Raw genomic sequence first — 63383 nt, forward strand, 5'->3', positions numbered from 1 at the left:
GATGTCTATCATATCCAGGTGCTCTAGTGTTTTGTTTAAGGCCAATATATCTTTATTGATTCTCTGTTTGGATGACCAATCTATAGCTGTCAGTGGTCTATTGAGGTCTCCAAGTATGATTGTATTTTTATCAGTTTTTGTTTTAAGGTCAATAAGTAGCTATCTTATATATTTTGGTGCTCCTTGGTTTGGTGCATATATATTAAGAATTGTTATGTCTTCTTGATTCAGCGTCCCCTTAATCATTATGAAATGACCATTTTTGTCTTTGAGTACTTTTGCTGTCTTGTAGTCAGCATTATCAGATATGAGTATTGCTACGCCTGCTTTTTTTTGGATGTTATTTGCTTGGAGTATTGTTTTCCAGCCTTTCACTTTGAATTGGTTTTTATCCTTGTTGCTTAGATGAGTTTCTTGTAGGCAGCATACATTTGGATTATTTTTTTAATCCATTCTGCTACTCAGTGCCTTTTTATTGGTGAGTTTAATCCATTTACATTTAGTGTAATTATTGACACTGCTAGTTCCCTATTGCCATTTTATTCATTGCTTTCTGTTAGTTTTGTGTCTTGTTTGATTCTTCTCTTTCGTTTTTCTAACGTTTGTTTTTGTTTGGTTGTATTCCATACATCTTTCCTCTGTTGCTATCTTTTTTAAATCATGTGCTTCTGTGGTGGTTTTTTCAATGGTGGTTACCATTAAGTAGTGAAAAGGGTTCCTACCCTGTTCATTTTAGTGCACTATTTTGTGAGTACTTTTGCACTCCATTGTCCTTTGCTACTGTTAATCTTCGTCCTCTCCCCTTTTTTGTTGTTGTTGTTGTCACATTTTAAATTTGGTTTTATTGTGTTCTTGGTGGAGCTTTTACTTGTGGTTTTGTTTTGTTTTGTACTTTTTATCTGGTTGGAAAACCCCTTTTAGTAATTCCTGGAGTGGGGGTTTTCTGATGATAAATTCCCTCATCTTTTCTGTATCTTTGAATGTTTTTATTTCTCCTTCATATTTGAAGGATAGCTTTGATGGGTATAGTATTTGTGGCTGAAAGTTCCTCTCTTTCAGGACTTTAAATATTGGGTTCCACTCTCTTCTAGCTTGTAGAGTTTCTGTTGAGAAATCTGATGATAATCTAATGGGCCTTCCTTTATATGTTGTATTATTCTTTTCCCTTGAGAATTTTTTGTTGTTGGTTTGTGCCAATTTCATTATGATGTGCCTTGGAGTAGGTTTGTTGGGGTTAAGAAAACTCGAAGTTCTGTTTGCTTCTTGAATTTGAGGCTTTAGTTCTTTCCACAGGCTTGGGAAGTTCTCATCTATTATTTGTTTGAATATGTTCTCCATTCCATTTTCTCTTTCTTCTCCCTCTGATATACCTATTATTCTTATGTTATTCTTTTTGATGGAGTCAGACAATTCCTGTAGGGCTTTCTCATTTTTTTAATTTTTGAGTCTCTTTTTTCTTCTCTCTGTTGTGCCTCAAGTTGCTTGTCTTCTATTTCACTAATTCTACCTTCTATCTGGCCTGTTCTATTAGTTAAGCTTGTTACCTCGTTTTTCAGCTCGTGAATTGAGTTTTTCATCTCTGTTTGATTTGTTTCTATAGTTTCAATTTCCTTGGTAATATATTCTTTGTGTTCATTGAGTTGTTTTCTGAGTCCCTAAATTGCCTTTCTGTGTTTTCTTGTATATCTTTGAGTATTTTTAGGATTTCTATTTTAAATTCTGTGTCATTTAGCTCCAAGGTTTCCAATATATTAAATTTTTTCTCCATAGATTTTTCCTCATCTATCTGTGCTACCTCTCTGTCTTTTGTATCCATGATATTCGGTTTCCTTTTCCTTAATGGCATCTGAGGGTGGTTTTGTTGATAGTATTAATGAGAATTAATAAAGAATAAAAAGTTAAAAAAGTAAAAAAGAATAAAAAATTATTATTCCCCCCATTTTTTTTCTCTCCTCTCCTCTGCTCTCCTCTCCTTCTTGAGAAAATCTTGTGGTGAATTGTGAATTATATTGTGCTAAATAGAACAAAAACTACCTATAATGGAGGGCCTGAGTTGGGGAGAAGTGATAAAAGGGCAAAAAAGGGGTTATGGACCCACATGCAAAAAAATGAAAATATTTGGGTCAAGAATAAAATGATTTGCATTTAGGTGATGGTTGACTAAGAGATATGATTAGAGGAATAAGAGGGAAACAGGGAAAAGAGGGGAAAAATTAAAAAATTACTATTGTATTTAGTGGAGCAAGAACTAGATAAAATGGAGAGCCAGGGTTGGAAGCATTGCTAGTGAGTTAAAAAAGCGAAGTAAAAAACCCCCAAAGCGCCACAAAGAAAAATTTGAGTCCCAGATAAAATAACTTGTTCGTGATTGAGGATTGAATGAGAGGAAAAGTAAAGGAGAAAAGAAGAAACTAATATAAAGGGAGAGAGAAAAAAAGAAAGAGGAATACACAAAAAGAATAAAAAAGAATAAAAGGAGAGAGAGAGTTAAGGGTTTTGGAGTGCAACCCTCATAGAGAGAAAGGAAGAAGAAAGAAAAGATAATGGGAGATGTAACACTTATGGGTAGTGTAGTTCAAGGAGAGGAGAGAGTAAGACCGGCAGAGAATTAAATGACCAAATTGGAAGAGGAAGAAAATAATCAAGACAAGAATATAAGAGAAACAAACAAACAAATATAATAAAATGGGACAGGTTATAAAGTCTGTGGATTATTCTTGATTTTGAGAGGTTATCTTCTTGCTTTTTCTTTTCTTTCCCTCTTCCTGGTCGGTGACTGTGTACCCCAGGTTCTACCCCTGTGGCATGCTTAGGTAGAGGTTTGCAGTTGATAAGTCTCTATGGCAATGTCATATATTGGGCTTCAGTCTCGTTGGCAGTCGAGGCTCATTAGCATTTGTAGGCTCCGCCAATGAGAGAGTCTATGTTCCCGGAGCCTCTCTCCTAGTCTTTCCTTCCTGAATTAGTAGCCTGATGATCCAGCTATGGAGTTGCTGCTGCCTCTGCCTTTGCATTTAGTGTGGAACTTCTGGAGGCTCCAAGGATAGATTTTTCTGTCTCTGGTTGAAGATCTTGTTGAATTTTGGGGAGATTTATCGGTATCACTCCTTACAGCGCCATTTCTCTGACGTCACTCTCAGAATCATGTTTCAATAATAAAATATCTGAGATATTAATGTATAATATTTTGTACATAATCAAGCATTTATTTTTCATCAAACTACTCAAAAGATTGAAGGTGAACACATTTCAGCTATGAAGTTAGTCTTATTTTGAATGACTTTATCCTTCAATATATATCTTGTTCTGAAGAAAAATTTCTTCCTTTAATTATAAAAAGAAAAATTTCAGACTTAGAGGAATCAAATCCAGGCATAACAGAAAAGTTTATCAAAGAAGTGCAGAATTTTTACCAGACATGTTTTTAATACTGTATATCGAAGAATGGTCTAAAACAAACATCACAGGAAATAACAGTTTTCAATGGTGTTTTTTTACTTCATTGCAAGTATATTGGACAGATATTGAATCTTGTCTTGAGTTTTTATCAAAGGAAATGCCAGACATCAAAATAGACAACAGGCCCTGGCCGGTTGGCTCAGCGGTAGAGCGTCGGCCTAGCGTACGGAGGACCCGGGTTCGATTCCCGGCCAGGGCACACAGGAGAAGCACCCATTTGCTTCTCCACCCCTCCGCCGCGCCTTCCTCTCTGTCTCTCTCTTCCCCTCCCGCAGCCAAGGCTCCATTGGAGCAAAGATGGCCCGGGCGCTGGGGATGGCTCTGTGGCCTCCGCCCCAGGCGCTAGAGTGGCTCTGGTCGCAACATGGCGACGCCCAGGATGGGCAGAGCATCGCCCCCTGGTGGGCAGAGCGTCGTCCCATGGTGGGCGTGCCGGGTGGATCCCGGTCGGGCGCATGCGGGAGTCTGTCTGACTGTCTCTCCCTGTTTCCAGCTTCAGAAATATATATATAAAAAAAAAAAATAGACAACAATTGTCTTTGAAGAAATTAGAAGACTTAATTTATATTTAAATTCTGAAAAATTAATACAGTGGAAAAAAGAACATGTCAAAATTGATAAAAGATGAGTGGAAATATTCAACCGTTTCAAAAATGAACATATTCTATGTGAAAATTTATTTATTCTTGTTCAATTTACACTGTGCTGCTCTGGAACTAATGCAGCAGTTGAAGGAGCTTTTTCAGTTGCTAATGATTTTTGGACAAGTGAGAAATCGAGATTGAATGTTGATACTTTAACTGCAGCACTTGCCGTAAAATTCAATATGAAAGATATTTCTTGTTCAGATATTTCCAATATATTGTTGCAAGATGATATATTGACAAAAAAAATTCATTCAGTGGAAAAGCACTCATTTAGATAATGTTACCTAAATGACTACTTTTTTCTTACAATTATTATTAAAAATTAATAGGCATGTAAGCATAATTACAATATAAAATATTACAAATGTTTTATTATGCATTTATCATATTATAATGTATTATTGTTGCAATGAATAAAATGTTTCTTTTATTTATTATATTGTTTTCTTCAATTTATTTTTGTCCTTCTTTTCATTGTAAAAAAGTTGGTCACCTTACATTGTACTCAACCTATATATTCTCTTATCCCAATCCTCCTCCTCAATTTCCTGTAGTTGAAACAAAAACCAATCTCAACCAGATTCGGTAGCCATATTGACCTAAAAGTGACCAGTGGGGTCATTGTAATATCTTTATAGTAAATTTGCATTGCAGTTTTAGGACTATTCCACCCCCCCCCACACACACACACACACACACCACCGTGACAGTTCTTGAAGGACCAGAAAAGAATCACTATCTGGAGAGGAGGAAGAAGGACAAGTCATGTTTCAGTTATACCACCACCATCAGAAGCTAAGGACCCTCCGTGTCTAGTTTAACAAAAATACCTTCCACCCCGACCCCATCCGGGCATCTCATTTTCTGAGGTGGCCCACTCTCACTTCTTGAGTGCAAACTTTTGCTTGAATAAATCTACTGTTCTTTGTTAAATCTTTCAGTCCACTCCTGAATCATTTTTGGTGCGGTGACAGGAACCTGCACCCCGGTACCAGATTGAGCCTGCTTTGGGTGCCTCCTGGCATCAGTACCACTTCATGTAAGCCTCAATAGCCTACTGTTAATTTATATGCACCATGTGCCTTTCCACAGACCACACAGGGCTGGTATACAACAAATTCATTGGTAGCAGCATTTCTGCTTCTAGTATGTCATTAATTAAAGTGGTCATCTCTTTGTGTCCACCAGGTATTCTCTATTCTTTTCAGTTAAACATCTGTATGGGTTCAGGCATGCCTAGAGGTTCCCATTTAGCATGCCCAATGAAAACTGGCCTGAGGGGCAGACTTACATGCCTTCTGTTTCACAATATTCAGGGGAAGCAACCCCCGGTCAGATATATATACCTAATTGCCGCGGACCAGCGCAGCTCCTAATAATGGTGCGGAATTAAGGAAACACACTTATTAAGAAAAAAAAAAACAATGGGACCAGGAGGACTCTTCAAATGCTGATGGCAATATCTGAGTGCCCCATAGCCCCAGTTTGCTTTATTATATAGCCATATGCAAATCAAGGAAGTCCTTGATACAAAGTTACACATCCAAGGCTAAAACAGGAACTCTCCCAAGGCATAAACAGGAATCCCCCTATCATGCATAAGTGAAATCTACCAATATCTGAAAACAAAGAGTAAGAGGAAGGGTATGTAAATTGCCTCCAGCAACTTAAGAAAGCAACTGAAGTGGGTGCAAATACTCAGCATAATAGCCATTATGGAGATGGAGTGGAGGAGAACTTAGCCTTTTGCTAAGCCTCAAATCTACAATGGCTTTTTGCCATTCACGGTCCACAACATATCCCCCTTTACTTTTTTATTTTTAATTTGTGTGCTGAGATTTGCACTCATCTGATTTCCTAGTTTCCAAGATTCTGATTTGGAAGCAGACTGAAAAAATACAGAACAAACACAAAATTAGTATAGCCAATGCTAACAGATACCCGAACAAGTATTCTAATACATCACAGTGATTAAAGCCTTTAAGCAAATTCTTAGCCAATATAACAGGATCTATAATAGAGTCTTTGCTGTTTTGAATGTCCTTAACATGTTCACCAAGTCCATGCTGACACATCATCATTCCACATCCCTGCAAAAGCAACCCAACCCCAGTTCAGTCCATCAAAAGCTGTCACAGGAGCAGGATTCCAGGAAATACATCCAGGGAAAGTCCACATGGCACTGGAATTGCTGTCACTCTTCCACACTCTGCGGCTAGCATCAAAGTCCCAATGACTGCTGCTTCCAGCTGGCAATGACACAGGTAGACTGGAAAAGCCATCTGCAGTACACATGAAGGCGGAGCTTCTGTTTTCTTTAAACTGGAAAGATGAACCCAGGGAGCCTTTTATTGGAGCTTTACAACCATTGGGTGGTGAGGAGAACCTTGGGATACACTAAGCTGGGTGGCAGAGGTAAATTTGTAAGTTGGAAAAAAAGGAAAAAAGGAGCTCTAAATTAGGAGTAGGTCCTAGCCTAAAATATGAGTGGGGCATTGAGGCAGGAGGAATAAAGGAAACACTATATATTAAACAAAGCAGCAGAAAATAGGACTATCAACACCCACAACAAAGATCTTCAAGGGAAGAATAAAAAACCTGAATATTCAGGCAAGACATAGTTAAGTGGCCCTTGTGTAAATGAGATCAGTTTACCTGCTACTTGGAAGAAATACCCTAAGTTCGTCCACAGTGTCGTAGATGGGGCCGATGGCCCTGGGCACCTTTTAGCCTTCAGTGGCAAATCCCAGCATTCTGGGCAAGGTTAGGTCACAGGTGGCTGGAGCAGGGCTGGAAGACACTGAATTCTCCCTTAGAGGAGCGAGGGGGCAGCTTACCTTCCAGTGTCCCTTTTTCCTCACAGCAAAGGCATGTAAACCTGGCAGGCTTTGGCTTAAATGACCATCCTTTCCACTATTGAAGCAGGGCCCAGATGGAGTCCTATGAGGCCCCATAGGGGCGTTGGAGACTTTGAGGGTGTATGCCATGAGCTAGTATTTTACCTGATCTCTTTTGGGCTTTTTCTGACTCTTGGTACCTTAAAAGTCATGCTCAGAAGATCTTGCTGAGGGGTTTGAGGGTCCCTATCTGCCTGTATATCTGGAGCTATTTGGAAAAAGACAAAACAGTGTTATTAGCTGGAATAAAATTTAAAAAAATAAAGAAAGAGGTAGGAGTTTGTAGGACACAAAGATTTGGCATCTCTTGTACGTCAGTATTCAAAAGAAATTGTTTGAAGTAAAAAGCATGATAAGGTAGACCTGCAGGAGTTCCAGGATATGATTCCGCCCCCCTTCTTTTTATATTATTTATAATTGATCTTCAAGAAAACGTTGAGCACATTTTACAATATTTTGACTTCAAAGATTGCAAGACATTCTTGACTTTATGTTAACTTCTAGCGAAAATAGAGTAAATGCACCTTCAAGCAACATTCCCACACTTATCAAAACACCCCCTTAACATTAAATTAACAGGCACTTTAAAGAGTACATATCAAAACTGGAAAATTGGCCCTGGCCGGTTGGCTCAGCGATAGAGCATCGGCCTGGCGTGCGGGGGACCTGGGTTCAATTCCCGGCCAGGGCACATAGGAGAAGTGCCCATTTGCTTCTCCACCCCCCCTTCCTCTCTGTCTCTCTCTTCCTCTCCCACAGCCAAGGCTCCATTGGAGCAAAGATGGCCCGGGTGCTGGGGATGGCTCCTTGGCCTCTGCCCCAGGCGCTAGAGTGGCTCTGGTCACGGCAGAGCGACGCCCCAGAGGGGCAGAGCATCGCCCCCTGGTGGGCAGAGCATTGCCCCTGGTGGGTGTGCAGGGTGGATCCCGGTCAGGCGCATGCGAGGGTCTGTCTGACTGTCTCTCCCCATTTCCAGCTTCAGAAAAATACAAAAAACAAACAAACAAAAAAAAACTGGAAAATCCCAGTGTGATTTTCATTATTCTCCTATAGTAAAAAAAAAAATTTTTACACTTTTATTATGTAAATCTATGCTGCTTCAAGCCTTCCAGCTTGCAGCCTGGAGCAGCCTGGCTAAATTAGCAAGTCTTTTGGATCCAAAATGAGTGCACTTTACTTATTCCAAATAAAATTATACTTTTGTAGGGAAATGAAATTATTTTTATTTTGTTTTTAATATTAGAGCCGGCATTTCCAAATTATTATTATTATTATTCATGTAAGGACTTAATTCAGGCCTTATAAACAAACACATTTAGACATTAAACAAAGACTTCACATACAATCACACAAATCAAGAGTGAAACTCGGGTTTTAGAGATTAAAATGTGGCCTGTTTGATCTTACGTAGGGCTACCTTAATAGGAACGTAATAAGGATATATACTAAACAGAAATCTCTCTTGAAAAATCTCAAGATGGCCGTATGAGATTTCTGTTCAGCAACATCCAATCAGGCACCCCCTTTGCCTTCTTTTCAGGCAATGGAGCAGGAAAGAAATAAAATGATCTAAAACATTAAAGAAAATTAGATAATAACAGAGAAAGGGAAGAGAGTATAGTAAAATAAGTCTTATGCAATTACTTTTGTGAAGTCTCTCATCCAGAATCATGATGTCTCACCAGTCGTTCAGGGATCCACTGAGGAGCTTCAGCAGACCTAGGAAGAACATATCCTTGGCCCCATAAGAGAACAGGGTCTAGCCCTTGCCAGATTCCTGTGAGCAGGTCCCTCCACTGCACTTCAGGGAAGGTTTTCCTTGTAGGGTTCCAGAGTCTCTCTGCTGCTGAATGACCCTATAACACCAGTATTCAAAAAATTTAAAGTAAAAAGAGCATGACAAAGAAGATTTGCAGGAGTTTGAGGGCATAATTCCCCTTTTTTATTTTTTCTAATTGATTTTTAAGTGTTTGATGTGCACAATCTACAATGCCTTGACCCTGGGGATTGTAAGGAATTCCCGTCTTTAGGTCAAGTCAAAAAGTCGACAAAATGTAGTAAATTATTTTTCTACATATGCAGGAGCATTGTCAGTTTTAACTAGTTTAGGAAATCCAGTAATAGAAAATGCATACAGACAATGAGCTATAACATGCTTAGCAGCCTCTCCTGTTCTGGCAGAGGCTACTATAAATCCAGAATAAGTATCTACTGTAACGTGGACAAAGGACTGTTTGCCAAATAAAGGCATATGAGTAACATCCATTTGCCAAAGTTGTCCCGGTAGGAGTCCTTGAGGGTTAATTCCAAATGAAGGGACAGATTGTAGTATAGGACATCTTGGACAGGATTTAACAATCTGTTGTGCTGTTTCCCGAGAAAGTTGAAACTGTTTATGCAGGGCTGCAGCGTTCTGGTGATGAATAGTATGAGACTGAATTACTTGATCTGTCATGGTTGCTCCAATAATTTGCTTTTGGGTAGCTTGATCAACAAGGGCATGCTAAAGTTCCAGGGGGCATGGAGTGAGCTCGAATATGTCCTATAAGACATGGAGCTCTATGTTGACGTACAAGTCTTTGAAGAAGGAGAAACTGCTGAAATAGTTCCTCATCAGCAGTTGTCCCTAAGACAGCAGTCTCTATAGTGGAAACAACCATAAGTAAATATTTGCTGTCTGTATACAGATTAAAGGAGAAATATGGCAAATGCTGAAAAGTCATAATAATGGCATGTAATTCTACTCTTTGAGCTGATTTTAAGGTGACTGTTTCAGTATAAAGTTGTCCATTGATTAATAAGCCTGCTATTCCTGAGCTGGATCCATCAGTAAAGAATTTAGGTGCTTCAGGAATAAGCTCATTAACAATTGTCTTAGGAAATACAAATATAGTAATTAATGAAAATTGAACTATTTTATGAGCTGGGTAGTGAGAATCAATTTGGCCTGTAAAATTTGCAAAAGTGGTTTGCCATTTAGTGGAAGTTTCCCAGAGCCATTGTGATTGATCCTTTGAAAAACCTATAAGCTGTAAGAGTTGCCTATGCCCCTTGATAATCAAGGAGGCAACAAGATCAAAATATGGAGATAAAACTTTCTTAGGAGTAACAGCTAGATGAATCCATTCAATAGGACCTGAAGCTTGCCACAATAGTCCCGTTGGAGTGTAACTCGAGGGACAAATTAGTAAGGCAATTGATTCTTCAGGATTTATGCATTTTAATTGTGCTTGTTGCAAGGCTTTTTCTACAAGCTTTAAAGCTTGTTGTCCCACAGCTGTAAGTAACCAAGGAGAAGTTGGTTAAGCCGAGCCTCTAAGAATATCAAAAAGTGGCTTCAGTTCTCCAGTAGTTAATTTCAAGGAAGGTCTAAGCCAATTAATGTCTCCTAATAGTTTCTGGAAATTGTTTCAAGTTCACAAATGATCTGTCCTGATTTCTATTTTCTGTGAGTGAATCTGTTGTCCCTCAATAACTTGTCCTAAATAAGAACAAGGTAAAGATTGCTGTACCTTTTCAGGAGCTATATAAAGTCCTGATTCTTTCAGAGAACATTCTAGTTGTTGCAAGGCCCCTATGCTAAATTTTGATATCCTAATCCATGCCTTCTGGTATTCGGTGCCACTTCTATGGGGGAGAGAATTCCCCGCTGTTCTTTCCCTACTCCCTTAGTGGGCAAAAATCCCTGATCAAGCATTTCAGTGCTCACTAAACTATTAAGACTGACAAGCAACGCCCCCATATTTTTCAAAACATCTCTACCCCACAAATTAACTGGCAATCCAGGGAGCACATAGGGCTGAAAAAATCCAGAATGACCTTCTTTATCTTCCCATTGTAAAAAACTAGAACTTTGTTGAGGGGATTTGTTCTACCCTATACCTTGTAATTCTGTGGCTGCTGCATGAGTGGGCCAGGAAGGAGGCCAATGTAGCTTAGCAGTAACAGATACATCAGCTCCAGTATCTAAAAGTCTTTTAAATTTATGCCCTTGTATTGTTAGTTCCATTTCAGGGCATTCCTGACCTATTTTTTGAATACAATAGGCAGTATCAGTGGAGCCAAATCTTTGATTCTCTCGGGGTCCCTTTAGCAGGGTTTGGCCTTGTCTTAAAAGAGGTAAAAGGATTAATTGAGCAATTTTCATGTCAGGGGAGATTGACTATATTCCTCAGAGTGTGAGCCATTACTTTAATTTCCCCTGTATAATCCAAGTCTATTACTCCAGGAAGAACAAAGAATTCTCTCATAGTTAAACTACTTCTGCCTAACAAGGGTCCTGCTGTGTTATTGGGAAGTGGCCCAAAAATTCCAGTGGGTATAGCTTGAGGTCCCATCTCTGGAGTTAATACTAATTGGGAGGTGGGACTGAGGTCCAGTCCTGCACTGCCTATTGTTTCGCAGGCTAGCTGGGCAATGTTTGGCCTGCTGGAATCAAAGTTTGCCGAGGAAACACCGACATCGCCCCTATTGTTTGATGGGGCCAGGGAGGGCTCCATTGTCCATTTTCCTGCCCTCCGGTAGTACATTTAGTCCTCCACTTATTCTTCCAATGTTTCCCTTGTCTACAAAGTGGGCAGAGGTCCAGAGCCTTAAGGGCTGGCTGTCCTTGAGAGAGAGGCTGAGACCAATATCCGGGGGAAGCAGGGCAGTTTCTAGCAAAGTGCCTCGAACCCCCGCATTGAAAACAGTTTCCACGGACAGAAGTACTTCCCTGACTTTCCTTCTTTTGCTTGTTCTGCCCTTTATCAAAGTATTGTCCTGGAAATCTTGCCTTATCATCTGTGGCAAAAGCAAGACCTTGCATGTATGAAGGCCCAACATCAGCGCATATTCTGATATAGTCCTCTCTATCTCCCTTCTTGCGGTGAGGCCGAAGTGCAGCCTGACAAGCAGAGTCAGCATTTTCATACGCTAGTTGTTTTATTAAAATCTTTCCCACATTTTTATCCCCTACTATTCTTTTGACTGCTTGAATTAGCCGTGATACAAATTCATGAAATCGCTCGTCTGCACCCTGCCTAATTTTACCAAATTCTTCTGTTTTGGTCCCTGGACTAGGCAGGCATTTCCATGCCTGTGTGGCTATCTGATTAATTATATCATAAGTAGTTGGTCAATACTCTGAGTTGCCGTATGGGCATATTGTCCTTCTCCAGTTAACATATCTACAGTAATAGCAACCTCTTCTTGCTGATTTTTCTTATCCTGCTCTACAGCCTTTTCATGAAAGTCTGACTTCCACAACAAATAATCACCCTGGAGAGACAAGCACGAGCAATCACCTTCCAGTCGTTTGGGGGAAGAGCCTTTGCACTAATAGTATCTAATAAACCAAGTGAAAAGGGGGCAGTAAACCCATACTAAGAACAAGCAAGTTTAAGCTCTTTTAGAGTTTTAAAAGGTAGAGGTTCATGTTCTCGCACTAGTCTCCCCATATCATCCTGTCTTTCCACAACAGGAAAACAGGCAAAACCATCTATTGTTTCCCTTATATGTATATTTCAAGCCTGGTTTATAGATTGTTGGAGAGGGGATTTCCCAGATTTTGAGCTATAGACTCCGGAATCAGCCCGATAAGGGAATGGAGGAGCAGAGGGTTGAATGTAGGAAGGAGCTGAGGGCAGCGGAGGCCCCATGGCTAAGGCAGTCATAGCCATGGATTTTTAATCCCCTGAGTCATCCTCAGACTCCAAGTTATCCTCATGTTCACATCCCTCTGTTTCCGGCTCACCCTGATACTCTTCAGATGATGATTTGTCCTCATAAGGAAACATTTCTACAAAAAGGTCCTTTATTTTTTACCCTATCTGTCCCATAATCATTTACTCCTGACTACACTTTCCCCAAAAACTTTCTTTACTCACTATGCACACTTCACTTTGGGGAGTTCCGTCACCTTCCCTTCAGTTTTAGTTTCCTCATACTTGTTGGAATCCACGGGAGTCCGAAAGACCAGAGTCACAGGCTTTATTGAAAGAAAGAAAGGAACCCTGCTGGGCACTTCTCCTGGGGAGAAGGGCACCAAAAACAGACTGAGGTAAAACTTTATAGGGTTGGGGATAGCCTCGAGCAAGGATGTGCTGGTATGTTCAGCTTTCTGGAATACTCTTCATTGGGGTGATTGACCAGCTTCCTGGAATTCCTTTGTCCCATGGGCAACTGTCCAGTAATTAAGGGTGGGGTCAGGCAGCCAAGTGGAACAGCAAAAGGGCAGTTTGGAATTCACATATCTATCATTTCTCAACTCTGTGGTTACATATAAAAGAAAGGCAGTTATTAATTTTATAATATATGGTGAGGGGTGGTGAGGAGAAAGAGGAGAAAAAATTGGAAAATTATTGCTTCTTCTGGAGAGAACTCAAGAAGAGAACCTTGTCAAGCCAAGTTCCCCATCCAGTTAAGGTCATCAATTTCCATGCTGTAAGTTTGAACCAGGCGATGTCTCCAAAAACCTGAGTGAGGAAGTAAAAAATTTTGCGAGGTAATAATTGTTAGTTGCTTGCTGCGAGTGCTGATTGAACAGGGTGACGTAGTGATACATGGTCTGGTCTCCTGGATGAGCCTCATGAGACGTGCTGGTCTGGTTCCTCTTGAATGGGAGGACATGTGGAGACTTTTAGAGACAGGAAACCTGTTGGTGTAAGTTTTTAGAAAGACTGAATATGTGTGGTTAAAAGGAAGGGGGTTTGGAGAATATTCAGGAGGGAACTTCTTGGGCTGAGGGGTGGCTTCTTCCTGCTGTTATCCCTACCCACTTGATATTTCCCTCATGAAGTTCTCCTTGGGGTATTGAGAAATAGGAGTGTATGAGCATTTGACTGTAGGTAATCCTAGAGATTTCTCTCATCCGGGCCTGTAGGAACTTGATAAAAAGGGGGCAAGTATTTGGAGATTAGGAATACAGAGATAAGGAGGGTTGTATAGCAGGGGGTGAAAGTTCTTCCATGGTAAAGTTAGAGATATTTTTTCCTGGAAGCCCTGGAGAGAGCAGTTAGTTTGAGCTAAAAGAAATGTTTCATGTTCATTTGTAGGCTCTCCTTCAGCCAAGAAGACCCAGTGGTCTTGCCCCCTTACTATGTGAAGGGTAAAAAGACTGAGAAGCGTTAGGAGGTGATTGCTATTCATTCTCCTACTTCTTCAGGGACATGGGAGAGCTTTAGGGTTAGGGGACCTATAGGGGTTGAAAGATAGGATTTAGGAGGTTTGCTGATATAGGGTTTCAGATTTTTCTGTTTCGTGAGGGCAGGTTTCAGGGTTGATGTGTAGGGTTAGGTAGATTTTTCCAATTTTCTGATTGGCAAAGATCTGTGTGTGGTTCTGTATGAAACTAGTGGACAAATGTAAGAGGCAGGGTCCAAAATTTAGAAAAATAAATAGGAGAGTGAGTGGACTGATGAAAAGCAATAGTCAAGACACCCAGTTAGTGTGAAACCAGATTTCATGTTCACAAATTTGCTGGGCTTCAGAGAAAGAAAGAGTAGGAATAAGACAGGGAAGTGGCCAGTTCTCCTGCCCCTAGACCTACTTCTGTAGAGATTCCTAAAGCAACAAGGAGAGGGATTACCTGTACAGCTTGTTTGGTCCTTAGATTGACAGGTAGTGTACTAGGAATTGAAAGAGGCTCATGGGGTGGGATTAGGCTGATATTTGGGGTGAGATAGATTAGGGTACATGTTTTTGTCTAATTAGTAGGGAGACACAGATAGGTGTTGGTCCCACATAAGTAGAAAGTCCCTGATTGGGTGAGGTAGGTTGAGAGATGCAGTGGGAGTTGTCAGGATCATGGTGTGTGGACCTGTCCATGTGAAAGTCAGTCCTTGGGTGATGTAATGCTGGAAGTGCCCCTTGGACAGTCTTTGAGCAGTTTGCTGAGTAACCTGAAAATCCTGTAAGTACTTAGGGAAAGGGTGGTTACATTTCTACACTTTGCAGTTAGAGTTTAAGTCCTACTGACCACTGCTTCTAGCTGGAATTAGCAGCAGGTCCCAGCCTACAATAGGCATGGGGCATTGAGACAGGAGGAATAAAGGAGATATTATACATTAAATAAAGTAACAAACTCAGACTGTCAGTACCCACAGTAGAGATCTTTGAGGGATAAATAAAACTCAAATATTCAGGCAAGGCATAGTAGATGGCCCTTGTGTTTACAAGAAATGAGATTAGTTTATCTGCTACTTGGGAGAAATACCTTAGGCTTGTGAACGATGTCCTTGGGCCTTCAGTGGCAATTCCCAGCATGCTGGGCAAGGTCAGGTCACAGGTAGCTGGAGCAGGGCTAGAAGATACTGAACCCTCCCTCCATGGAGCAAGGGGGCAGCTTACCTTCTCATGTCCCCTCTTTCCACAGCACAGTCGTGTCAACCTGTGGGGCCAGGAAGCCTGGAAGGCTTCAGTTCAATGACCTTTCTTTGCACTCTGGAGCAGGGGCCCTGATGGAGTCCTATGAAGCCCTTTAGGGTGCTGGAGCCTTTAAGAGCATATGCCAAAAGCTGGTATTTTCTGACTTCTTTTGGGCCTTATTTGCCTTTTCTGTTACTTCCTTGGCCATTATAGACCTTAAAAGCCATGCTCAGAAGATCTCACTGAGGGCTTGACTAAGAGAGCAAAATTGGAAATTCAGTGTTTAAAGAAGCCTATTAGACTGAGGAAAGAAAGGATTTGATATGTGGTGGTAGGTGGTTGGAGACTGCGGAGGGTCTGAGTTAGATCTAGGGTGAGACTTCAGGTGGTGGGGGTTAAGGCGATGCCTAGATAGACTAGAGACTGAGAGTGAAGTTGAGCCTTAGCAGAGAAGACATGATATTCCTTCATAGTGAGGAAGTTAAGAAGGGTGAAGGTATGTCTCCTTGAAGTAGGCAGGGAGGGGCTGCAGAGCAGTAGGTTATTTACATATTGTAAACGAGTACTAGTTTTGAGATTGCATGCTGCTAAATCCTGAGCTAGTGCCTGCCCAAACAGGTGTGGGCTGTTTTTGATCCCCTAAGGTAAGACAGTCCACATAAAGGTAAACAGAAAGTAAGAGTCAGGGTGTAGAGGGATGGTAAAGAAGGCATTCTTGAGGTCTAGGACCCTAAAGTGAGTGGTGTTTGAGAAAACGTGTGACAGTAACTTGTAGAGATTAGGGACTACTGGATGGAGGGGAACTATTGCCTCATTGATTACATGTAAGGCTTGTACGAGGTGATAAGCCCCTTAGGGTTTTCGAACAGGAAGGATGGGGGTATTGCAGGGAGAGTCCATGGGGATGAGTAAGCTTGGTTTAAGAGGTGGGTAATTATTGGTTTAAGGCCTTAGAAACAGACAAAGTTACACATTAAACAAAGTCTTCACATATAATGAATTAAGAAATTTAAATGAGCGTGCTTTACTTGTTTCAATTAAAATTATACTAGAGATATTTTCTGAGAAAGAGACAAGACAGATTACTTACATAGCTTAATATAAAATTCTGCTTTTTTTTAAGTTTTCAAGATGACAGGGAGTTGTCAGCATAGAGGGGAGGAAGAGAGAAAGCAGATGGATGGACAGTGTGAGCAGCTGGATGGAAAGAAGGAGGGTCAGAATCTGCAGGAGGAGGAGGAGGAGGTTAAAGTACTGGTGTGGCACCACGTGGTCAGAGGAGTCAAAAAAGATTTAGAGCTCTGAGGAGAGGGGAGAAGGTGAGGAGGAAAGAGGCACAGTCACAGTTTGTAAGGAGGGAGGAGGGGTCAGAGAAGAGACAGACAGAACTGCAGTTTGTAAGGAGGGAGGAGGGGTCAGAGAAGAGACAGGCACCACAGCCAGAGCCACAGCTTCTAAGGAGGGGGAAGGGGATGAAGAACACAATGGAGAAGGGAGGGGGCTCTTGGAGGGAAGAGACTCGAGTGGAAAAAATTTTCAGAGGGATCAGAGAGGGGTCCCGAGAGAGGGGTGTCCTCGGGGGTCAGGCAGGAGGGAGAGAGCTGGGAGTCACGGAGAAGGAAAGATTAGGAGCAGAGGTGTTAGGTGAGGTTTCTCTGGCCAAAAATGGCCTGCGTGTAGAACAAGCAGTACAGAAATTAAGGACAGGAGAGAGGGGAGAAGAAAGCCTGCACGTAAGGAATTTCTGATGCCTTCCCCATCCGGTGGCAAAAGTTGTCAAGATCTCTTAGGATATTGTAATGGTAGTAGAAAGCAACCTGGCTAGGCGCTTAGACTTTTGAGGAAGTTCGTAGAAGCTAACCACTCAGAGTAGAAACTTCCCAAACTGTGAACCTCAGAGAGTAGGGTGAGTCCCGAAGGAGTAGTGCCGAAGGAGTAGAGGAGTAGTCTCTGAGGCCTGAGGTTGGGAGGAGCCCATATTCTGAGGGGAGCCTGGCTTGATGTTTTGGACTGAGAGGATCCCACAGTAGAGGAGACTGGTGAGAGAAGGGGGGGGGGTCCCTGCCTTTAGTCACAGTTCCAAGAGGAGAAAATCTCCTTAGAAAGAGAGTCTCAGACAGGAGGTTGTCACCCCAAGGCTGAGATCCTGGGACGTAGGAGAGGGGCCTGGCTAGGTGTGCCTAGACTTTTGTAGAAGTCCATAAAGGAGTAGAGGCAGACCACCTGTAGATATGGGGTCCGAAGTCAAAACCGTCCGTCCAGGAAGGAGTGTTTTGGAGAGAAATTTGGAGGCCAACCGGGGAAGGGGAAGGGAGAATCTCCTGATCCAGCAGGGGCTCAGGACAGGGTTAGACTGCTGGCCAATTGACCTACAATTACATGTCCAAACAGAATCAGAGAGTAAGCCCGGGATGAGCTGCCGCTGCCCATTGCTTCCCTGGTTGTAAGTTTGGACGGCAAAGAGGGATCGTCCAGGCAGTTAGTACCCTGTCCCAGGTTTCGGCACCAAATGTTGGAATCCATGGGAGTCCGAAAGGCCAGAGTCACAGGCTTTATTGAAAGGAAGAAAGGAACCCTGCCGGGCACTTCTCCAGGGGAGAAGGGCACCGAAAACAGACTGAGGTAAAATTTTATAGGGTTGGGGATAGCCTCGAGCAAGGATGTGCTGGTATGTTCAGCTTTCTGGAATACTCTTCATTGGGGTGATTGACCAGCTTCATGGAATTCCTTTGTCCCATGGGCGATTGTCTGGTAATAAAGGGTGGGGTCAGGCAGCCAAGCGGAACAGCAAAAGGGCAGTTTGGAATTCATGTATCTATCAGTACTCATACTCAAGTATTCTGTTCGGGTGCCACTTGCGGACCAGCATGACTCCTAATAACAGTGTGGAATTAAGGAAACACACTTATTAAGGAAAAAAAACGATGGGAGCAATGGGACCGAGAGGACTCTTCAAATGCTGATTGCAATATCCGAGTGCCCCATAGCTGAAATACTCAGCATCATAGCCAATATGAAGCTGGTGGGGGGAGAACTTAGCCTTTTGCTAAGCCTCGAATCTACAATGGCTTTTTGCCATTTACAGTCTGCAACAGAGATGTGCCAACTTCAAGAAAAATCTGTTCAAATACCCAAATTTTCATCCAAAATTTTGCCCTAATCCTGTCAACCATTGTATCTCCATATCCTCTGAATCTAATCTTATCCCTCCTTAATACTTCACCAACAAGGCTCCTGTACCAAGGAGTCCCAAAATATTGTGTCTTCTCCTCCCCCTGGCCATGTCACCTAATTTGTGCATGTGGCCTTATGTCTTGGGCTGTGGATTGGAGCCAGTAAACCCTGGCTTCTATGTCAATCTTTTGATTAATCTTTTTTTTTTTTTGTATTTTTCTGAAGCTGGAAACGAGGAGAGACAGTCAGACAGACTTCCGCATGCGCCCGACCAGGATCCACCTGGTACGCCCACCAGGGGGCGATGCTCTGCCCCTCCGGGGCGTCGCTCTGCCGCGACCAGAGCCACTCGAGTGCCTGGGGCAGAGGCCAAGGAGCCATCCCCAGCGCCCGGGCCATCTTTGCTCCAATGGAGCCTTGGCTGCGGGAGGGGAAGAGAGAGACAGAGAGGAAGGAGGGGTGGGGGTGGAGAAGCAAATGGGCGCCTCTCCTATGTGCCCTGGCCGGGAATCGAACCCGGGTCCCCCGCACGCCAGGCCGACGCTCTACCGCTGAGCCAACCAGCCAGGGCCTTGATTAATCTTTCTAACCATTATTCTAGGGGATTCCCAGTCAGATTCCTCATCATAATCTTTGCCTGACAGCTCTTTAAATTCTTCCAAACTGGGGTAAATAGACTTGTTTGGGGCCTTTTAATGTTGGGGACCTATAGTGCGTCCCCCTGACCCACTTGATCTCTGGTAGTGCTGTATCGACACCTTTGTTTCAACTCTATCACTGTCCACCTCATTTATCCCTTTTTTTCTTTTTTTGTGAGAGAGATAGAGAGACAGAGACAAACAGGAAGAGGGAGAGATGAAAAGCATCAACTCATACTTGCGGCACTTTAGTTAGTCATTGATTTCTCCTCATATGTGCCTTGACCAGAGAGAGGTCGGCTCTAGCAAAGCCAGTGACCCCTTGCTCAAGCCAGAGTCCTTGGGCTGCAAGCCAGCGACCATGGGGTCATGTCTATGATCCATGCTCAAACCAGCAATCCCGCACTCTAGCTGATGAGCCCGCGCTCAAGCCAGATGAGCCCACCCTCAAGCCAGTGACCTCAGGGTTTCGAACCTGCATCCTCAGTGTCCCAGGTCTACTCTCTATCCACTGAACCACCACCTGGTCAGGTTTACCCCTTTTTCAATAACCATCTGAAAACTTTGACTCTGCTGAGTCAAGTCATTGACTCCCCGCTTTGTCTATCCCTGTTTTCTTGATTACTTTAATGTTTTTGGTATTAGTTAGAGCCATAAGGGGAAGCTGAGATAGCAAATCTGATAAGGTTTCTCAAACGGTTCGATTTTGTAGCAGTAAAGTTAGATGGGTGCCCATGTGACAGGGACCCCCTTAACCACAGCATTTACCATAATTTAGGTGCCAGGCATAATCAGCAGGTGAATATACTAGTCATCATAAAGCCAGTTCCACACAGCTTGCATGTAAAAGGTATCAGCTGCTTCATCTGGTGTGTTTATTTGGCATTTATAGAGGGGAGTTGGGAAGTCCCCCTTCTCAGGATAAACACACTTTACTGTGGTTTGTATCCAGTTCACCTGCTGGCTGTTCCCTTGGGAACTGCATCAACTCAAACATGCTCTGTTGCTCTGCAGCATTCAAAGCCAAACATAGCCCCTAAGTTGATTAATTTCAGTCTATTTTAGTCAAGGTTTAGAAAGTTGATACCAATCTACAAAATGAGCCAGCTCTTTCACACTACATCCTCTAGTTTCAGCTGCTTCTTGGTTTTCCCTCCCCCTGCACTAACTACCTTCTTGGTGACCAGCGGTCTTAGAGGTACTTATCATTGTCCCTGTATATTTTTTCCCTTTCTAGGCAACTTTGATGCTAATGGCTGAAGCTCAGACTGATACAAATCTGAGCTTGGTTCAGCATCAAGGCCCAACCCAGCGCTTTTCATTTTGGCCATTACAGATAACAATAGCCAGGGAATTGTATATTTAGTATGTTTATTATTTTTCACTTCCTTACATATCCTCAGGAGTTGGGTCTACTACCATTTCTAAATTCCATTGATAACTTTTACCTTTAGTAACAGCTATAGTTTCATATCATGAGTGATTAGGTAGAGGTCCAGGGATCAAAGGTTCATCATCCCTCCCACTCCCCACCCCTTGTATCCTTTCTCTTCAAAACCACGTTTTCACCAGCCAGGGTCATTCTAGTAAATCCCACTTCACTGACACCAACAAAACTAGGTTTTGGTGCCCAACTTTAACATGTATGGAGACTTCCCAATACCAACAAGCAATTCTCGGACACCACTTTTTTCTTTTTTCTTTTTAATTTTAATTTTTTGAGAGTCAGGGAGACAGGAACATTAAGCTGCTCCTGTATGTGCCCTGACTGGAGAATTGAACCGGCAACCTCCACACTTGGGATGATGCTCCAACCAACCAAGCTATACGGCCAGGGCTAATCCAGCCAGGACTTAATTTTTATTGATTTTTAGAGACAGAGAGAGGAAGGGAGAGAGAGGGGAATGAGTAATCAGCATTTTTAAAAGATCGACATAAACTTTAAAATTAGCTACCTTATGTCAGTCTCCTAAATTTAAAGTGAGTCAGTTTACATAGGTATTGTCTATACCTAATAAAACTGGATCTTTAAAATACTCATCCTACAATTTATTTCTAGCCCTAGCTGAACTATACAATGTCTATCCCTTCAGTCAGACACTGAATCCGTTTCTCGGATAAGTGATTGAATGGCAGGTATCAAGAGGCTTCTGAAAAGCTTTCCTCTGGAAATCCAAATAAAGATCCTACCCTCCTCCCACCTCGCAAAAAAGGAAAGAAACTTATATGACAAATGATATATGGTAAATGAAGCTTTTAGAGAATTAATGAATTAACTATATGACAAAAATAATAATTTTGACCCGGGCATGAGCGTGGGGTGGGGAAAGAGGTCAGATTAAGTCTAGCCGCAAAGTTTCAGTTAAGAGGAAATAACCTAGAAATCCTCAGGAAGTAGCAATAATGCGGAGCTGGATGCAGGAGGGCGTTTAAAATTCTCTCACGCAACCATTGTACTACGATCCCAAGAGCCCTCCGATGGCTGAAGGGAGAAGAAAAACTACACTAGCGGCGAGCACAAAGGCAGAAGATTTACAATTGACCCCGGAAACATTTTATTTTGCGTAGGTAACTGGAGAATCTCTTTGGCGATTCGGTCCTTGATCCGGAAGAAGAGGAAGCAGACAACACTTGAGATTGGACAACGTCACAAAGGCGGGGCTTTGACGAGACAGTCACCTGGATAACCGGAAGTGACGACCACAGCCGCCGCTGGCTGGGCTTGGCTCTAGTCCGCGGCTTCAGTGGGCGCGGCCTTCACCGAGGAGTCCGCTCTGCTGGGGGCGGTGCCATTAAGGTCACGCCTCCCGCGCTGACTCCGGGTGGCTTTGAAGCCATGTCGTAGGCTCTGGGGGGCGGAGACTCGAGCCGATTCGCTTAGAAGCGAGAGCCGATCAGTGTTGTCAGCGGCGTCCTATTTTCCGGCTTCCGGTGGCGGCACCGCCTCCCTGCGAATCTTGAAACCACGCCCCCTGGGAATACCGTCGTCGCCCTCCTTTCAGCCTCGAAACTCCTCAGAGTCGCTCCGGGGCGACTCCAGCCCAACATTTCCTCGCTTTCATTCTGCCCCTTGGAGGACCCCAGTCCCCCACTGCCCTCTTCCTTGGATGTGCTGACCCCTCCCCCCTCTCTAAAATGTCCAATAACCTCCAGCGAGTCTTCTTGCAAGCCGCCGAGGAAAAGCCAGGCAACGCCTCGCACTGGTAAGTACGGGCTTCCGACCTCCCTCGCCACGCCCGCCCCTCGCCCGTCTCTTAGGACGTCGAATGGGCCGTCGCTTCCCGTCACGCTGCACCCGGGCGAGCGTCCCTAGGGAGGCGCCCGACCCCCGGGGTGGTTAGAGCCCTCAGCGCGCGTCCCTCTCGGAAAGGCAACTCCCCTCGCGGCGCCGAGCGCGCTCATTTCCCCCGCCGGGCGGCTCCGATTTCCTAGGCGGACCGAATAGAGCTCCACGGGAGCTGGAAGCAACATGGCCGACGCTGCTGTGTGAGCAAAACTTTCTGGAAGGTTCGCGCGCTCGCAGGAGGAAAACAAGCGGCCGTCCGCGCGAAGCAGCAAGTGCAGCCCAGGTGGCGCTGGACTTCGTGAAGAGTGGCGCGATTTCAGAGCGTGAGGAGGAGAGGAATGAGTTTGGGGGCCCTTGATACGCGTGTATGAATGTAGAAACCGAAAGATTGTTCTAGGATGAGGGAATCGATAATTTTAAACGTTCAAGTAACAGCTTTATATGGAAAGAAAGAAAAGTAAAAAAAAAACCCAAAAAAACCCTCCTGTAAAATCAGTCTTTTGGAACAGCGTATTTGAAGCAGGGGTAGTGCGAATGCCATCTCTTAAGTGGATGTCTGTGTAGAAGAGCTATATTTGGTATGGGGAGATTCCAGTATTCAAGACACTCGTTTGTAAATTTTTCTAAATGTTATCACTAACTCAGTAGTTTTGGTTTTTTTTTAGTTTAGGGTTTTTTTTTTTTTTTTTGAAGCTTCTATTCGAGCAATGAAACGGGAACAAAACTAGAATATTTTAAGTTCACTCCGTGGTTAGTGGACGGATAATGGATAATAAGTGGTGAGAAAATTTTAATGGGTCTCTGCAGAAGGCAAGTGCGAAGACGGAGGAGGCACGGACGTTAAGATGGCAAGTTCGTGGAAGAGGATTTCTGAAGAAAATCGAACTGCGTAGGTTGAACCCTGGCTTTGTGAGGCCAAGTACCTCAGTTTTCGTTCTGTAAATAAGGCCACCTAGAGGTATTTTGAGGTTGAAAAGAGTGATAGTCATAAAACAATTAGTGTTGGAAAAATAGAAAAGCACTATTTAAAGGTGGTGGTGGTTGTTTTAAGAATACAACTTCGCTTCTGTACAAATTGTGGCCCAAGAAGTAGGTTTCCTTTGCTTACGAGTAGATTCAAAAGCTGATTCTAATAATGACTTCTAAAAAGCATGCGTAATATTCCGAAACGAGACGGTCGCTAAACCAGTGAGCTGAAACAAGATTGAAGAACTGTCAAGAAAGAACTATTGTATTTCAAATCAAAAGAGCCAGCGTTTGTGGCCCTGGCCGGTTGGCTCAGCGGTAGAGCGTCGGCCTGGCGTGCGGGGGACCCGGGTTCGTATCCCGGCCAGGGCACATAGGAGAAGCGCCCATTTGCTTCTCCACCCCCACCCCCCCTCCTTCCTCTCTGTCTCTCCCCCTCCCGATGGCCCGGGCGCTGGGGATGGCTCCTTGGCCTCTGCCCCAGGCACTGGAGTGGCTCTGGTCGCGGTAGAGCGACACCCCGGAGGGGCAGAGCGTCGCCCCCTGGTGGGCAGAGCGTCGCCCCTGGTGGGCGTACCGGGTGGATCCCGGTCGGGCGCATGCGGGAGTCTGTCTGACTGTCTATCCCCGTTTCCAGCTTCGGAAAAATACACACACAAAAAAAAATCAAAAGAGCCAGCGTTTGTATAGGTATATTGCTTGTTGGATTATTTTTGGTGGAAGTTGGGGGGAGAGACAGATACTACTCTATGGATATGCAAAAGTAGGATTCCTTTTTAATGACTTATTTCTTCTACCTTGTTCTAGTATCTGGATATTGATGACACCTGACTTAACAGTTTGTTTCAGGAATGCATTTGTTTTTAAAATTAGAAATAAGACAGAATAAGAACTTTATATTTTTCTTTACTGTGTACTTGAACTGTTTTTATCCAGTTCGATCCCTTTGGCTATCTATATCTGGCATTTTAAAAAACATTATAGATTGAATTATGTTTTGGTTACATTCATAAGTCATTTGGAGTTTATTAACTTACTGATTTATGCATCTTTTCTCATCTTCAACTGCATTTATTTCTTCAAACCACTTACTTTGATTATTGGTTGCATATTATGTTGTTTTATAAGTAACAATCTGCATGATGTCCAAATAGAATTTTGTAAGTAATTTGATTAATATCAGTTCTTGGAAACTTCGTATTCTTATTTTCTGATAGTATTTTTGGTGGTACTAAATTATTTAAATATTTTCTTTATGAAAAAATGACTAGGATTTTTTGTTTTTTATAGTACTTGAATTTTCTGCTTTTTTTGGGTATACTTTTCTTTTTAGTAATGTGATACAGAAAGTTTATTGTTTGAAGTATTTCTTGTTCATTGGGCCATAAAATAAACTCAGTCTTATAGTACAAAGGAAAAATCTGGAAGATAATCGTGATAGTAGGTATTGTTTTATTTAGATTTGGTCTTTGTTGCAAAGAGGAAAGCAGGAGTCAGAATGGGAAAGAAGGCAAGCTGTGGAGTTACAGAGACCTAGGTTCATATCCTGGTTCATTCACTGCTTATCAGTACAGTTCAAACATTTGGTTATAAAAGGATTCAGTAGTAGTACCTGCTCTGTGATATACTGTGCTAAATGGAGAGACCAACTTAAAAATAGAGTGTGAGCCATGCGGGTGGAAAACTTGACAGTCTGGAGGGGAGGAGATGTGATATATATATATATATATATTTTTTTTTTTTTTTGCATTTTTCTGAAGCTAGAAACAGGGAGAGACAGTCAGACAGACTCCCACATGCGCCTGACCGGGATCCACCCGGCATGCCCACCATGGGGCGACGCTCTGCCCACCAGGGGGCGATGCTCTGCCCATCCTGGGCATCGTCATGTTGCGACCAGAGCCATTCTAGCGCCTGAGGCAGAGGCCACAGAGCCATCCCCAGCGCCCGGGCCATCTTTGCTCCAATGGAGCCTTGGCTGCGGGAGGGGAAGAGAGAGACAGAGAGGAAGGCGCGGCGGAAGGGTGGAGAAGCAAATGGGCGCTTCTCCTGTGTGCCCTGGCCGGGAATCGAACCGGGTCCTCCACACGCTAGGCCGATGCTCTACCGCTGAGCCAACCGGCCAGGGCTGTGTTATATTTTTTAATAGCTTTGTGCACAGGCTGCTGTGAGGTCATAGAGAGGGGTATTGTAGGAAAGGTTTCTGGAGCAGCTGAGTTAGAGAATGTGAGTGTTAGCTACCCAAGTAAAGAGGAATGCAGGCAATGCCCAGGCCAGGCAGAGGAAATTGGTACATGAAGCACCAGTATGACTTCTTAGTAACAATTGCGATTTATTGTTTGATTCTATACTACAATCAGGATAGGTAGCACAGGAGGGGTTGGTTTGCCCTGCTGAAGAGATTAGACTTGTTCTCTTGGAGATGAGAGGATTTAAGGAAAGGGCTGTTGTATTGTGGTCACCAATACATTTCAGATAGCTGATGGCAGTATGGATTTGGGGGCGAAGGATCAGGGATGTAAAGATTCTGTTTCACTAGTCCTTTCAGAGATGCTTAGAGCCTTGAACTACCTGATATAAAGTAAGGGTTGGAGTTAAAGAAATACAGAAGGGAAAATATGCAAACCTTGTCAGTGAATTGGCATGAAAATTTTCAAATTTTTAGTTGATGCAATTGAATATTTTGGACCCTGGTCTGTTGGGGTTGTGCAGTAAACAAGAAAATGGATGGGATTGCCCAGGAGAGTGTGTAATTCTGAATAAGTTATTGAGGATCGATTATGACGTTAATTTTATGGGTAAATATTGGTAAATTGAGGTGAGGAACACACCAAGAAAGCCCTCTGAGAGAGATTTGAATCTGAAACTCAGGCAAAAGCCTATGCTAATACATCCTACAATAATAGGAATTAGGATGTCATGAAACTGTCAGTTGGCTTCTATGTACCTTTAACCCCTTATTTTTAAATGGGAAGTTAATAAAATGAATGTCCTTAGCAGGAGGCGTGATCAGTGGTTGGCAAACTGTGGCTCGCGAGCCACATGTGGCTCTTTGGCCCTGTGAGTGTGGCTCTTCCACAAAATGCCACGCGTGGGCGCTGCCTCGATAAGGAATGTACCTACCTGTATAGTTTAAGTTTAAAAAATGAGGCTTTCAAAAGAAATTTCAATCGTTGTACTGTTGATATTTGGCTCTGTTGACAAATGAGTTTGCCGACCACGTGTTCCATTGTCAATTCAATGTGCATTTAGTTTTCTTATTATGTTTACTTTTGTGTTGTTATGTTTACTTTTGTGGTGTGTGTGTGAGCGAGAGAGAGAAAGAGAGACAGAGTCAGAGATCATGCAGGCTCATTGAAATCTATTTTTCATTAATTTCTTAGTTGATGCAATTGAATATTTTGGACCCTGGTATGTTGGGGTTGTGCAGTAAACAAGAAAATGGATGGGATTACCCAGGAGAGTATGTAATTCTGAATAAGTTATTTAATATTACTAAATGTTTGTTTTCTCAACTATAAAATAGGAATGGCAATACCTTGCCGGGCTGTTTATTAGGATTAGATTTATGATAGTATTTATAATAACATCTATTATATGAATAATACTATATTACTACATTGTATACTTATGAAAATTATGTAAGTACATAGTGTTAAATTATAGGTAGTAATATATATATATAGAAAAAGGTCTTGCAGTAGTAGAAAAAATATATTTTGCAAAAATATCTACAAAATCTTCATTAGCCTGCAAAATTTTTATCATTCCATCTCAAATATATGAATGTTGCACATCATTATTAGAATAGTAAAAAATGTCAGTTATATAGCATTGTAAATGTTTGATATAGCTTTTATTAAAGTTCTCACATTCTCAAAAGATTACCTGATTAATTTGTTCTTTCTTGGACACCAAGATATATATTTTAGCAAGAGAGAGAGTTGGAGAGGGAGGGAGAAAGAGAGGAACAGACTGGGGTCAGATACAGGAAGGGGGAGAGATGAGAAGCATCAACTTGTGGTTATAGTACTTGAGTTGTTCATTGATTGCTTTCTCATATGTGGCATGACTAGGTGGCTCCAGTCAAACCAGTGACCCTTTGCTCAAGCTAGTGACCTTGGGCTTCAAGCCAGTGACCATGGGGCCATGTCTAGGATCCTACCCTCAAGCCAGCAACCCCATGCTCAAACTGGTGAGCCCACACTCAAGCCAGTGATGTTGGGTCTTTGAATCTTGCTCCTCAGCGTCCCAGGTCGGCACTCTATTTGCTGTACCGCTGCCTGGTCAGGCACCAATTGTAAGTTTTAATGGAATAGGGTAACTAGCATATATTGAGTGCTTATCATAATTTTAGCCTCATTTTACAAGTGAAGAAACAAATTCGACAAGGTTAAATAAATTTACCAAAGTCAATCAACTAATAATTGGAAGAGCTAAGATTAGAAGCCCGTAATCTTTCTAATGTATTCCTATATTCTATTTTAAAGTCTTAAACTGTTGTTATTTTCCCAATGTAGTTTCTCAGTTGAGACCCCAGCTAGTTTAAGATAATTAGCATGTTGATGATTCTTTTTAAGACACCAATCAGAGCATGGGATGCAGAATCTGATTCTAGTTTTAGTTCTAACATGAGTTAGCAGCATAAGCTCTTTAAGAAAACAGAATCTTTATAGGGTTTTAGTTCATTTTAAATGGAGATCTGAAGAAAAAGGTCTTATCAATTTAAGAAATATGAACTTTTTCCATTTATCATTTCTCTCTTTAGCATTCTGCATTTCAATTTAATTTTTAACACTCATTCCATTTGTTACTAGGAAGCCATGGCTTTTTTCTTTTTCTTTTAGCTTATAGAATCCAGTACAAACTGTAATTTTAAAAAATCCAGAATTCTACAAGCTAGAATAAGAAAAAAAAAATCCACAGTTTTCTAGTATTAGGTGTAGAGGATATAGTTGTAATTATGATAATCCTACCTTTAAGGAACTTACAGTCTCTGGTAGAGTATATGAATCTCTACTGATATACTGATATAGAAGAAGCTGTATTTTTCTTTCCTTTTTGAAAGGGACTAGAAGAGAAGGGGGGAATCAATGATTTATTTGAAAATAGATTTTCTTAGGTCATCTTATTCTTACACAAAGATTGTTTCCAATCTTTATAGATTCTCAGATCTCTTCTGTTTTCGCTCTTATTCTTAGCAGATGGTGTCATATCCTTTTTTATAGAGAAAGTAAAATGAAAGCAGATTAGAATTACCTCAGCCTTCTAAAACCAAAGCTATAAACTTACCTGCAAATGCCCCTAACTGGAACTGTCTTCCAGTTCCAATGGAAGATGTTTCTCTAGCTCTCTTTAGGGTTCAGTTACTCCAGCCTGTCTTCTGGTTCTCACTTTCTACCTCCTTATGAAACCTTAACACTTAATTATCTTGTGTTCTTCTTTTATTACCAGTCTTTTTCTCTTACAACTCCCTTGAGCATTTGTGCAGGTTCTGGTTCATCTAAGTTTAAAAAATGAGGAAGAAAGTTCTCTTCCTTGATCGTGCAGCTACTTAGCAGTCTTTCTTTTCTCCTTTACAGTCCGAGTTCCTAAGGGGATTGTTTCTATTTACTATCTTTATGTCCTTTCTTCATAGTCACACCTCAGCAACTTCTCTGTCCACTAAACTGCTCTTTTAAAGCTACCCATGACACATGCCATTCATTCCAGTGTACATTTTAAATCTGCATCCTACTTGGCCGCTCAAACTTTTAATAGAATCGCACACATTTTGTAGAAAATTCTCTCTTCCTTTGGCTTCCATTACATCAAAATCTCTTGTTTTCTTTCTATTGCTCAAAGAAAATGGGAAGCTGCTTAAATATTTTAAACAGGGAAGGGCCAGCTGTAGTAGTGTGCTAATTTGCAGGGGAGATGGTATAACTAAAAAGAACAGTTATGAAGCTATTATAATAGTCTAAGCCAGAGATAATGTCTGTTTGGACTAGAGTGAAGACAGTTATTTGAAAAGAAATGAACAGCCCTAGCCAGATAGCTCTGTTGGAGCAGTCTCCTGATACGCAAAGGTTGTGGGTTCGATCCCTGTCAGGGCATATACAGAAACAAATCAGTGTTTCTGTCTCTCCCCTCCTTTCTCTTTAAAATAAAATTTTAAAAAGTTTTTAATAAAAAAAGAACAACTCAAGGGAGATAAAGGAGATAGTAGCAACAGGATTTTGTGATTGAATATAGATGGTAAGAAAGCGGGAACTACTTGTTCTAAATTAGACAGCTAAAATAAATGCCATTTACTTAAGGGGGAAAAATTACTGGAAAGGTCATATTGAGTTTTAGGTGCATTTGAGATTCTGAATGGAAATGTCATGAGGGAAGTTGAATACATAAACCTGAATCTCAAATGAGCGAAGATACAAATATTTGAATGTTGCTATATAAATGGTCATAATAAAAGAACTCATCTAGGGAAAGCTTACAGAGTAGAAAGAGAATTCAGTTTAAGCTTTGGTGAATTCCAACATTTGAAGGTTGCTTAAAGTAGGATGAGTTGGCAAGAAGACCAAGGGAGTCACTGCAGAGGTAGGACAGTGTCATCTGTTGGAGGCCTGGGAAAGAAAATGTTTTTAAGAAAAGGTGCAGCAGGCCCTGGCCGGTTGGCTCAGCAGTAGAGCGTTGGCCTGGTGTGCGGGAGACCCGGGTTCGATTCCCGGCCAGGGCACACAGGAGAAGCGCCCATTTGCTTCTCCACCCCCCCTTCCTCTCTGTCTCTCTCTTCCCCTCCTGCAGCCAAGGCTCCATTGGAGCAAAGATGGCCCAGGCGCTGGGGATGGCTCCTTGGCCTCTGCCCCAGGCGCTAGAGTGGCTCTGGTCGCGGCAGAGCGATGCCCCGGAGGGGCAGAGCATCGCCCACGTGCCGGGTGGATCCCGGTGGGGCGCATGCGGGAGTCTGTCTGACTGTCTCTCCCCATTTCCAGCTTCAGAAAAATACAAAAAAAAAAAAAAAAGAAAAGAAAAGGTGCAGCAGACATTTTTGTACTCATTCAAATACATGTTTTAACTGGATTATAATTCTCTATTTACATGTCCGTGTACGAGGTAGTTAAGTTATTTTAGGGATTGTAGGTTGTACTAGGTTGGAAGCAAACATTTTCTGTAAAGGGCCAGATAGTAAACTATTTTAGGCTTTGCATGCCATGTGATCTCTGCTGTGATGACTCAACTCTGCTGCTTTAATATGAAAGTAACACAAGAAGAAAATGAGTGCAACTGTGTACTAATAAAACTTTATGGATACTGAAATTTGAATCTCATGTAATTTTTACATGACAAAATATTCCTCTGATTTTTAAAAAATAATTCAGAAGAAGAAAATATTCTTAGCTTATGGACTGCACGAAAACAGGGAGGGGGCCAGATTTGCCTCACAGGCTGTACTTACCCTTTCCCCAAAACTGAGCCTGGTGCCTGTATCTTAACAGTCACAAAGTTCTAATCCAGTTTAAAAGTGCTTTTTTGGGGGGTTGGGGGGAGGTGGTGAGGTAGGTTTTCCTCATCAAGCCCTGAAAGCAAGAATTCATACTTTATATTCATGCTTTTTTTTAGAGATTAATTTTTTACTTACTAAAAGTAAATATAACATTGAAGCAATATCAAGTGGATAGAGGGTTTTTTTTTTTGTTTTTTTTTTTGTATTTTTCTGAAGCTGGAAACGGGGAGAGACAGTCAGACAGACTCCCGCATGCGCCCGACCGGGTTCCACCTGGCACACCCACCAGGGGCGACGCTCTGCCCACCAGGGGGCGATGCTCTGCCCCTCTGGGGCGTCGCTCTGCCGTGACCAGAGCCACTCTAGCGCCTGGGGCAGAGGCCAAGGAGCCATCCCCAGCGCCCGGGCCATCTTTGCTCCAATGGAGCCTTGGCTGCAGGAGGGGAAGAGAGAGACAGAGAGGAAGGAGGGGGGCGGGGTAGAGAAGCAAATGGGCGCCTCTCCTATGTGCCCTGGCCGGGAATGGAACCCGGGTCCCCCGCACGCTAGGCCGACGCTCTACCGCTGAGCCAACCGGCCAGGGCGGATAGAGGTGTTTTACATATTTGTAAGCTATAATTATGTTTTATTGGGTTGTAGAAAGGTAAAACTAAGTTCCAGTGCTTCCTAGGATGCTTAGAAATTTTGGTTTTGATTTTTGTTAATACCTGAGGTTGAAAAACACTTGTGTGCAGTAAAAAAAAACTTTACACTTTTAAGAACTTTTTTTTTGTCCACAAAGTTTTTTCTTCATTTGATTTTAGTCATGTGAGGGCATACTACTATATTTCTCCATGTATAAGATGCTCCCATGTATAAGATACATCTTAATTTTGGGACCCAAAATTTGAAAAAAATGTATTACAAAAAGTTAATGAACTCAAGGTTTTTTCCGGGATCCACCTGGCATGCCCACCAGGGGGCGGATGCTCGGTCTCTCTGTGGTGTTGCTCCGCTACAATGGGACCCATTCTAGCACTTGAGGTGGAGACCATGGATCCATCTTTAGTGCCTGGGTCAGCTTTGCTCCAATGGAGCCTTGACTATAGGAGGGGAAAGAGAGAGAAAGGAGAGGGGGAAGGGTGGAGAAGCAGATGAGCGCTTCTCCTGCCCTGGCCAGGAATCGAACCCGGGACTTCCACATGCCAGGCCGACGCTCTACTGTTGACTTAACCAGCCAGGGCTGAACTCAAGTTTTATTCGTCATAAAATTTATACAACTCCTCATCACTCATAACTCCCACTCATTAGCTTGTCCTCATCTGTGTCTGATGATGAATCACTGTCTTCATTTATTGCCTTGTTCTCAGTTCCATCTATGGCGTTTGAAATTCCACAACCAGTGTATAAGATGCACCCAATTTTTAGACCCCAAATTTTTTCAGGAAGAGATGTGTCTGATAAATGGGGAAATATGATAGTTCTCTAGAACATGGACTCTGCACTCATGTTGGTAGAATTGAGCACAAGAAAAAGTCCATAGACAAGTGAACAGATTATTTAATTCATGATGACAACTGGTGATATGTACCATGAAAGAAATCAGTGGTGTAATATTTTGGACTATGAATTAGAGGGGAAAGGATAGTTAAGGTGGTCAGATACTGGAGAAGTATCATTTATGCTGAGACTTGAGTTACATGTGTGGGAGAAGTAGAGAATTTGCATGTGTAATGGCCTTGAGTTCCATGAGCTCTTAGTATTTTTCAGGAACTGAAAGGTAGTTTTAAGTATAAATAATTTGAGGTACCAGCATTCAAGAAATCTACAAATAATTGGTTATACAGAGATTTGTATGGGATTTTTTTTAAAAACCAATCTGTACTGAGAAATAGCTAATAAGTATCCAGATCAAAATTGGCCAAATTAAAAAAAGTTACTTTCAGTGTGTTCCATGTTCCACGTTCAGACATTGCACTTATATATATGAATTGACAGGCAATCAGAGCTAGTATGAGCAATTGCCATACCAAGGGCTGTTTAGCATTCAATTTCAAATGTGCTGAGACAATAAATCAAAGAAGAAAATGGTTCCTACATGAATAACTTAGTTTAGTCTCTAAAATATGGCACACTTAGGTATCACTATAAAAGATGCCTTAGCAAAAGAAGAAAGGTTAGCAGAACTTGTAAGCCATTGTTAGTGGGAAGAACAAAACATTGCGGGGGGCGGGGGAGAATAAGGGAAATAGAATAAGCATAAATGGAGGTGAACAATAAAAGTAAAGGAGGAGGACAAGAGGAAAGAATTCAAGGAAAAGAAAGAGGGAGGATGCTAATAGTTTAAGAGAAGCATATTCTAGTAGAAATAATTTTATACAGGGTAAAACATTAGAAAACTCTTCCTTCAGTTTTAGGAATACATGTTCCTATCTCATACCTATTACCTAAGCATGTGAGATATAAAAAAGCTGACCATATCTTTGATTATTTCTTCTTCTACTTCAAAATCTTTGTTTTGTAATATTTCACTTTTAAAAAAAGTGACAAGTGGTATGCTTTTATTATATTCTACATATATATTAAAAATATTTGCAAATATTTGCTTTTAAATAAAATGTATGTACCGTGTAGTATGTTGTATTTATTTATTCGTGTTCTTTTAAGTGTTTCAGGCTGCATGTACCAAGTAGTTCAGACGGTTGGCTCGGATGGAAAAAATCTTCTGCAATTACTTCCAATTCCTAATTTCTCTGGAAATCTTATACCACTAGTTCAATCTTCAGTTATGTCTGATGCTTTGAAAGGGAATACAGGAAGCCCAGTTCAAGTTACTTTTCAGACTCAGATTTCCAGCTCTTCTACAAGTGCATCATCAGCTCAATTGCCCATTTTTCAGCCAGCCAGTTCTTCAAACTATTTATTTACAAGAACAGTAGATACAACAGAAAAAGTTAGAGTTACTTCTCTGGGAGCTGAAAATTTTACCTCATCAGTTTCTAAAGTTCAGAGTCATGGTGTGAAAATTGATGGACTCACCATGCAAACATTGGCTGTTTCTTCCTCCTCAACACAAAATGATTCATCTTATATTTTGGTAAATCCTCAGAGTCTTCCAATGACTGTGAAATCTCCAGTTTTGCCTTCTGGGCACCATTTACAGATTCCAGCCCATGCTGAAGTGAAATCTGTCCCGGCGTCGTCATTGCCTCCTTCAGTTCAGCAAAAGATACTTGCAGCTTCAACCACAAGCACCTCAGGAACAGTTGAGACCTCCCAAATACCATCTGTTATTTATGTATCTCCTGTTAAAACAGTGAAAAATGTAGTTAACAAGAACTTTCAACACATTTATCCAAAACCTGTTACAGAAATAGCAAAGCCAGTGATTCTAAATGCCACACAGATCCCAATGAATGTTACTAAAGAGACACAATTAAAAGGTGGTCAGCATTCTCAAGCTGCTCCAGTGAAATGGATTTTGCAAGAAAATCTACAGCCTTGTACTCCATCTCGTGTTCCTGTTAAGTCTTCAAATAATGTGGCTTCACAGATTTTAAAAAGTTTTGTAGAGAAGAAAAGTTTGGGAGATAATACTATGAATATGCCACCATTGAGTACCGTCAGTCATAGTGGGACACAACCCAAAAGTATGCCTATTAAAGATAATGCTCTGGTTGTGTTTAATGGGAAAATCTATCTGTTGGCTAAAAAGGGGACAGATGTTTTGCCATCACAGATTGATCAACAGAATTCTGTTTCTCCTGATATTCCACCAAGAAAAGATGTACCACACATAGTGAGTTCAAGTCCAGTCACAGAAATATCCACAGAGGTTGTAAATTTTGTGTTGGCTAAAAATAAATCTTCCCAGATGGAGACAAAATCATTTACAAATACCCAGCTTGCTTCCATGGCCAAACTAAGGTCAGAGAAGAATAATAAAGTGGAGACACCATCTCTTTCTATCCTAAACCCACATAATCTGAACCCATCTATTAACTACTTAAGACAGAGTAAGACTTTATTCATAAAGGCAGACTTTCCACATGGATTTAGTACAGGAAATAATGCCCCCCCAAAAGAAAATGTCATCCAGAGCATAGAGAAAATAAGTTCCTCTGTTGATGCAACAAGTATTACTTCACAACAGTGTGTTTTCAGAGACCAAGAACCAAAGGTAATTTTCCATGTCAGGGTGTTCTTTTTATCTGTGTAGAAGATATTTCTTTTTTAATTCTCAAAAGTTATCTATTACCTTTTCCCCTTTTCTCCCATCCTCCACGCCATCACACATGAATGTTTACCATACTCCTATGAATGCTTAATTAAGTCAAGGCTTTTATCTGGGGGAAATGTTTGAGGAGGAGTATAATTGAGAGAATCCAAGTGGTATCTTTGACTTGAATCATTTGGCATGCCAAATCTTTAAAACAAAATCAAACAAGAAAATCACAGAGCAGCAGAGTGTAGAAGAGTTGGAGAAGGATAATGTGAATTAAAAGCTTAGTAAAATTATGTATGTGTATATATACATACATATACACACACACATAACATTTGTACATATGTATACATATATATTCAATAGCCTACTTTTAGTACATGAAGAGACCAATATGCATATAGGAGAGCTGAAGTTTTTGTTTTGTGGTAGTTTTACTGCTATCTGGCAATTTTTTTAGGTAGGTGATGGATGGAGTAGGACAGGGCTAATCAGTATCGTTTAGGTCATTTGTCAAAATGAGATTTATCAACATCTTTGGTTTTTTTTTTAATTTTCTTTCCCTTTTTTTTTTTAAGCCGTACTGACTTCTCATCCAGTTATTCAACATATCCACATAGGAACTTTTATGTTCTACTTAAGATACGTGATTCTGTGCTCACTAAATATTTGTACCCACCTTTTCCTTAGAGATCTAGTTAATGCAATGGTTCTCTCCTTTTAGTACAGAATTTATTGAACTCCAGATACGTAAGGAGGTGAATTCTGATTAAATTTAAGATTGGTTAAAGGCATAAGACTTCAGAAAACTACAATTTCCAATTAATGTCATGTAGATTATTTTTAATGTGTCATTAGTCTGTATTCTCATTTTGTTGTTTGAGAATTGAGTACCTTTCTAGTGCAAAAAAGTACAATAAATGAGAAATTGCTTGGGAACATTTTAACTGTACTCAGTTCAGTTTTTTTGTGTGGGTGGTAAGACAAGGGTAATGCAAACCAATCATTTAGAACTTTAAAGCATGTTTGAAGATGAGGTAATCACTTGGTTGCCAGTTTGATAAAATAGCTTACGTAATGGGTGGTATTGTTTGTGTGTTTTCTTTTCCTAATTTCAGATCCAGAATGAGATGGCATCAACATTAGAAAAAGTTACTCAAGAAAGAAAAGACAAGAAAAATTCTCAAGGAAGAAGCAGTAAGGCATCATATCCGAAGACTGATGTTGAATTTAAAAAGCTATTTGGTCTCACTAAAGATTTGAGAGTATGCCTTACTCGGATTCCTAACAACTTGGCCACTGGAGAAGGTTTTGATTCCTTTAAGAGTTTGGTGAAAAGTGAGAAAGAGGCAACGTTTATAGTGAAGGAAGAAGAGAGAAAACAGGTAACATATTTTAAGTGTTCTTTGTAGGTACTCTAAAGAGACATGAAAATATTAATTTTCTTGACTTGGTTTTTTATAATCATGTCTTAATATAACTAATAGTTATCAGCTTTGCATATATATGTATTATACCTAAATAGTGTTAAGAAGAAAACAGTATGCCTGATCAGTGGTGGTACAGTGGATAGAGCATTGCCTAGGATGCTGAGGACCTAGGTTTGAGACCCTGAGGTCGCCAGCTGGAGCACAGGCCCACCAGCTTGAGCGGGGAGTTGCCGGCTTGAGTGTGGGATCGCCTGCTTGAGTGTGGGATCATAGCTATGATCCCATAGTTGCTGTATTGAGCCCAGAGGTCATTGCGTTGAAGGCCAAGATTGCTGGCTTGAGCAGGGGCTCACTGGCTCTGCTGGAGCCCTCCACTCCGTTCAAGGCATGTTTGAGAAGCAATCAATGAACAACTAAAGTGGTGCAACTACAAGTTGATGCTTCTTATCTCTCTCCCTTCCTCTTTGTCTTTCTTCTCTCACTCTTGTGCATGTGCCAAAAAAAATATGCATAGGTAAAAATGCATCTCTGGTTAATTAACAATGTTGTTTTAAGTGTTTTTATTCACCTACCGGTAATGTTTTCATAAAATTATAAGAAAATGGCTATTACTTTTTACTTACACTACTTTGAAGACCCTGTCTAAAATAAATAATCCAAGTATAGGGAAAATATAAGCATGCAAATGTTCATTGCAATATTACTCTGTATACGAACATCTTAAGAAGTCAATAACGAAAATAAGCATCCCTGTAATTTTGCCTAGTGTCGTTCTACTTAGGAGTTTATCATTATTAAACTAATTAATATCCTGAACTTAAGATCAGATATCAGTGAGTCTTTCTCATTGAAAATCTTTAGTATTATGTCTACCATGCAAAAGGGAAAATATTAAATCCTAATTCTCAGGTCATTCACAAATGGCTATTATTTTTGGTGACAGATCAGTACAGAGTCTAATGCTTAAGCAAGGAAATGCAAATTAAGCAATTTATTCTCAATGAAAATCATTAGGACATTGTTTTGAGTGTTTTGTTTGGTTTTGTTTTTGTTTGTTTTATGGTACCATAAATATTAATCTTTTGCTGTAGTTCTCCATAGATTTTGTTGAGTTGAATTTAATTCCTAAATATTTGTACCTGCAAGTGTGTTAAATTTCAGAGCACACTCTATGTATGGCACTAATATTTTGCTTTTATATTGGCTTCTTATTCAACATTGCAACAGAGTTTCTGTAAGAAAAGAACAGCAAAAATTAAGAAGATGTATCACACAAAGAAGAGAAAAACCGAGAGTGCTTATAACACAGCTGTAAATGGAGGAACTAATGTCACCAGCTCGCAACTCATTAGCTGTGTTTTACCAACTTCAGATGTATCACACCAAAACATTGTCACAAGCAGCAACAAAACTGGAGAAGAAAAGAGAACTGAAGTAGAACACTGTACTGGTGAGAACCAGGAGAAAGATGCATTGAATTCAAGTGCAGATTTTGAGCAAAGTCATTCCTTTAATAAAAATTATACTGAAGATATTTTCCGCATGACACCTCCAGAGTTAGAAGAAACCATTCGCGACGAAAAAATAAGAAGACTTAAGCAGATACTGAGAGAGAAAGAAGCAGCCCTTGAAGAAATGCGTAAGAAGATGCACCAAAAATAATAAAATATTGCTATACTTAAAGACTTCAAGGAATTAGCTCTTTTTTTACCATATATATTACTTTTACATTAAGTTAACTATAGATGTATTCTGAAAGTGTCTTTCATGGTGAAATTTTTTTCTTCAGTTGATTATAAAATTTTATTTAAGGAATGTGGAAAAGGTTGATCCACATGGGATATCTGAATCTTTGTTTAACCACTTTTTGGAAGGAAAATTGCCTATTTTTTGTTACTTTTAACTAGAATTTCTTGAGTTTGAATATTTGTGCAGAATTTTTGTTATTGTTTGTATCTTTACCTAATTGCTCAGTCATTATTCCAACAAGAGATAATTATCGTGTATAGTACTGTTGAAATTATACAATGCAAGAGAGAAAATGGGCTCCAAACTTACTTTGCCAATGGGCTTGTGTATGTACTCAACCTCTTTACCCATAAAATGATGATACTTTCTCACCATTGTAACTTTTTAAATTTCATGAAAAAATGTATAGCAGCATTATTTAAAATTTCAAACATTTCTCAAGACTGAGGGACACTTGTTTTGTATCTTTTACAAAATAGTTTTGTATAGTCCAAACTGAATTTTAGAATAAGGCTATATGATGTATTGTTTGCTTAATGAGATATATGCTATTTGTAGGCAAATGCTTCTTTTTTGAACATGGAAATATGACACTTGAACTATTTGAAAAACATGAACAATGGCCACATTTAATTCTTTTTAAACATGTGGTTTTCTTAAAAGAGGTAAACAGTTTTCTATCTGGTTTTCTTTTATTTGGAAAGTTTGATAGTGATCAGAGAGAGAGAGAGAAAGGAAAAGGAAGAAAAAACATTTAAAAATGGTTAACAAATTCCTTGAAGTGAAGTAAAATCAAACCTGTGCATTGGCAACAAAATGCTGAGAAGTAGAACAAATACAAATAGAAGTAGTTGATAAAAGTCATCAACTAGATTCTCATGCTTTTTCTTTTTGGTTTTTTAATTTTGTTGATTGATTTTAGAGAGAGAGAAAGAGGAAAGGAGAGAGAGAGAAGGAGAGAGAGTGAAGCATTCATCTGTTGTTCTACTTAGTTGTGCATTCATTGATTGCTTCCTGTGTGTGCCCTGACTAGGGATTAAACCTGCAACCTTGGTGTCTTAGGTTGACATTCTAACTAAGTTAACCTGTCAGGGCTGCCTTTTCTTTATTGTAACAGTTTTATTGAGATAATTGACTCTTTTAAAGTGTACAAGTCAGTGACTTTTATTCACTTTGCAACATCTACATCTAATTTTAGAATATTTTCATCACCCTACTACCCCAAACCTGATATAAATTAGCACTCTTGTCTCTCTAGATTTGCCTGTTGTGGGCATTTGTAGCATGGAATGCATCATTCAAAATGTTTTATTTAGTGACTGGTTTATTTCTTTTGTCTCACTAATATCAAGATTCATCCATTCTCTAGCATCTTTTAGTACTTAATTTTTTATTTTTTAAGTACTTAATTTTATAAATTGTTACATATATATATTTCGTCATACGGATATATACCATACTTTGTTTATTCACTCATTTATGGACATTTGGCTAGTTTATACTTTTATCTACTAGGATGTTATGTTGCTATGAATGTTTTCAGTTCTCTTGACTATGTATAAAAGTGTAATTGCTAGGTCATACTCTAACTTTTTATTTAACATTTTGAGGAACTGTTAAACTATTCCAGTCAAATTGTGTTCCCTTCCTCCACCAAAATGGATCTTGTCAAGGACAACAGTGACTTTTATTAGCTAGATCCAGTAATTAAGATCTGTCTTCTTAATTTTTCCATCATTGAGAACATAGTTTCATGAATCATTACTTCTTTTGAAAAATCTTCAAATGCTTTATTAAAGAAACAGTACATGTACATATAGAAAATTTAAAAATACAGCATGGTAAATATTAAAAATTAAAACCATGTTCCCAGTAAGCTAAAATATTATTAGATATTTCATTTTGGAACTAAGACATACATAACTAAAGGCTGTCAGTAAATAGATTTTAAAGTCATAGGTCTGGATAACACCACTTAGGAGAATGGTATAGATATGGTAAAATTGGCCTCATCTTGTGTCTGAGTAAATTTAAAAATTGGAAAAAAATCTAATGAATTTTGAAGACTGGAAGAAGAGAATATTAAATGAGTTGTGTTTGTATATTCTTTGAACAGTTCCTGATTATTCAATATGTCAGTGTTTGTTTAATAAAATCAACTAAAATTATCCTAAAGACAGTGCAATGCATTCATCTTTCAAAAATTTTTCCACCCATTTATTTCAGCCTACTTTCTCCTTTTTTATTATTAAGGTTTTGCTGCTCATGAAATTGTCAAGTACCTGTTATTTTCATTGTATTTTATATAAAATGTGACTTGAATTCTTACAACAAAAATTCCCCAATCTGTCTATGCTGATGGTCCCAAGCTCCTACTCCTCATTCTGAAATTTACTTAAATTAGGGTTTTATCTTTACCAATCCACTAATGCTGTGCTTCTTTTAAAAGTCTCCAACAATTGCTATATTATGGTCAATTTTTAGTTTATTTACTTGATGTGTCAGCATTTGACACTTTTATCTGTCTGTCATTGAAATTTGTTCTTTGCTTTGCTTCCATGACACTATATTCTTGTTTCCTACTACTACCTTCTTGGCTGTTCCTTCTTAGTTTCTTTGGCTGATTCCTTCTATTCTCCATGATCTCAGTAATGTTGGAGTTTATTTTACATCTATACTTACTCATGATGATCTCATCTAGTTCTCACGGATCAAAATGCCATCTATATCTGGGAACTCCAATATCGTTATCTCCAACTGCCTTCTTTTTTTTTAATTTTTTTTTTTAATTTTTTTTATTTTTCTGAAGCTGGAAATGAGGAGAGACAGTCAGACAGACTCCCGCATGCACCCGACCGGGATCCACCCGGCACGCCCACCAGGGGCGACGCTCTGCCGCGACCAGAGCCACTCCAGCGCCTGGGGCAGAGGCCAAGGAGCCATCCCCAGCGCCCGGGCCATCTTTGCTCCAATGGAGCCTTGGCTGTGGGAGGGGAAGAGAGAGACAGAGAGGAAGGGGGGGTGGAGAAGCAAATGGGCGCCTCTCCTATGTGCCCTGGCCGGGAATCGAACCCGGGTCCCCGCACACCAGGCCGACGCTCTACCGCTGAGCCAACCGACCAGGGCTCCAACTGCCTTCTTGACATTTCCACTTAGAAGTCTAATGGGCATCTCAAAATTAACACAGACCAACTCCAGCTTCCGATTATCATTGCCGCCGTCCCCCCCCCCCCCCCAAAGTTGGCTTCAGCCAAGATCTGTGTCTTGGTTAATGACAAATCTAGCCTTCCACTTTCTCAAGTAGAAACACTTGGAAGCCCAGCTTAATTTCTTTTTTCCTTATATCCTACAATGAGACTGTTAGGAAATTTTCTTGGTTTACATTCAAGTTATATAAGGAATCTGACCATTTCTTACTGCCTCAACTTAAATTACCTTACATTATTTCATCTGGATTATTGAAACAACTGTCTCCCTGCTTTCATCAGTGTTCTACAACTTGTACTTGGCACAATAGCCAAGTGATTTTGTTAAAAGTGTAAAGGATGGGAAAAGAATAAGAAACCCAATAGAAAAATGGGAAAAATACATGAACAGAAAATTCACTATAAAAGATATAAAAATGACCTTCAAACATGAAAATGTTCAAAAATTAATTCAAAATTAGATAAATACAAGTTAAACCATTCATACCATTTCTCATTGGTCAGATTGGAAATGATTTAGGAATATGAATATGACAAGACATTCTGTTGAAAGGCTGTGAGGAAATAGGTATGTTCATACATTGCTGATGAGAATGCAATTTGGTACAATTTGGCACTAAGAAAGTGACATGTATATACTTTTCAACCAATAGGGTCAGTAATCCTATTTTAAGAATCTACTCTGAAGACATGCCTCCACTAATATGAAAGTATTGTATATACAGAGTGGGGCAAAAGTAGGTGTCCAATTGTTTGTAAGGAAAATAATACAATAATAGGAATAAATTCTGTTTTACATATAACTATATATAAACCTACTTTTGCCCATTCTATATTTATGTTTATTAATTAAAACATTTTTTAATTGCAGAGTATAGGAAACAACATAAACGCCCATTCATAAGAGAGCAGTTGAAAAATGGTATGTCCACACAATACTAAGTAGTTGCAAGAAAAGAATGAGGAAGGCTCTATGAACTGATAACATAATGATCTCCAAAACATACTGTAAAATGAAAAAAAAAAAAAAACAAAAAAACAGCATAAAAGAGTCTACAGCATGCCGCTCTTCATATAATAAAAAAGATAAGAAAATACATAGACATCTGTTTATTTATATGAAAGAAATACAGGAAGGATAGACCAAAAACTAATGAGACTGACTAAGGGAAAGAGAAGAGGGGAACAGGAAAAGGTTAGCAGGGATCATGTAGAGTGTATTTTATAGTCCTGACTCAAAAATCACAGTAATGTTTCACATAGCCTTCACATACACTCTAGTAAATGAGTTCAATCAACCAGAAAATGAAGGAAACCCAAACTGGAATGCAAATACTAACAAGTGAAAGTACATATATTACAAAAGCAACAGCACACTTAAGGGAATGAAAAAGATAACTTATAAAGCAATATCTTCATTGGGTAGTGAAAAGTTAAATTATAGCACATTAAGTCTAAGCATTATATTATATAAAGGAATTTGTGATATTGACATGTTTTACTATTGGTGATATTTATTTATCTTGATCACTTGGATTATAGACTTAATGTGCTATAATCTACTTAGTAAAAGTGTTTCTCATGGGTGTGTATATTAGAATTGAACAAGTAATTTCATATATTGTAGATAATGAGAGACAGGTTTCTCATTGTTGGGTGAAAACATTATAAGGAATGGAGGAAGACCAAAATAAACCCTGTGGCATTGGATTAGAGTAAGTATAAACTCATGGTTTTTACTATACATTCAGACAAAGAATTGTACATGTTGGCTGTATGGATGGGTTAGTGTATTCATATATTTCCTTACTCTGTTTGCTGAGAGGGCCTAGAAGCAGTAACACTCCAGAACAATGAGCACACCTAGCACCACACCTTGGTTTCTAAATACCATTCTCCAACTTAAGGAACTAGGGCTCTGTGGAGTTGTTGATTCCAAGGCAGGCTGAGCTAAGGAAAATACAAGGTAAACCATCCTGCGATGTCAGAAATGTTTCTTTAAAAAGATGGAGGCTTACCAAAAACAACTGCTGATCTGAAGGAGCTCCTAATGGCAAAAACTGAAATAATTTGAACAATAAATAATGATAGTATTTGGCTTTATCCTTAAAATAGGATATACCCAGTGAGTCTATACCAATATAAAATTTTATTCATAAATGGTGAAGAAGGGACAGCTCTTTCTTACACTTGAATTCCAATTAATAAATATAAATGGAAAGGGAAAATGCAGAATCATCATTACAAATGCCCAAATAGTAACTTGCAGACAAGATTCATAAATGAATGCTAAAATGAGTGGGCACAAGTTTAAGGAGACACAGGATTTGCAGTCTCAAAGTATCTTTCCAAAGATGTGTATTAACTATAAAGAAAAAGTAACTTCTTAGTGGAGAGCCCTAGCAGACACCAAGCTATCCAAGTGATCAAGATAAATAAATATCACCAATAGTAAAACATGTCAATATCACAAATTCCTTTATATAATATAATGCTTAGAGACATGTGTGTGTGTGTGTGTGTGTGTGTGTGTGTGTGTGTGTGTGTGTGTGTGTTTGGTACTCTTTCCATAAAAAGCCTTTTCTATTATAGACTGAATGTTTGTTTCCCTCCTAAACTTTATATGCTGAAGCCCTGACCCACCTCTCCAGTTTGGTTGTATTTGGAGATAATGTCCTGTAAGGCAGTAATTGAGATTAAATGAAATCAGAAGGATGGGGCCCAGTAGGATTCGTGTGATTATAAAATGAGACTACAGTGCCCCCACCGCCACCACCATCAGGAGTGCACTGAGGAGCTAGCATGCTCACACTGAAGAAAGGTCATATAAGGAGAGAATGTAGAATGTGGCCATCTGCAAGCCAGAAAGAGATCTCTCACCTGAAACTAAATCAGCCAGAGCTTTGATCTTGGACTTCTAGCCTTCAGAACCATGAAAAAAGATTTCCTCTATTGAACCTACCCAGTCTGTGATATTTTGTTATGGTAGTCCAAACCAACTAATACTCGACAGTCATGAGAAAATATCAGATGAACCCAAGTTGAGGGACATTTTACAAAATTACCGATTATTATTCGTTCAAAGTCTCAGGGTCATAAAAGAGAAGGAAAAAGAGTGAAGAACTGTGTAGACTGTAAGAGACTAAGGAGGGGAAAAAAAGAAAAAAAAAGAATTACATACAATATGGGACCTAGAATACGATTCTGGAAAAGAAGAAAAAGAAAGTTAAAGAAAATATTTGAAATTTGAAATAAGGTCTGTATTTTAGTTAATAATGTTCCACCAATGTTAATTTCCTGTTCCTGATATAAAATGTTAGCATTAGGGGAACTGGGATAAGGGATATAAGCAAACTACTAATTTTCAATTTTCTTGTAAGTCTAAAATTGGATCAAAATAAAAAGTTTAAATGATTCCGAGAGGCTTCAGAGTAGATAGAAGCTACACTTCCCTGCTCCTGCCAAAACATGGGTTTACTGTTAAATTATAAAGCAGTCAACCTGAATAACCAACTTAAGGCTAGCTGAACTGAAATGCGGTGTTTACAGAAGAAGCCACATAAAGACTTGTAAGAAGTATAGAGACATGGAAAGGGCTAGCCCCTGCATCAGGTGTGGCAACTGAGAAGCCAGAGGGATGTTGCAACTGCAAAACTTCCTCCCCCAAGGAGTGTGGAGTCTCAACCCTGTGCACAAATCCGCAACCCAGAGATAGGAGGAGGATCCCACAACACATCTGGTTGTGAAAATCACTGGGAATTCTGTCCTCCTGGGAGACCTAGATGTCACTTTACCAGAGACGAACACTTTTCTTATTACAGCACCAGCCTGCTCTGTCCCTGGCTGCTTGCAAGACTACTCTGAATACTTGGGTACTGCACAGGGATCTGCTGCCTGCACCCAGAAGTGACTTTTGGGCACACGTTTTATGGGGAGGCTCTTGGTGAAGGCTAATAGTGGCTAAACTGTGGCTTTGTAAGAAGGACTAGTCTCCCTTACCTCAAGCACACAACTGTCTTCCCACATACACACCTGTTGAATAACGGCCAGCCCCATCCTGTTGAGTTCAGTCATGCAGGGAGATGGATGTGCAGAGCTGGGACTTGCGGAGTGTCTCCCGGAGAAGCTTTTGTCTAGGACTCAGATGGGCGGGTGCTGGTGTGTGTGGCTACATTGTGTGTGTGTGTGTGTGGGGGGAGGCATTCCTATTTTCCCTGCAAGTTTAGCCCATGCTACCCCGGGAAAAGTAAGAAGTGCTCACCCTACTCCTACAGGCTTGTGGGCACCACCCCCAATGGGAGACTCGATCAACCCTGTGTAGTTCCAAATACCACACCCCACAGAGCTCAGTCTGCAGAGGCAAGGGAGAGTGGCTTGGAGCTGGGACACTCAGAGTGTGAGTCCCTAAGAGGCTGTATTGTCTGAAACCAGACAGAGTGTTTAGGCCTCACCAGTAGGCTGGGCCAGCTTCATGCCCAATGTTGGGACACATTTTTTTGTGTGTGTGACAGAGACAGAGAGAGGAACAGATAGGGACAGACAGGAAGGGGGAGAGATGAGAAGCATTAATTCTTTATTGCAGCACCTTAGTGGTTCATTGATTGCTTTATCATATGGGCCTTGACCAGGGGGCTACAGCAGAGTGAGTGACCTCTTGCTCAAGCCAGCAACCATGGTGTCATGTCTATGATCCCACGCTCAAGCTGGTGAGCCCACTCTCAAGGCGGCACTCAAGCTGGATGAGTCCCATACTCAAGCTGGTGACCTCAAGGTATCGAACCTGGGTCCTCTGCATCCCAATTTGATGCTCTACTGCACCACTGCCTGGCCAGGCCCAATGGGACACTCTTGATCTGTCCCCTTAGCTCAGTAGCTCTGCCAGGTTGAGCTTGCTCTTGCAGAGGGGGCAGCTGGCTACATCCAACCTGCCATGTTACCCTCCTGGGGGAACTAGAATTGGAGACTGTGGCAGTGACTGAGTGGTTTGGCTCAGGAGTAGGGGCCACTATCCTCTCATTGAGTACTTGACTGAATGAACCCCAAGTAGGGGACCCCCTAACCCCATCCTCCCAACCCCAGTGGTACTGCCCCACTGAGCTCACAACCTGTGATAGGGTCTGTGGATTGCTGCCAGCCTGGGTATACTCTAGTCTTCAGAAGGCTCTAAAGGAAACCAGGCAACCTCAGGAAAAGGCAGAGTGGCTGACAGGTAGAGGTGGGCTTCAGGAAGCCCTGGTCCTTTTACAGATTGGCCCCAGCTCTAAGCTGGAGGAAGCTGACCATTATACACAGATTGCCCCCCCCCCCAGGCCTAGTAGATACAGCCACAAATAGTGAACAGCATGGTAGTTCCAGATGTGTAGCCCAAGGCCGGTTATGGACAATGCCTGATACCAACCTGTACTTGAAACCTGCCCAAGTGGACCCAGAACCATCACAACCAGTAGTGGGCTTCAGACAATACCAGAGCTCAACCAAACCAGCCACACAAGTGACACACCCAAAGGGAAATTCCAGCAGGCAACAGACCCTGCTGGGAACAACTCTGCCTTGGGGGCATAGCATCTCATACACCGTGATCGAGGTATACCCTTATAGTCAGCCAGCCTGAAGGGTTAACTCTACCCACAAAAGGGTCAACGGCATTCAAGACTTAACTATAATACAATAACAGGGTGTACATAACCCAAAAGAAACATTCCTAGCCCTGACCGGTTGGCTCAGTGGTAGAGCGTGGGCCTGGCGTGCAGAAGTCCCCGGTTCGATTCCTGGCCAGGGCACACAGGAGAAGCACCCATCTGCTTCTCTACCCCTCCCCTCTCCTTCCTCTCTGTCTCTCTCTTCCCCTCCTGCAGCAAGGCTCCATTGGAGCAGATGGCCCGGGCGCTGGGGATGGCTCCTTGGCTTCTGCCCCAGGCGCTGGAGTGGCTCTGGTCGCAACAGAGCGACACCCCGGAGGGGCAGAGCATCGCCCCCTGGTGGACATGCTGGGTGGATCCCGGTCGGGCGCATGCAGGAGTCTGTCTGATTGTCTCTCCCCGTTTCCAGCTTCAGAAAAATACAAAAAAAAAAAAAAAAAAAAAAGAAAGAAACATTCCTGGAGCACAAAGCTCAGGTGATCAGGAAGATTGGGCCACTGAGCTCAACAAGACAGCTTCATTATAAAGGCATCATAACAAGTTTGGTAGTCATAGAAGATCTACATAATAGAGACAAAACTGGGAGACAAAGAAATATGCCAGTAATGAAAGAACAAGAGAAATGCCCAGAAAAAGAATGAAATGAAATGGAAGAAACCAACATACCAGAGGTACAGTTTAAAACAATAGTTTTAAGGATGCTCAATGACCTTAGGGGAAGAATGGATTATCTCAGTGAAAACTTAAAGTGATAGTAAGCATTAAAAAGGACATAGAAACCATAAAAAAGAACCTGTCAGAAATGAAGAATACAATATCTAAAATGAAGATTACACTAGAAGGAATCAACAGCAGGTTAAATAAAGCAGAGGATTGAATCAGTGATTCAGAGGACAAGAACACAGAGTAATCACCCAAGGACAACATCATAAAGAAAAGAGAATTTTAAAATATGAGAAAATTCTAAGGGACATATGGGGCAACATCAAGCATAACAACATCCACATCATAGGGGTACCAGATGGAGAAGAGAGTGAATATGGGATAAAGAACACTATTTGAAGAAATAATGGCTGAAAACTTCTCTAACCTGGTGAAGGAAAAGGTCACACAAGATCTGGAAGCACAGAGAGCCCCAATCAAGATGAAACTAAAGAGGCCCACACCAAGACACATTATAATTAAAATGCAAAAGTTTAAAGACAAAGAGAGCCTGACCAGGTAGTGGTACCATAGAGAGAGCATTGGCCTGGGACACTAAGGACCCAGGTTTGAAACCCTGAGGTTGCCAGCTTGAGCTCGGGCTCATCAGCTTGAATGTGGGATCATAGATATGACCCCATGGTCATTGGCTTGAGCCCAGATGTTGCTGGCTTGAAGTTCAATTTCGCTGGCTTCAGCAAGGGGGTCATTGGTTCACCTAGAGTTCCCCAGTCAAGGCACATATGAGAAATCAATCAATGGACAACTAAGATGCCACAACTATGAACTGATGCTTCTCATTTCTCTCCCTTCCTGTCTGTCTGTTTCTCTCTCTCTCTCTCTCTCTCTCTCTCTCTAAAAATAACTAAATAAAATAAAGAGAGAAAGAATCTTAAAAGCAGCAAGAGAAAAGCAATTAGTTACCTACAAGGAAACTCTCATAAGGCTCTCAGCTGATTTCTCAACAAACACTTTAGCCAGGATGGATTAGTATGAAATATTCAAAGTAATGAAAAGCAAGGGCCTAAAACCAGCAGGCTATCATTTAAAACTGAAGGTGAAATAAAAATATTCCCAGAACAACAACAACAACAAAAAGCTAAAGGAGCTTGTTATCACCAAACCAGTATTACATGAAATGTTAAAGGGCCTACCTTAAGAAGAAGAAAGAAAAAAAGAAATATATAGAAACAGGTATATAGGTATCCAGAATAAAATAGCAATAAATAAGTACCTATCAATAATAACCTTAAATATAAGTGAATTAAATGCTTCAATCAAAGACATAGTGAACAAGAAAACATGACCCATATATATGCTGTCTACAGAAGACATACGTTAAAACAAAAGACACAGGCCCTGGCTGGTTGGCCTGGTGTGTGGAAGTCCAAGGTGTGATTCCCAGTCAGGGCACACAGGAGATATGACTATCTGCTTCTCCACCCCTCCTGCTTCTCTCTTTCTCTTTCTCTCTCTGTTTCTTCCCCTCCCGTAGCCATGGCTGGATTGGCTCAAGCAAGTTGGCCTCATGTGCTGAGAATAGCTCCATGGCCTCACCTCAGGGCTAAAAAATTGGTTCCAGTTACAGTGGAGCAGTGGCCCCAGATGGGCAGAGCATTGCCCCCTAGTGGGATTGCCGGTGGATCCCAGTTGGGGCACATGCTGGAGTCTGTATCTCTGCCTCCCATCCTATCACTAAAAAAAAAAAAAAGATACACACAGGCTGAAAATGAAGAAATGCAAATAAATAAATAAATAAAAATTCCATGCCGAGCAAATAAAAAAGTGGGAGTAGCAATACTTATGTCAGACAAAGTGGGTCACTACACCATACTGAAGGAATTGATCCAACAAGAATATAAAACCTTTGTAAACATATATGCACCCAATATCAGAGCACTTAAATATATTAAGAAAATATTGGTGGTCACTTAAGGGAGAAAACGACAGCAATACTGTCATAGCAGAGGATTTTAACACCCGCTGTTATCAATGAATAGATCTTCCAGACAGAAAATCAACAAGACAACAGTGACCTTACATGACACACTGGATTGGATGAATTTAATTGATATTTATAGAATATGTCATCCCACCTGACCAGTTGGTGGCACAGTAGGTAGAGTGATGGTCTGGGATTATGAGGAACCAAGCTCAAAACCCCAAGATTGCCAGCTTGAGCACGCACTCATCCAGCTTGAGCACACAGTTGCCAGCTTGAGCGTGAGATCATAGACATGACTCCATGGTCACTGGCTTGAGCCCAAGGTCACCGGCTTGAGCAAGGAGTCACTCAGTCTGCTGAAGCCCCCAGTCAAGGCACATATGAGAAAGTAATCAATGAGCAACTAAGGAGCCACAACGAAGAATTGATGCTTCTCATCTCTCTCCCTCCCTGTCTGGATGTCCCTATCTGTCCCTCTGTCTCTCTCTCTCTGTCTCTGTCTCTCTAGCTAAAAAAAAAAATGTAAATGAGAGTATTCCTTCTCCTGTTTTAAACCCTCTAGGGGTTTTCTATCTCACTCAAAGTTGATGCCAAGTGGCCCTGGCCGGTTGGCTCAGTGGTAGAGCATCGGCCTGGTGTGCAGGAGTCCTGGGTTCAATCCCCGGCCAGGGCACACAGGAGAAGCGCCCATCTGCTTCTCTACCCCTCCCCCTCTCCTTCCTCTCTGTCTCTCTCTTCCCCTCCCGCAGCCAGGGCTCCATTGGAGCAAAGTTGGCCCGGGCGCTGAGGATGGCTCTGTGACCTCTGCCTCAGGCGCTAGAATGGCTCTGGTTGCAACAGAGCGATGCTCCAGATGGGCAGAGCATCGCCCCCTGGTGGGCATGCCGGGTATATCTCGGTCAGGTGCATGCAGGAGTCTGTCTGACTGCCTCCCCGTTTCCAACTTCAGAAAAATACAACAACAAAAAAAATGTTGATGCCAAGTAATACACAATGACCTAAATGCCTTATAGTAATTGTCTTCCTGTGTCCTCTATCCCCATCCCCACTGACCTTCAGCTAGACTAGTTCCTTGCTGTTCCTCCAACACAGCAGACACGTTCCTGCCTCAGGCCTTTGCCTTAGTTTCACCTCACGACCACCTGTTGTTTCTCCTCTTATCAAATGCATGACCACGCTTTCTTTTTTGTTTGTTTTGTTTTTGTCTTTATTCAACTATCACCTTGTCAGTGAACATTCTCCACCACTCTGTTTAATTTTGCTCCCAACAGCCCTCTAGAATTCCATATTCTGATATTATTTTTCCCATAGCCCTCATTTTTATCAGTATTCTACATACCTTACTTATTTAATTCTATTATTATATGCGACGTACAATAAATAGAGTTTGACATGCCCCTAAGTTTAGGTTAGGGGAGAGGTTTTTGTTCACTAACATATAGCCAGGGAACAAAAATGGAGAATGAATAATCATGAAGTTGGTTTTACCTCCAATGTCTCATTCTAGTTTCAAGAGCAGGAAGAAAGAAGTGATAAGGAGGAGATATATTAGGAAAGTAGAATCTGTCTTCATGTGCTATCGGATTGCTGGCCAAACTGTTACATGGCCTCTGCTGATAAATTTGTTTTTTGGAGAGGAACAATATTGCTGTTCAAACAAAATTTCTGTTGGTTAAGAAGAAAGGAAGTGGATACTGGTAGGTTACTGATAACGTTTGTTACAAAAACTCTATCTACCATATTGTGACAAAAGGTTTAGGCTATAAGGACAAAGAATGAATAACTATAAACTATTCAGATAAAAAAAATTAATGTTAGTTAAAAAGGGAACCAAAAACGATCAGGAATTTGTACTTTAGTGTCAGTAGCACTAAAGGAAAAAACTCAGCACAACTTTTACAGAGTTCTGAGAAATGGAATATAAATCCAGACTTTTCTACATAAAAATCTTGTAGGATCTGAATAGACACTTCTCCATCGAGGACAGACAGATGGCCAATAGGCAGATGAAAAAATGTTCAACATCACTAATCATTAGAGAAATGCAAATTAAAACCACAATGAGATATCACATTATGCCTACCAGAATGGCTTTCAAATATTAAAGATATTTGAGAAAAAGATATTCTCAAATATTAAAGAGCTCTGAAAATATGCTTCTTATCTTTTTTTCTTGAATAAAATTACTTAAACGTGTACTATTACAACTACTCATTGTGTCTTCTTTAAGAAAAGTGTTTCTACCTCTGCGAAGTTTTGTATGGTCAGCTTGACTAGGCTGAGTTACATTTTCCCAGAACTCCCCTTTGCATGTATTTCTAGTTAGAGACACTTGTGGGAGACAGGAAGGGCAAAAGTGAAGCAGCATTTTGTAGCTCATACACACACTGACTCTGATCTACTGGCTCATCTCACAGGCATGAGTTATGGCCAAGTATGAGGGGAAATCTCCTGGATCTCTCTTTATTTAGCCTCTTTTACTTCTTGGTCAGGTGACAGTGTTTATCTCTGGGACAAAGAACCTTGTCTTCTAGAGGACATGCCTACCCTCTAGGTCAGAGACACCAAAAAGTGACACAGATATCAATCTGTCCCGTGGCCTGCAGCTTGTCCCTGTGTGTTCCAGCTTGTTCTTGCTCTCCCTCATGTCCCATTCGTCTCTTCTTCCTGAGTTCCTGGTCTGTGGACTTGCCGTTCCAGGATCAGATGGGAAGACAATAACTCCACACAGGGAGGCAGATGGCCAGATTCCTGGAACAAATCCTTTTACACACACATATTCCCCATTCCAGTGGTTTTGCTTCTCTAATTGAATTTAGACCGATACACTAACCTGAACTTAAAAAAGAAATTCTTGGCCCTGGCCGGTTGGCTCAGTGGTAGAGCGTCGGCCTGGTGTGCAGGAGTCCTGGGTTCGATTCCCGGCCAGGGCACACAGGAGAAGCGCCCATCTGCTTCTCCACCCCTCCCCTTCTCCTTCCTCTTTGTCTCCCTCTTCCCCTCCCGCAGCCGGGGCTCCATTGCAGCAAGGTTAGCCCGGGTACTGAGAATGGCTCTGTGGCCTCTGCCTCAGGCGCTAGAATGGCTCTGGTTGCAACAGAGCGACGCCCCAGGTGGGCATAGCATCGCCCCCTGGTGGGCGTGCCAAGTGGATCCCAGTCGGGCGCATGCGGGAGTCTGTCTGACTGCCTCCCCATTTCCAACTTCAGAAAAATACAAAAAATAAAGAAAGAAAGAAATTCTTCACTTGTTTTTCCTAAGAGTTTAGAATTTTACCTTTAAAGATTGGATAAATAAGCTATTGTTTTACAAGTTAATAATATTTGCATGTATTGTAAATTATATTACTAAAAATAATTAATAAAGTGGAAAAAAAGGTTAAAAGACAATTGGTCTTTAATTCACCTCTTACTGATTTTTGTGAATGGTGTAAATAGGAGTCTAATTCTATTTCTTTCCATATGGTTAACCAGTTGCCCCAGCATTCTTAATTGAAAATCCCATTTCTTCTTGATTCACATGTAATACCAACTTTATCACATAACAAGTGTTCACCTCTGTGTGGGTTTATTTTCTGGTCTTTCCCTTACATTCCATTGGTATATCTATGTCTCAGTGAGTACTTCTATCTTAATTAAAATAGCTTAAAAATTTTTTTTTAATTTTTATTTGTGTTGGCATGGTTTCAAGTGTCTCACTCAATATAACACCTGCAACCCCTACATCGTGCCCCCCATGTCCCATGCAAAGTCTCTTTCCATTCTCATTTTATCCCCTGGCCCCCCCTTACCTCCATCCCCCACTTTTCTTCTGGAATTTGCTAACTTGTCTGTGTCTATGTGCTATGTATATATAATTTGGCTAATCCCTTCACTTTCTTTGATTCCATCCCCTCTTGCCCCTTCCCTCTAACAGCTATCCATCTATTCTCTGATGCTGCCTCTATTTCTCTTTTGTTCCTCAGTTCATTCTGTTCATTAGATTCCACATGTAAGTGAGATCATATGATATTTGTTTTTCTCTGCCTGGTTTATTTCACTTAGCCTAATAATCTCTGGGTCTATTTATGCTGTTGCAAAAGGTAAGATTTCCTTCTTTTTCATGGCTGTGTAGTATTCCATTGTGTATATGTACCACAGCTTTTTAATCCACTCGTCCACTGATGAACATTTGGGCTATTTTCAGATCTTGGCTATTGTAAACAATACTGCAGTGAACATGGAGGTGCATATCTTCTTTTGAATTAGTGTTTTGGGATTCTTAGGATATATTCCTAGAAGTGGGATAGCTGGGTTCCCACTAGGATAAGGCAGTTCTATTTTTAATTTTTTGAGGAAATGCCTTATGTTTTCCACAGTGGCTGCATAAGTCTGCATTTCTACCAGCAGTGTAGGAGGATTTCCTTTTTTCCACACCCTCATCAGCACTTGTTGTTTGTTGATTTGTTAAAGAAAGCCATTCTCGTAGGCATAATGTGGTATCTCATTGTGGTTTTAATTTGCATTTCTCTAATGATTAGTGATGTTGAGCACTTTTTCATATCCCTATTGGCCATCTGTATGTCCTCTACAGAGAAGTGTCTATTCAGATCCTTTGCCCATTTTTAATTGGATTGTTTCCTGGTGTTGAGTTTTAGAAGTTCTGTATAAATTTTGGTTATAAACCCCTTACCAGATGTATCAGTGAATATGTTCTTCCATTAAGTGGGTTCTCTTTTTATTTATTTTTATTATTATTATTATTATTATTATTATTATTTGTATTTTTCTGAACCTAGAGAGGAGGAGAGACAGACTCCCGCATGCGCCCGACTGGGATCCACCCGGCACGCCCACCAGGGGGCGACGCTCTGCCCAGCAGGGGGCGATGCTCTGCCCCTCCAGGGCGTTGCTCTGCCACGACCAGAGCCACTCTAGCACCTGGGGCAGAGGCCAAGGAGCCATCCCCAGCGCCCGGGCCATCTTTGCTCCAATGGAGCCTCGGCTGCAGGAGGGGAAGAGAGAGACAGAGAGGAAGGAGAGGGGGAGGGGTAGAGAAGCAGATGGGTGCTTCTCCTGTGCGCCCTGGCCGGGAATCAAACCCAGGACTTCCGCATGCCAGGCCGACGCTCTACCACTGAGCAAACCGGCCAGGTCTTCTTTTTATTTTTTAATGGTGTCTCCTGTGCAAAAGCTTTTTAGTTTGATATAGTCCCACTTGTTTATTTTGTTCTTTCTTTCACTTGCTCACGGAGATGTATTGTAAGGTGACCAACTTTTTTATAATGAAAAGAAGGACAAAAATGAAGAAAACAATATCATAAATAAAAGAAACATTTTATTCATTGCAACAATAATACACCATAATATGATAAATACATAATAAAACATTTGTAATATTTTATATTGTAGTTATGCTTACATGCCTATTAATTTTTAATAATAACTGTAAGAAAAAAGCACTCACTAAATGAATGCTTTTCCATTGAGTGAATATTTTTTGTCAGTGTATCATCTTGCAACAATATATTGGAAATATCTGCACAAGAAATATCCTTCATATTGAATTTTACAGCAAGTGCTGCAGCTAGAGTATCAACATTCAATCTCGATTTCTCACTTGATCAAAAATCATTAGCAACTGAAAAAACTCTTTCAACTGCTGCATTAGTTCCAGAGCAGCACAGTGTAAATTGAACAAGAATAAATAAATTTTCACATGGAATATGTTCATTTTTGAAATGGCTGAATATTTCCACCCATCTTTTATCAATTTTGACATGTTCATTTTCCCATGGTATTCATTTTTCAGAATTTAAATATAATTCAGTCTTCTAATTTCTTCGAAGAGACAATTATCATCTATTTTGATGTCTGGCATTTCTTTTGATAAAAACTCAAGACAAGATTCAATATCTGTTCAATATACTTGTAATGAAGTAAAAAAACGCCATTGAAAACTGTTATTTCCCATGATGTTTGTTTCAGACCATTCTTTGATATATTGAAAACATGTCTGGTAAAAATTTTGCACTTCTTTGATAAACTTTTCTGTTATGCCTGGATTTGATTCCTCTAAGTCTGACAATTTTCTTTTTATAATTAAAGGAAGAAATTTTTCTTCAGAACGAGATATATATTGAAGGATAAAGTCATTCAAAATAAGACTAACTTCCGTAGCTGAAATGTGTTCACCTTTAATCTTCTGAGTTGTTTTACTAAAAATAGATGCTTGATTATGTACACAATACATTAATATCTCAGATATTTTATTATTGAAAAATGATTTCAGGATTTTAGGATATTTGTCTAAACTTTAAAAATATGAACGGAGAGGCTCAAATAATTGTAGAACACGCTCTATAGCAGGTGTTAGAACAAGTCATCTAACTTTTTGAATATGCTAAAAGTTTTTTGTATTCAACATTTGCTTTTTCACAAAATTGTTTTAAAGTAGCAACACAAATGGTAAAATGACTAAAATGCAAATAAATTGTAGTTATTTTTACGTCTACATCAATTGGCATGGCACATGATGCTGTGTTGTTTGCATTTGACAAAATATGTGCATTACAACCTATTCCTAGTATTTTCTTTTGGAGTAACGCTTATAATTTTACATACACATTATTCACCCCTTTGCGTCTTCGCCCACCAAAATTTGTATTTGTATTATCAGCCGTTAGTGCAACAACTTTGGATTTCAAATTGTTTTCATTTATTACTCTGTATAAGATGGTTTGACAAAATTTCAGAACTTTCTGCCCTCAATGGATTCTAAATTTAAAACTTTTACTTGAATGCCCGTGGTAACATTAAATTATCTTACTATTATTGGATACAATTTCATTTCATTATGATTTGATGCATCAGATAAAATAGTTACAAATGCTGCAGTTTCCAAGTCCTCTGTAAGTATTTTGTCACAGTAATTTTTAAATACTAATTTCAAAATAGCCTCGCATTTTGTCCTGGCACATGAAAATTTTTCATTGTGAAACTTTTGCAATAATTTAGTTGTACAATCCATACTACGAAAACTTTGATTGTGAACTATGGTATGAAATGTGAATGTTCCCTCTATTCAGCCAACTGTTTTTCATCTTCAGAATAATTTAAAGTTTTAGAAAAACTTGTTACTTCACAACTGGAAGCTGATGCATCTAATATTGCTTATGTTTGTTGGTGGTCAAGTGTTTCATTATTGCTGCTCTGCTCTCAACTGCAATACAAAATTCTCCACTACAAATATTTCAGAAAACAATGGCATCTTTCTTTGATATGAGGAATGGAAATTCCTTTTTCAATTTATCATTGAAATGGCATTTTCTCTTTTTTGATTTTTCCATCCGTTAAATGAAATTAAAAATTAAAAATAAAATATAGAGATACACGAATGATGCAAGCATATTAGTAACTGAAAACATTACATCATGGTAGGAACTTTCCAGAAACTAAATTAACAAAACTAAATATCAAACAAAACCGCTAATTTGGAGTGATATTTGGGTGTATTTATCATTTTATAATTAAAAAATGTCTGTTTTATGCAACTACTTAATCAAAATGTGTTATTAATAGATACGGTTTGAGGTTAGATTTCCATTTTAAAAAGTCAAATTTCAGGAAAATACTTGTAAATAAAACTATATGTATTTGGAAATTATTAAATAGATAATGAATTAATAAAACATGAATTGTGGTTACCTGTCTATGATTAAATATTCACTGAGAAAGAAATAATTGTGAGTCTACAATGTCGTATGTGCTGTGTTATGTTTCAGTAAGAAGTACACAAAGCCATTTGCGCGCTTGGTATATTGCGTACTCTCTCAAGGTCTCCTGTGCAGAGTGCATGCATCTCATAATTGTGCCTCTCTGCACTGTATCGATCCTTGACGAATCGTCATGTCAAGTACAAATACGTCACATCACACACAATTGATCAACTCTACATCAATTGAATACAGACATTTACAGATTAATCTTCCGATATCAAAAAGGAGGACATGTAGGAGGACACTTTTCGAGGGAGGACAGAACTTACAAAAGAAGAACTGTCCTCCTTAAAGGAGGATGATTGGTCACCTTATATTATTGGCAAAAATATTGCTATGATGGATGTCTGAGAGTATACTGCCTATGTTTTTTTCCAAGATTTTTATGATTTCAGGACTTACATTTAAGTCTTTTATCCATTTTGAGTTTGTTTTTTGAGTGGTGTAAGTTTTGCATGTACCTGTCCAATTTTTCCAACACTATTTATTAAAGAGACTGTCCATTGTTTGCTCTTGCTTCCTTTGTCAAGTATTAATTGACCATAAAAGCGGGGTTCATTTCTGGGTTCTCTGTTCTGTTCCATAGATCTGTATGCCTGTACCAAGCTGTATTGATTACAATAGCCTTGTAGTATAGCTAGGTATCAGGAAGTATGATACCTCCGACTTTGTTCTTCATTTTCAAGATTGCTGAGGCTTCTTTTTTGGTTTCAGAAAAAATTTCTGAGTATTTTTTTAGATCTTTGAAGTATGCTATTGGTATTTTAATAGAAATTACATTGAATCTATAGATTTCTTTGAGTAGTATGGACATTTTAATGAACACAGTATATGCTTCCACTTTTTTGTATCTTCCTCAATTTCTTTTTCAATGTCTTATAATTTTCTGAGTACAAGTCTTTTAGTTCCTTGGTTAAATTTATTCCTAGGTACTTTATTTTTTTTTTTAATTTTTATTTCTTCTTTTGTCAGTTTTAGTCATTTTTATTTTTTTTTTTTATTTTATTTTATTTTTTTACAGAGGCAGAGATAGACAGGGACAGACAGACAGGAACGGAGAGAGATGAGAAGCATCAATCATTAGTTTTTCATTGCGCGTTGCGACTTCTTAGTTGTTCATTGATTGCTTTCTCATATGTGCCTTGACCGCGGGCCTTCAGCAGACCGAGTAACCCCTTGCTGGAGCCAGCAACCTTGGGTCCAAGCTGGTGAGCTTTTCGCTCAAGCCAGATGAGCCCGCGCTCAAGCTGGCGACCTCGGGGTCTCGAACCTGGGTCCTTCCACATCCCAGTCCGATGCTCTATCCACTGCGCCACCACCTGGTCAGGCTCCTAGGTACTTTATTTTTTTGTTTGTTTGTTTGTTTGTTTGAGTAGTGATGGGGATTGTTTTCTTAATTTCTCTTTCTGACAATTTATTGTCAATGTATAAAAATGCCACTGATTTCTGAATATTAATTTTATTTTCTGCCACCTTGCCAAATTCATTTATCAGGTATAGTAATTTTTTGGATGAGACGTCAGAGTTTTCTATGTACAGTATTATGTCATCAGCAAATAATGACAGCTTTATTTATTCTCTTCCAATTTGGATGTTTTTTATTTCTTCTTCTTGTCTGATTGTTGTGGCTAGGACTTCCAGTACTATGTTGAATAACAGTGGTGAAAGGGTTCACCCCTGTCTTGTTCTTGATCTTAAGGGGATTGCTTTTAATTTTTGCCCATTGAATATGATGTTGGCTGTCAGTTTGTTATATATGGCCTTTCTTATGTTGAGGTATGTTCCCTGTATTCCCATTTTGCTGAGAGTTTTGATCATAAATGGGTGCTGGATTTTATCGAATGCTTTTTCTGTATCTATTCATATAATCATGTGATTTTTGTCCTTCCTTTTGTTTGTGTGATGAATCACATTTATTGATTTAAGAATATTATGCCTACCTTGCTTACCTGAAATAAATATAACTTGATCATGATGTGTGATCTTTTTAATGGATTGCTGGATCTGGTGTGCTAATATTTTGTTGAGAATTTTAGCATCTATGTTCATCAGCGATATTGGCCTATAGTTTCTTTCTTTGTAATGTCTTTACCTGGTTTTGGAACTAAGATACTACTTGTCTTGTAAAATGAGCTTGGAAGTCTTCCCTCCTCTTGAATATTTTGGAATAGCTTGAGAAGGATCGGTGTTAGTTCTTTGAATGTTTGATAAAATTCACCTGTGAAGCTATTTGGTCCAGGACTTTTGTTTGTTAAAAATTTTTTGATTACTGCTCAATTTTATTAGATGTAATTTGGAGAATTCATGTTTTCTGATTCTTCATGATTCAGTTTTGGAAGATTTTATGTTTCTTGAAATTTATCCATTTCATCCAGTTTGTCCAATTTTTTGACATATAGTTGTCAATAATATTTTCTTACAATTCTTTGTATTTGTGTGGAGTCATTGTCCATTGTTTGCTCTTGCTTCCTTTATCAAGTATTAATTGACCATAAAAGCGGGGTTCATTTCTGGGTTCTCTGTTCTGTTCCATAGATCTGTATGCCTGTACCAAGAACAATATACTTCTCCTGTTATATTTCTGACTTTATTTATTTAGTTTCTCTCTCATTTTTTCTTGATGAGTCTGGTTAAAAGTTTGTGAATCTTGTTTATCTTTTCTTTTGTGTGTGTGTGTGACAGAGAAAGAAAGAGAGACAGAAAGAGGGACAGATAGAGACAGACAGGAAAGGAGAGAGATGAGAAGCATCAATTCTTTGTTGCAGCACCTTAGTTGTTCATTGATTGCTTTCTCATATGTGCCTTGACTGGGGGGCTCCAGCATAGTAAGTGACTCCTTGTTCAAACCAGCAACCTTGGGCTCAAGCCAGCAACCTTGCGCTTCAAGCCAGCGACCTTTGGGCTCAAGCCAGCCCATGTCTATGATCCCACACTCAAGCCATCCACTCTGTGCTCAAGCTGGTGAGCCTGCACTCAAGCCAGATGAGCCCATGCTCAAACCAGTGACCTTGGGGTTTCAAATCTGGGTCCTTCGTGTCCCAGTCTGATGCTCTATTACTACATCACTGCCTAGTCAGGCTTGTTTATCTTTTCAAAGAACCAGGTCTTGGTTTGATCTTTTGTATTGGTTTTTTAGACTCTATGTCACTTATTTCTGCTCTAATGTTAATAATTTCTTTTCTTCTACTCACTTAGTGCTTTGTTGTTATTTTTTTCAGTTTCTTTAAGTGTAAAGTTAGATAATTTATTTGAGGGTTTTTTTTTTTTGTTTCTTTCTTGAGGTAGGCTTGTAATGCTATGAATTTTCCTCTTAGGACTGCTTTTGCTGTGTCCCATGTATTTTAGGTTGTTGTGTTCTTGTTTTTATTTGTTTTAAGGTATCTTTTGATTTCTTCCTTGATCTCATTGTTAACCCATTCATTGTCTAGTTAACATGTATTTAGCTTTCATGTTTTTGTGTGTTTTTTCATTTTTTTTCTTGTTATTGATATCTATTTTTATGGTCGGAGATGCTTGGTATGGTTTCAGTCCTCCTAAATTTATTGAGACTTATTTTGTGTCCCAATATGTGCTCTATCCTAGAAAATGTTTCAAGTGCACTTGAAAAGAATGTATATTTTGCTGCCTTGGGATGAAATGCTCTGAAGATATAAATTAAATCCATCTGACTTAATGTCAATTAAATCCATCTGACTTAAATGTAAGGTCACTGTTTTCTTAAATATTTTTTTGTCTGTAAGATCTATTTATTGATGTCAATGGGATGTTAAAATTCTTTACTATGACTTTATTACTGTTGATCTCTCCCCTATGTTTTTCAAAATTTACTTTCTATATTTAGGTGCTTTTAAGTTGGGTATATAATGTTTGCAAGGTTTATATCCTCTTGCTGGATTGATCCCTTTAGCATTATGTAATGTCCTTCTTTGTCTCATTATGGCCTTTGTTTTGAAGTCTATTTTGTCTGATATAAGTGTTGCTATCACAGCTTTTTTTTTTTTTTTTTTTTTTTGTATTTTTCCGAAGCTGGAAACGGGGAGGCGGTCTAACAGACTCCCGCATGCACCCGACCGGGATCCACCCGGCATGCCCACCAGGGGGCGATGCTCTGCCCATCCGGGGGTCGCTCTGTCGCTACCAGAGCTACTCCAGCACCTGGGGCAGAGGCCAAGGAGCCATCCCCAGCACCCGGGCCATCTTTTGCTCCAATGGAGCCTCGGCTGCGGGAGGGGGAGAGAGAGACAGAGAGGAAGGAGAGGGGGAGGGGTGGAGAAGCAGATGGGCACCTCTCCTGTGTGCCCTGGCCGGAAATCAAACCTGGGACTTCCGCACGCCAGGCTGACGCTCTACCACTGAGCCAACCGGCCAGGGCCCACAGCTTTTTTTTTATTTCTATTTTCACAAAACAATCATTTTTCATCCCTAACTTTTAGTCTGTGTGTATCTTTCATTCTGAGGTGAACGGAGGGGAGGCAGAGAGACAGACTCTCATGTGTGCCCTGACCTGGATCCACCTGGCAAGCCTACTAGGGGGTAATGCTCTGCCCATCTGTGGCCCTTGGTCCATTGCAACCAGAGCCATTTTTTAGTGCCTGAGGCAGAGACCATGGAGCCATCCTCAGTGCCTGGGGCTAACTTGCTCTAATCGAGCCATGGCTGCAGAAGGGGAAGAGAAGAGAGATAGAGAGAGGGGGAAGTGAGAGGAGGAGGGAGGAGAAGCAGATGGGCTCTTCTCCTGTGTGTCCTGACTGGGAATAGCAGCCGGGACATTCACACACCGGGCCGACAGTCTACCACTGAGCCAACTGGCCACAGCCTGAGGTGAGTCTTTTGTAAGCAGTATATACATGGGTCTTGTTTTCTAATACATTCAGGTACACTATGTATTAATTGTAGCATTTAAGCCATTTACATTTAAAGTGATTATTGATATTTATTGACATTTTATTCTTTTAACTATGTTCTTCTTCTCCTTTTCCTCCGCTGCTTCTTTTCTTCTTCTTCTTCTTCTTCTTCTTCTTCTTCTTCTTCTTCTTCTTCTTCTTCTTCTTCTTCTTCTTCTTCTCCTTCTCCTTCTTCTCCTTCTCCTCCTCCTCCTTCTTCTTCCTCTTCCTCTTTTCTTCTTCTTCTTCTCCTGTCTTCTGAAGAAGGCCCTTTAACATTTCTTGTAATACTGATTTGGTTGTAATGAACTCCTTTAGCTTTATTTCTTCTTCAATTTTAAATGATAACCCTGTTGTATAAAATAGTCTTGGTTGTAGATTTGGATATATCTTTTTGAAGAAATAATTCAAAACAGTGAAGTTACATTCTGATTAATTCCCTCATACAAATCTTCCTGTTTATTAATTTCTCTTTAGTTGTATGAAATCTTCTTAACATATTTATTAAAATTTCTAAAATTTCAATTGTTATATTTTTAGTTTTCAAAATGCTTAATCTTTAGTTTCTTCTTTGCACATATTTTCAAGCTGTTCTTTATTTTTGTGTATAGAAACATATAACTATTTACATGTTGTAGGTCCTTTTCTATCATTTGTTGTGTCTTTTGGTTCATAGTGCTGGTTATTTCCCATGTTTTAAAATTTATTAGGATAACATTATTTAATAATATTATGTAAGTTTCAGTTGAACAACTTTATAATACATTGTCCACTGTGTGCTAATTACCCAAAGTCTAGACTTCTTTTGTCACTATATATTTGACCCCTTTACCCTCTTTATCATCCTCCATGCCTTTCCTCTTTAGGAACCACCATACTGTTGTCTGTGTTTATGAGTTTGTTCATTTGTTGTTTTAATTTTATAACTCACATAGGGGTAAAATTATATGATTCTTGTCATTTTCCATCT

The 63383-nt window shown here is 40.2% G+C and overlaps 1 protein-coding gene across 2 annotated transcripts; it reads left to right on the plus strand.

The window, feature by feature from the left end:
- Positions 1-21883: 21883 nt before the first annotated feature.
- LRIF1 (ligand dependent nuclear receptor interacting factor 1) lies at positions 21884-40450 on the plus strand. Of its 2 annotated transcripts, XM_066246911.1 has the most exons (4): positions 21884-22364; positions 33546-35058; positions 36222-36488; positions 37761-40450. In XM_066246911.1, exons 1-4 carry the CDS (start codon positions 22297-22299, stop codon positions 38193-38195), a joined length of 2283 nt encoding a protein of 760 aa, XP_066103008.1. In that variant the 5' UTR covers positions 21884-22296; the 3' UTR covers positions 38196-40450. The 2 variants fall into 2 exon arrangements, with proteins under 2 accessions (XP_066103008.1, XP_066103009.1); XM_066246912.1 differs by lacking the exon at positions 33546-35058 and having other exon boundaries at positions 21896-22364.
- Positions 40451-63383: the final 22933 nt, after the last annotated feature.

This window comes from Saccopteryx bilineata, chromosome 11 (genome assembly GCF_036850765.1).
Source record: "Saccopteryx bilineata isolate mSacBil1 chromosome 11, mSacBil1_pri_phased_curated, whole genome shotgun sequence".
Classification (NCBI taxonomy): Eukaryota; Metazoa; Chordata; class Mammalia; order Chiroptera; family Emballonuridae; genus Saccopteryx; species Saccopteryx bilineata.

What these genes read in the sequence shown, in the direction of transcription:
- LRIF1 (XM_066246911.1), top strand. Translation starts at nt 22,297, where the DNA reads ATGTCCAATAACCTCCAGCGAGTCTTCTTGCAAGCCGCCGAGGAAAAG. An exon ending in CCAGGCAACGCCTCGCACTG is followed by an intron (nt 22,365 to 33,545) that starts GTAAGTACGGGC and finishes TGTTCTTTTAAG; the next exon opens with TGTTTCAGGCTGCATGTACC. An exon ending in TCAGAGACCAAGAACCAAAG is followed by an intron (nt 35,059 to 36,221) that starts GTAATTTTCCAT and finishes TCCTAATTTCAG; the next exon opens with ATCCAGAATGAGATGGCATC.